Below are 67,716 nucleotides of genomic sequence, written 5' to 3'. Positions count from 1 at the left end.
TCTAGGCACATCCCTGACGCTGGATCAAGTTCTCTGTGACAAAAAGTGGCCATATCACCATCAACTGCACGACAGGCTTCATATGGTCCACCATTATAAATACTAGATATTACAGCTGGTTTATCCACAGCTACATTGTCTTTATCTACAAACAGCAAATTAAGAGCTAAATTTGAGAGATTCAAAGATATTACGTAATAATTATATATGAAATTAAAATATTATCTCACATACCTTCAGTTCTATAGAATATATTATTATCTTACATACCTTCAGTTCTAGAGAATATATTATTATCTCACATACCTTCAGTTCTAGAGAATATATTATTATCTCACATACCTTCAGTTCTAGAGAATATATTATTATCTTACATACCTTCAGTTCTAGAGAATATATTATTATCTCACATACCTTCAGTTCTAGAGAATATATCATTATCTCACACACCTTCAGTTCTAGAGAATATATTATTATCTTACATACCTTCAGGAAAAGGTTTGTAGGTTACCATTCCATTATCCACAGTAGAAGCAAAATCAGCCGGTAAACGTCCATAAAGATAGCATCTTCTATTTACAGTATGAAACATGAATGAATAACAAGTATCCGATCGCTTACACAAAACTGCACAATACACCGTACTTGAAACATCCAACGACAAATAAAAGTTGGGTATAAGTTTGTCTCTACGGTATAATGTAAAGGCTTTAATGCTCTAAGTTGCATATTTTACTCGAATAAAAAAGTTGATGCAGAAAATTACAATCGCAAGATTCATAATGACATGCTAGTAATTTGTACATGTTATCTTGTTCATCAGAAAGATTTTGTCTGAGAGAAAAACAGCACAATTTAGAAAAAAACAAGAAAGTCTTGTTTAAAGATGACCCCCCGCGTTGCCTGAACATGTTTATTTTCAATAGCTAACCGGCTAATACTTCTTTAAGGGAAAAAAACAAATGCGATGCAAATCTTATAACTGAATTCAGTGGATTCCTTACTTCGTACACCTTCCACCGATTGGACTACCGAGGCTTGACTGTACAGTAATGATGAGCGTATCAATCTTTATACAAATTCAAAATGTGATTATTGAATCTGTTCAATGTAACTATGTTCATCGAGTTAATTGATTAATTGACCAAAATGTCTCCTCAGTACCTCACGGTTGGTAAAGCCATGTTGAATGATTATATATTTTAGGATCAAATGACCACCTGTATTAAGATAGCGATAGAAGCTTAAGTGTTTGTATGGCCAAAGATTCTTTTTGTCTACTATATTTGAAATATTCAAGATCATTTATAATCTAATTTCAGGGTTCTCTGCCTTAGAGTGTCCTCCAGTCAGAAACCAATTGTTGATGGCTGATCCTGAAGACTGTAGAAAGTATTACCATTGTTTGCCTGGTGGTCGAGTTTACATTAAGACATGTCCTAAGGGGTTAGTCTTTGACGCAAAGCAGAAAGTATGTGTCTGGGACTCATATTCATCTTGTCTTACGCAGCATCAGAAGGATGAACTCGAGGATAATTCCATCGTTGATGTCCCAAAAAATAAAAGGTTACCCGTAAAGACAATAAAGACAACAAAACCCCAAAAACAGAACCGAAAAATGAGCTCTACAAGACGATCAACAACAACTCGACGACCTAGAAAAACACATAGAACTACAACAAAACCATCAACTTCAACAATAAAACCCACAACAATCGGAGTCAACCAAAAACCACATGAGCTCATCTATGAAGAAGATAACAACCTCGGAGACTATCCCGATATGGCCTTTGAAGACAATACACTAAGTTTAAATAAAACTGAAGATAGAAACGAAACTGTAGTAGGGAATGGTTTGGTTGATGGCGAACAAGTATCTTCTGATGATACTGAAGCTATAGTTAGTAACATTCATGACAATCCAAGTAACAGCCCAGTTGGAAACTTTGATGACTACAGTAGCTTCCTATTCTTCCCCAATAGACGATTAGTCAAAAGAGAAACCCGTAAGTTAAAATTTATACTTTTTTTTAAAGAACGACGAACTGTTGCGCTGTTTGGAATGTTATGAATACACATTATCTGGATAATCGTATCTACGGTGGCCATTCTCGCTACGCCTGACAATAACCTCGTATACAGATGGAAGAAATTCTCCGCGTTACTAAATATAGTTTGTCAAATGTTAGCTCTCTCTCTTGAAGACTCTATCCTCGTAGACAGGAGACGTCTGGGTGTCAGAGACTAGTCAGATGTCAACAATGAAGGACGAAAGTAGTCCAATTTATCCGCCAGCTGGATTTTCTGGAGTGATGCATAATGATTCCGAAGTCTAAACAGACAATCTATGACGCGATTATGATCTGTTCTTTGCATGCTGACCTATCAATAATATAACGTTAGAAAACTATTTTTTTCTTTCTACAGGACGTGAACCAGCAACGTATGCTTACAAGATTGCCTGTCCCAATGCCTTCGCTTATGTAGTAGAACCAGACAACTGTGATACCTTTTATCACTGTAACAACTGGAAACCATTTGTCAAGCGGTGTCCACCTGGTCTGTATTTCGATGCCACTAATTATGTATGTAACTGGCCACACAATGTGAACTGTTATGAAGGTAAACGTACAGACAGCTTATTTTCATTTAATCAAATGAGAAGTGAAAAATTCAGCAAGCATGTGGTTAAACCTCAAATAATGGTGGCAGAGAACAAATCCGGTAAAGTTGGATATAGATTCAACCCAACTACCCCAAAAAATCCCAAAACAACCAGAGTTACAACCAAACCACCACCATCAATCACCCCCAAAGATAGAATGACACCAAGTCCCGAAACTAAAGGAACGTCTACAATAGAAACAACTAAATCAAATGATATACAAAATGAGTTCACTGCCATTGAAAATATTGATGTCGAAGAAGGTGCCACTATATTTGGGAAAATGAAATCAGATACAAGCCCCTCTACAAAAGCACCATTGAACAAGAAACCTACCACAGAAGAATCAAATCCGAAAAGCACTCTGGTTAATAAATATAGTATATCAAATAGCATGGATCAAGACAATCTGTACCTCTTCGGAAAAAACCCTTTCAGCAAACCATGGATGATTGAGACACATTCAGAGGAACCAAGCGTTCAACCAACGTTGTTGTCCAAAATCAGTTTCAGGAACACAGATCGATACACAACTGACAACCATCGTATGAACCCTTTCACAAAACCGAGTTACGAAAAATATGAAACTATGAGAAGTAGAAATATAGAGACGAAGAAATCAATGGATGGGGATAAGGAGATCGATCGACCATCTATAATTTTAGTAGATAATACCCACATTGGTGATATCAAACACCAAACCACTCGATCTAGAAATGTTAAGGATATTTATGGTAGAATAAAGAAAGTCCCCGGGCAAACTTACAGAATGGACGAATCCAGTCCAAAATCTCTCACGGATATCACAACTGTCCGGACTTCGTCTGTCGATTATTCAGCGACCACAGACAATGTTGAAATGACCACAGCATCCTTTGAAGCTACAACAGTAAATAATATCAAATCCAACGAATCTGTAACTAATTCTTCCGACACAAGCGAAAGTCCAACGTATGAAAACAGTTTGGAGGCTACAACTACAGATTCGTCCATCCAGACAGAGAAGAGTTTGATGAGAAATAAGATGAAAATTCGTAAAGCTTTAGCAGATCTAGAACCTTCTAAATATGCTGCTCAAAATCTCACACGTGTTAACAATACCATTACAACGACAGGGAATTCAACAGATAAAAGCGATTCCGGAAATACAACAGACGCATTAGTTGAGGTTATTACTAACAAACCCGAATTTACTACCGAAAAAGGTGAAAGTCCCGACGATATCAAGACATCGGACAATATCAAGACATCGGACAATATCAAGAAATCTATAAACAGCTTTTATACGACCACTATGACCATTGTTACTGATGATCAAGAACAGAATACAACCACATCAAAAACTACTGACATAACTGTTTCTGAAAACTACACGAATGTTGACAATTCAACAGTCAGTGGTAATGATACTACATCTGTCAACATTAGTAGTTTTCGGGCAAATTTAGAAGATCTTATCCATACCTATCATGCTAATTTTGAAGGAATAAGTTTTAAATCCGCGGTCGCTGACGAGGAAGGTACTAGTAGCGATGAAAGTGATAGCAGTAGTGAAAGTAAGGAAGATACCGACACTGAAGACGAAGATTATAATGGTGATACAGAAAACATCATAGAGGGTGCGTCCTTTGTCGCTGGTATAAACAAATCAGACACTGTAAACTCGACTTCGGTTTCTTCCACGAAGAATGCGTCAGATACAACCTTTTTTGGTGCCAATAAAAATGTAACCGAAGCTGAATATTCCACAAATTCTTCTTCAAATGCAATCAGCACAATGGAATCGTCGAAAACAGGAAATGTTACCATTCAACAGCAGGGTAATTCTACACTAAAAGAATCATTCACAGCCAGAATAGATAACGAGACTGTCACTGCGTCTTCAAGAGCTGTGATGACTAACAAATTCACAGAAGAATCTAAAGCGGTTACTGACCGCAGTGCCATGATGGTGGAAAACAAACAGGAGATGAAGGAGGCCGAAATAGATAGCTACATGGTCAAAAAGATGAACAGAGGACATCAGCCCAAACAAACCGAGTTGACACCCAGCGATAACATGGTGGATTCGGATCTCAACGACACACCGGCTCAAGGAAGGGACAAGTTATATGAGAAGAAGACCGAAAAATGGGTTCTATTTGACAATGTTAAGAGAGAATTTCATCGCAAAAACAAGGCGAAATATAACCATGGATACGAAAATAATGAAACAATGGATGATAAAGCTGCTGTAGTTGAAGAAGAAATCATCCGAAGTAACAACCAGGACTATTTAGATAATAGTATCGTTGGTTTCACTGACGGTGAATCTTCAGGTGATATTGATAGTTATAGAAATGCCATTATGATCGACAATACTGACAGTGAAACCAAGCTTTTACAGTATTTGTCTACAGAAGTGGAAAGCAGAGATGATCTGAAAAATAACAATTATTTTGATGCTCCTGTTCCTTATAAAAGAGAATTAAACATTAATTCCGAAGCTGCTGATTCTATCAACGTATCAGAAAAATCTACTGAAAATATTCAAATAACGACACCTAAACATACCAGCCCAACATCAAAACTTACAACATCATCATCGGTTGGCAATGAGTCTGTCCTTCCATACAACATGTCCCTAACAAATCAAACATCTACAATAGATGATGCTACAAATATTACAATGGAAAACGGAACAAGCAACAATTCACATATTACAAACGCAACACTTGATCAGAAATTATCAGTTCAGAATAACACAAACTCTACAAAGATTCCTGAGGCTGTGTCTCAAACTAAAGATTCTGTGAATGCAGTAACAGAAATATCTAATTCAAACGTCACTAAGATAAATGCGTCGGACTCGAAAGCCACCATGAGACTAACCAAATCAGCCGAGAAGATCGAACAGGCTAGTTTTGTTAGTAATGTGGAGGTGGAATCAATAGATGGAAAAGACACACCAAATAAAAAATCGTTTATATCTCTTAGTGATCTTATTAAATGGTATTTGAGGCACTGGAAGAATTATTCGCAATTTAAAGATGGAAATCAGTTGGAAGGGGACCATTCTAACGCTTCATAATATGATTGATTTTGCTGAAGGCTTGAATATTATGATAATTATTTTTTTATTAATATTTCCCATTATGCCTAGCTTTGGTTTGTATCTTTTTTTCGGTGACAATTTTAGTCATGACCCTAATCTGTTCATTTTTAACTCATATTGTCATATTTTGTTTGATTTTTCTAGATTTGTAATATTGATGTTGTTCTTTTATAAAAGAAATATTTGCATTTGACCTCTGTTAGGTAATTATTTTGGTTTAACATGGATGTTGTATAACATTCCATTGCTTTTTTTCTAAATAATTTTTCCTTTGTCTTTTTTGGCGTTTTGCGCTAATTGTTTGTGATTCATTCACAGTTTTGAACCTAATGATGTGCATTAAAGTGCGTTGAAAGGGGTTATATTATTGGATAGGTTATTGTTACGGTAGCCGTAAATTGAATTAAATTTTCTATAGTTACGGCGAAGAGTTTTCTGTGCATGCTAAAAATCCTGCCGTAGCTTTAATGAGAGCTAATGTTTACAGCTTTCGTAACAATAGTCACTTCCTATTTTATTGTTTAATAATTTTTACTGTATATTTATACTTTTTGCTTATTTTTCTACTTTGCTTTTGCTTTTATTATATAATATTTTGCGATATTTTGTTTCTTGGTTAAATTTTGAGTGAATATGATAGAAGAAAAATAATTAAATTTCTAATATCATGAAAGGTGTATGCATACCGCATGATTTTTCAAATGAATTTCTTTTGTACGAATTATGATTATGGTTTTTTTTTTTAGAAGTAAAGTCACATAATTTGAATTTTTTAAACTGTTAAAGGGCCATTCTGGTTTTTGTGAAATTGTAGCGAATCTAAACGTGATAATCTTTCACTATCTACAATCTAAACGTGACAATCTTTCATTGTCTAGAATCTAAACGTGATAATCTTTCATTGTCTAGAATCTAAACGTGATAATCTTTCATTGTCTAGAATCTAAACGTGATAATCTTTCATTGTCTAGAATCTAAACGTGATAATCTTTCATTGTCTAGAATCTAAACGTGATAATCTTTCATTGTCTAGAATCTAAACGTGATAATCTTTCATTGTCTACAATCTAAACGTGATAATCTTTCATTGTTTAGGAATCTAAACGTGATAATCTTTCATTGTCTAGAATCTAAACGTGATAATCTTTCACTATCTACAATCTAAACGTGATAATCTTTCACTATCTACAATCTAAACGTGATAATCTTTCATTGTCTAAAATCTAAACGTGATAATCGGTCACTATCTACAATCTAAACGTGATAATCTTTCATTGTCTACAATCTAAACGTGATAATCTTTCACTATCTACAATCTAAACGTGATAATCTTTCACTATCTACAATCTAAACGTGATAATCTTTCATTGTCTAGAATCTAAACGTGATAATCTTTCATTGTCTACAGTCAAAACGTGATAATCTTTCACTATCTACAATCTAAACGTGATAATCTTTCACTATCTACAATCTAAACGTGATAATCTTTCACTATCTACAATCTAAACGTGATAATCGGTCACTATTTACAATCAAAAGAAATAACTTTTTGATAACAAAACTAAAGTTAAAATAATCATTAGTTAAGTTTTCAAGAATAAATATCTTTACTTGTCATCATGGTCAGTGCTTTCAGTAGAGTTTTTATGAACTTCTTCACTCTTAATAGACCTATTATCTAGAATCAAAATATGTGATTGAATATTAAGTGATATAACTAATTTCGAAACAAATCTTGTGTCCTGTATATCTAATTTCTGTTCATTTTTCTCTATATTATTTAGATTATTTATATATGGTAGAGATATAGAGAAAGGTGTATCAATTTATATTATTAGTTTTTTGGGGGTAGGATTATCTCCCTAAAGATAAAGGTAATTGATAAAGATTATAAATTTTGTTGTAGGATAAATTTTCTGAATCAAAAAAATATTGTTGAAATTTTTCAGAATTTGAAAATTGTTGTTGAGTTTTGAAAATATTTCTCAAGTTCGAATTTGTTTGCTTTATTTCTGAATTTTTAAATTATTTACATTTTGGTTCCTCTTATGACTTTTGTGGAGAGGATTAGAACTATTATCCTGAGTGGATTTGTACAAATTGGTTCTGGGTTAACCTAGGTAAACTTATCCTGAAAACACTTCAAAGAGCTATTGAGTTCATATCTTAGTATCAAACAATCTAATTGAAGCTCAAATTGAGTCGACCGACCGTAATAGATTCTTAGCTTTCAGAAACATTCAACAATAATTGAGCGTTCAAGTCAATAAATCCATAGATTCGTTTTGAATAACAATGGTTAATTCATTGGCAGCAATCTTAGAATTTGACTGAAGCTGAAGTTCGAGAAGCTGTGAAAATATCCACATACTCTCCACTTCTTCAAACAAAATTCATCCTAAAAAAAACAACTTTAAAAACAATCTGATACAGTCATTATGAATCTTCAAGGTTTATGAAAGTAAAATATTTCCAAGCACTATTATTAGTCACTTTATAGTAAATTATGATTTAGTATTGGCGAATTTCTTTGTATTTAAAGTTTGTCTAGTCTGATTACAGATCTCTTAATAATATCTGAATAATTCCAATATCTTATTTTATCAAGATCTCTAAATATCAGACACACTGTTTGATTTTATATTGATCATAATCAAGTAAGAAATTATAAATGTAATATATTGCATATTATATATTCTAGATATTTTCCTAGATCTTAACTTTACTATATTTTGTTTCAAGCTTAAATTTATTATATTTCTATTATAACATGCTGTTTCTTGGACAATAAAAGGTTTGGCTTCAACATGTCCTTTTTTTTAATGTTGGGATACAAACTGTTTTAAATTATGTGGTTCTTTTTCTGAACAGGGTTAAGAAGTCTTGGAATGAATATCATAAGTAGAAAACTTGTGGGTACGTTTCAATTCTAAGATTGATTAAATATCTAATTTGTGTTGGTATGTCCTAACTTAACATACTAACTTGAAAATTCAACATACTAACTTGAAAATTCAACATACTAACTTGAAAATTAAAAAAAAAAAAAATGAATGGCCCTAATAGGTTTCCGTACATAATACCTTGAAAATAACATTGATGTCAATATAGAACACTATCAAACTTTAAATTTGACTTTGTTGATATAAATATGATATTAGACAATATTTATAATATCTCATATAATTTACACAAATATAAAACAAACAGTAGCAAAAACAGTTTCATAAATTATCTCAAAAAGCAACATAATATAATTCATATTAAATTCTATATAAAATATGTCAAAATAATTAAGCAGTTAAAATTCATTGTTTAATTCTGTTAAAAACATGAAATATTTTTTTTAGCTAACATGACTGGTGTTGTAAGAAATTACTTATTCTTATATCAGTCATACTCGAATTTCTGACATAGAATATTCATAGAAATTATTAAATAGCGATGCAATGTACTTACCTGCATCAAATACAAAAAAAAAACACATCTAATATCATAATTAAAAATATATTAGAGTGAAAAATATTCAAGTTTTTTTTATCTCAGTATTATTTTGTCACTTCATAGTAATCCACATTATAAAATCTTTTTTATCTGGAGTAAGAAGTTAGTCTTACATTGACAGGAATATTGAGATAATCTATGTACATATAATTACCTATTTCATCCAACATTTTTTAATTAGCACAATTTCTCTCATAAAATAACCTCTATACCTATTAGATATTTTAAATCACATCAGTTCAGTTAAACTAAGATTGCTTTGTAATCCAGATAATAGCAATCAACTTGTACAGAGAATGTGTTTAAAATGTGAAATTTCAGGTTGTATTATAGTTTATCTATCATCTCTTATAAACTCATTAGCACTTTAAACAAAATATTACAAAAATTAGAATAAATTAGCATAAATTATGAATGCAATTATCATAAGGTAATGTAATACTATGGACAATGATAATTAGTTTGCATGATACAACTTATATGTTAATTTATGTACATAAGAATAATATTATGTGGTTTTGATTTTTTGACACTAATAACATCCATTCACTAATATAATTAGTTTACATGGTGAATATCTAAAATAATACAAAACATACAATAACAAGCATCACAACCATATAGCTTGTCCACAGTTCATTATGTCTAAAACACTTATTGGATATTTTATTAGAACCCAAGAAATACATCAGAGTGATTGATCAATAAAATCAGATTTAACTCTCATTATGTTCTCACATTCAATTTTATACTGGAATAGACCCATCTTTTATCAATGTTAGGAAAATTAATCTGATTAAAAAATTAGAAACTTTCTTTATTACACAGACTAAGAAATCCTAGAAATCCTTGTCTTTGAGTAAAATGACTGCTTTTGAAATGAAAATTAAGTTGATTAAGAATCAATATATTTAAAGACTAAAAACCATTTAAATTCAAAAACATTAATAATTAAATAAACAATATAACATTTTAGTAGTTTAACCTTCAGATATAAAAATATCATATTATATAATTTATTTATTTCTGTTTATTTCTAGTAATAATACTGGCAAATTAATTCTTAAAGCAAAATCGAGACATATACTATATATATATATAAACAGATTTATTACAGAATCATCACGTAGAATCTTTCGAGTGAGATAACTCCACTGTTTTTGAATTGTCAACAGATTTTTTTCGTGTTTTCTCTGTTTTTTTACTGGACGTTTTAGTGTTTCCGGCACTGTTATCAGTAATGTCTTCACTGTGATCAGACTTCACATTCTTACTGATAGTTTGATCAGAACAGTTAGTTTTAACACTTCCTGATATATTGTCTGTAGATATATCACTATTATTATTATTATTATTATTATATGTGTCACTACTAGCACCTCCACTACTTGCACTACTTGTAGATTGTGATGAAAATCTTTGTGTGATATCTGGAAGTTCTGCTTTGACAACTTTTTCCAAGATACTGTACCATCTGAAATAGAAAAAATAAAAATCACACTTTATACTCTTCCCTCTTCTTTTAGTATTTATTGATCTAATGAATATTCATCAATTTATTATATCATTAAAACACAATATCTGTACAATACCTGTCATGACCGTGTTAATACATCAATTCCTCAATGACTACAGAGTAGTCCACCATCAAATTTTTTAATATCATTCTAAAAGGGTCAGATAAATTAGAGGGCTTCAATCCTGCATTTCATTTATTTTGAAAAGTATTTTTTCAATATATTATATGTTTACAATAAAATCATGCATATTTCCATGCCCAAATGATAGCAGTTAAATTTTTTCCAGTAAAAATAAGAGATTGAAACTTACTTTTTGGTATGTAATTTATGATCAGCTTCAAAATAATAATTTTTCTTCAATGATTTGTTAGAAATTTTAAATATATTGCTTTTATCATGAAGATTTTTCACCATTTCAACTTGGTAACCAGGTAATGCCAATGCTGTTAAGGCACTATAATCCTGAAAACATTAGATTTACTTTAAAATTATGGGAGTTTATTTTCATGAAATTTTATAACTAAAGTATTTATATAACTTTATCACAAGAAAACTGAAATCAGAAACAATGATTGAAACAAAACATTGAAAATATTGAAAATAATGAAAATATTGAAAACATTTTTGAGAATCAAAGGGTTAAATGATAAAGTGATAAACAGGTTTACCTGATCTGATTTAAAGGAATATAATACAAAAGTATCGTGAACAGCAAAATATCTTTTCATCCAACTCCTACCCTTATCAGCAGACATATTTAAATAGGAGGCAATTAGACTTGCATCACTGGCTTTAACCTGTAGGTAAAATACAACAAAACAATATAAATACATATTATAACAAATAAATACATGTTATACCAAATAAATACATGTTATAACAAATAAATACATGTTATAACAAATAAATACATATCATAACAAATAAATACATATTATAACAAATAAATACATATTATAACAAATAAATACATATTATAACAAATAAATACATATTATAACAAATAAATACATATTATAACAAATAAATACATGTTATACCAAATATATACATGTTATAACAAATAAATACATATCATAACAAATAAATACATATTATAACAAATAAATACATATTATAACAAATAAATACATATTATAACAAATAAATACATGTTATACCAAATAAATACATATTATAACAAATAAATACATGTTATAACAAATAAATACATATTATAACAAATAAATACATGTTATAACAAATAAGTACATATTATAACAAATAAATACATATTATAACAAATAAATACATGTTATAACAAATAAATACATATTATAACAAATAAATACATATGATAACAAATAAATACATATTATAACAAATAAATACATATTATAATACTTACATCTAGAATATTGTGTTTTTTCGGTGAGGAATCATTTGTGGGTGAATCTGGCGAATCCAATGTTTGGTGAACTATCAAATTATAACATTTCTGACAAACTTTTTCTATCTTATTATCGAGATATTCTAATGGTGCCTTTTTACAACATTTACTACAAATAACCTGTAACAGAGATTATAAACTGAACAGTAAAAACTAGACTGGAGCTTATCTCTTACTCTGTAACAGAGATTATAAACTGAACAGTAAAAACTAGACTGGAGCTTATCTCTTACTCTGTAACAGAGATTATAAACTGAACAGTAAAAACTAGACTGGAGCTTATCTCTTACTCTGTAACAGAGATTATAAACTGAACAGTAAAAACTAGACTGGAGCTTATCTCTTACTCTGTAACAGACATTATAAACTGAACAGTAAAAACTAGACTGGAGCTTATCTCTTACTCTGTAACAGAGATTATAAACTGAACAGTAAAAACTAGACTGGAGCTTATCTCTTACTCTGTAACAGAGATTATAAACTGAACAGTAAAAACTAGACTGCAGCTGATCTCTTACTCTCCTAACTTTACCACTAAAAAACTTACCCAACCACAGCCACGACAATGATGTCTACGTCGGAATGTTGTAAATGATGCATCACACCTCATACATATAGTAGCTGATTCATCTGGTATCCATCTTGGTGCTCTTTCACCTATATTACCTTCTGTTAACTATAATATAAACAAATACAATTTATAAATACAACTAATATCAATATCAATATAGTTAATATTTACTACCAACATGTTTCAATTACATAGTTTCAAGGTGTCTGGTTATTATGCCTTGAAATTACCGAATAGAAACATGTTTGTAGTAAATATTAACTATCTTAATGGTGTTATTGATCTACTTTAACTATATTCTACTTTTGTTAGACCTCTTAATGTAATTTTATATAAATATATATATATATATTCTAGAAGTTATTGTTTTAGGATATCCTCAATAATAGCTGATTGTGAGAATGATATTAACAGTCAGAAAGTGTACAGTCCATCTTTACTGAATTGTATGAGAACAGAATGTCAATATTGTATTCTAGAAAATGATTCAGATGGATGAATTGGTATGTATCAGGTGGTAAAACAAATATCATGTTGATTATTTTCATGTGACTTACCCCTGATTCTAGATTGGTAATAGATTGTTGTTTGTCTCGAATTCTTTTCTTCTTTTCTTTTAAATCATCTACTGCCTTCTTCAAAGACTGAAAATACATATTAAAATGCAGTCAACTAAAAACATTTCTTTTTCTATTCAATCAACCAAAGAATATCTCAACTAAATATCAGATAATATGCACAATTTTTACTGATTTTCCACCATGTTAGTTTTATATTAGCACAGTCGATTTTGGCCTTCACATCTGTAAAAAAAAATAGAGTTGAAAACAGACAAAAAAAAAACACTACTTACCGCATACCAGGTTACTTCCCCTTCTTGTGTTTGCCTGGTAAAATAAAACCAAGAAATAGTCAAAGTATCAATAAAAATATTTCATGTTTGACATGGAAAATATCATAAATGTGTTACTTTTGACATTTCAGGTTCTCTCAAATAATCACATGGTTTCATAAATTTTATATCATCTTTAGTCTAGTTATTTAACAATCTTAAACACTGTTTCGGCTTTAAAAATAAACCCTTTAAACAAGTTTCTTCCCTTGAAATAGTTATTATATAGTTATTATATAGTTATTATACTATATAGTTAATATATAGTTATTATATAGTTATTATATTATATAGTTATTAACTTATATATTTATTATATAGTTATTATATAGTTATTATATTATATAGTTATTATATAGTTATTATATATTATATAGTTATTATATAGTTATTATACTATATAGTTAATATATAGTTATTATATAGTTATTATATAGTTATTATATTATATAGTTATTATATTATATAGTTATTATATAGTTATCATATTATATAGTTATTATATAGTTATTATTTTATATAGTTATTATATAGTTATTATATAGTTATTATATTATATAGTTATTATATTATATAGTTATTATATAGTTATTATATTATATAGTTATCAATATTATAGTGAATTATTGACACCTGATGTCACTCTAATATGATAATTCACCTTGATCTTACAAGTACCATCGAATGAAAACCACAACTTTCAGTGTAGAGAATATACAAGCAGATATTCTTGGGTGTGATTCTATATTAAATTAATGATATAAATATACTTACTCATCTAAAATCTCTATTGTTTTCTGTTTACTTAGTAAATTAAATGTACCAGATATACTCAGATTATCACCATCTTTAGTCTAGAAATAAAAAACAGTTTATATCTTACTTTTTATGTTAATAAAGATTGGACACTCCATGCAGTGTGCAGTATTAAAAATGATATTAGACAGTGGACTGTCAGGGTATTTTTAATGTGGACATTCTATTTGATCATAGTCATCCTTCTCATAAAATTGGAGTATATATAAATATTATGAGTTTATCAAGTAGAGTTAATTAAATATTGTTATTACCTCCATGCTCTCTATATCCATCTGGGCTTTCACTTTATATGCTCCTAACATTGGTTCACTACATATTAATAATAAATCATTGAACTGAAAGTAGAAATATCATATATTAAGATGACATTCACCAATCCTCAACAGTTTGAGTTGAATTTGTTTGGGTAATGAATAATAATTGTTGTGTCTTTTTGGGTAAGATACTTTATTTCTGGTATTTAATAATGTAAGTAATAATATATATATATTGAATATTATATTAACACTAGGTTATGTAATGATATATTATATTATTAGTTTGATTCTTATCAATGTTTTTATTATCTTTATAGTAACACTTGTAGTTCAAAACACTTGATCACATGACAACCCTGACTAATTTTCTACAAACTATGGCTGCCATTTATTGCTGTGATAGAGTGCTAGCGATAATTTCATGGTAGACTGTTTGGTAATATAGTCCTTATCTTTATAAAATACAGTTATACTGTAACAAACAAATAGTAATATTAAACCGTTCAAAAGGTGTTCACAGCCATTTCTGAATGGACAAAGACTTGGACAATGGCTAAAAAAAAAAATACTTACTAAAAATAAATAACGTGAGAGCTTTTCTCCGCTTCTGGCCGCAATTTTGATAATTGGACCTTCTCGTATGAGCTCTCTAGTTGGTGAGATAAAATCTATATTTATACCACGTAAACTCTGATGTATTTCTAACAATTTGCGGAATTTTTCCTGAAAAGAAAATCTTAATTGAGCAAGACTTGACCAAGAATTATTATATTTTTCATAATTTAACTATCAACATTACATACATACATACATGGCCAAATTATTATTTTAGGATAGAAATTAAGATATTAAAATAGTAATTCAGGCTTGATTTAGTCTTACAGCCTTCTTCCCATAAGTAGGAATTACAGAACTTCATTTCTAGAAGCAAATATGATTTAAGAAGTTTAGAATGAGTGTTCTTACTATTTTTTTCATTGCTTCATTAGCATGACTTGCTGCTTTAGTGACAAGATCTAGGGCAGCTGAAAAAAAACCATTAATATTTCAATGTTATATTTGTTATACACAATTCATAAAGTCTGTCTTAAAATCTTAATAAATTTCATCGTATTTTTTTTTTATTAGAGTGATATTAACATTGAAAACATTATTCAATCTGATTTATTTTCCTACTCATTTTGTAACACAAATATAATAACTTGAGGATTTGAACTAACAGAAGGTCAAATATCTTGTCATTGAACTCTCCCAGAATAGCTATAACCATTAGCTGGATCCACTAAATCAACCAAGATCATCTTATTTATTCAATGTAACTACTGTTACTTGTCATGTAATACAACCTTGACATTGCAACTTTTATTTCAAATATATTTCACTTACCCTGAGCATCTTTTAAATCAGCAGAATTTTCAGGTAAATGTTTGATATAGTCTGTAATAATAAAGATAAAGATGTGATAAAGTTAAATGAACATATTAATAGCTAACATATTATACACAGATAGTTGGGTGTTTCATGAACACACAAGAATTAAACTACAAATTAATCATACTCTGCTTCTTGAAACGTAAAAACCAACTGTACAGAGAAACAGAGAGAGAGAGACAGAGAGACAGACAGAGAGACAGACAGAGAGAAAGAGAGAGAGACAGAGAGAGAGAGAGACAGACAGAGAGACAGAGAGAGAGAAACAGAGAGAGACAGAGACAGACAGAGACAGAAACAGAGAGAGACAGAGACAGACAGACAGACAGACAGAGACAGAGATAGAGACAGAGAAAAAGAGAGACAGAGAGAAAGAGAGAGAGACAGAGAGAGAGAGACAGACAGAGAGAAAGAGAGAGACAGAGACAGAGAGAGAGAAACAGAGACAGACAGACAGAGACAGAGAAACAGAGAGAGACAGAGACAGACAGACAGAGACAGAGAGAGAAACAGAGACAGAGAAACAGAGAGACAGAGAGAAAGAGAGAGAGAAAGAGAGAGAGACAGAGAGAGAGAGAGACAGACAGAGAGAAAGAGACAGAGACAGAGACAGAGAGACAGACAGAGACAGAGAAAGAGAAACAGAGAGAGACAGAGACAGAGAGACAGACAGACAGAGACAGAGAGAGAGAAACAGAGACAGAGAAACAGAGAGAAACAGAGAGAGACAGAGAGACAGCAGAGAGACAGAGACAGAGACATAGACAGACAGAGACAGACAGAAACAGACAGAGACAGAGAGACAGACAGGGAGAAACAAAGAGAGACACAGAGACAGACAGACAGACAGACAGAGAAACAGAGAGAGACAGAGAGAAACAGACAGAGACAGAGAGAGATAGACAGAGACAGCCAGAGAGAGAGACAGAGACAGAGTGACTGCAGAGACAGAGACAGATTCAGAGAGACAGACAGAGAGACAGACAGAGAGAAACAGAGAGAGACAGAGACAGAGAAACAGACAGACAGACAGAGAAAAACAGAGAGACAGAGAGAGAGACAGAGAGACAGCAGAGAGACAGTAAGACAGAGACAGAGACAGAGACAGAGACAGAGACAGAGACAGAGAGACAGACAGAAACAGAGAAACAGAGAAACAGAGAGAGACTAGATATTTATTTCAATCACTCATAATGAACGACTCAAAAGTTATCTGATCTAATACAAATGGTAAAATAATTTCATAGACTGGTTCTCAGTTTGAAAGGAACAAGGCCAAAAACTTTTTCTTCCATTAAGACTACACCTACACAGTCTCTAAAAACAAATTTCTTACCTTTGAGCAATAATTCATATCTTGGTACTCGTTGTATAGGTCCTAACATATGATGTTGTAAAGTTAAATTAGCACATTCTGGTAGTTTCTGAAATTTTGCAAACAGAAGAACTTACAAATGAAGTTAGTGGTTCTAAAAATAAATTTTTATTTGAAATCTGAATCAAGCAGCAGGGGTAGGGATAACGAAACACAATTTTATTTCTACTACTAATAATACTGTATCTAATGATGACAATGTGTAGCCAACACAAGGAGAGAGAAATGAACACCATACTTGTTATCATGAGACACATACTCTCGTCTTAAAACCTTCCAAATATGTCCAGAAGTTTTGTATTTACCTGAACTTCACGTATAATACTGGAAAACTTGGATGATTTCTGTAGCCAATAATTTATCAAGTTCATAGAATTATCAAAATTCTTCACATAATCTGTATACAGTTTTAAAAATGGAGCATTTCTTTTCATCAAATCACCTATTCTTGGATCATTTTCCCTACAATATTATAATTTTCATCATCAATATTATAATTTTCATCATCAATATTATAATTTTCATCATCAATATTATAATTTTCATCATCAATATTATAATTTTCATCATCAATATTTCTAACAAATCATAGCAGCAAATAAATGAAAGGTAATACCAGGTTAAAGGCAATGTATAGAAACTAATAATGGCTCTGATCCACATAAAAACACAGCTTTTTACAACCCCTTAAATCTTCTAATATCCATTCCCCAAAACAACTTACCATTTATCTATCCTCTCCTGTAACTGAGGTAATAAAAAATCATGATGGAATTGATAAATAGTTTTTATATTGGAAAACATTTGGTTGACAGCATCCTGTGGCATAAATGGAACATTTTGATTTTCTTGGACAACTTTAAAATGGAACACCTAAAAATAAAAATAAAACGTGTCTGTTGTGTATTTGACCATGAAGTGAATATGTTAAGCTAGGAAGTGTACAATATAGGAAATTATTCCAGACTAGCAACTATAACCTGTCTGTTCTGTATTTGACCATGAAGTGAATGTGTTAAGCTAGGAAGTGTACAATATAGGAAATTATACCAGACTAGCAACTATAACCTGTCTGTTCTGTATTTGACCATGAAGTGAATATGTTAAGCTTGGAAGTGTACAATATAGGAAATTATACCAGACTAGCAACTATAACCTGTCTGTTCTGTATTCTTATTATCTAGAGCATATATACTTCTCTTCTGTCTATTAACCTCACTGATCCTAGACACTAGAATTGGAGATTGAAATCTGAACTATCTTACAGACAAATCTGGAATATTTTCTTGGACTTCAGAATACAGATTGCTTTTATGTAGTATGGCTTACAACACCTTGAACTTACTTGATCAAGAAGGTGAAGTCTTTCAACATATGATTTCTCTGTCTTATATAATTCTTCTGCTATACATTGTAGTTTATCTTTAGGTTGTATTTCACACAGTGATTCCAACTGAAACAAATATAAATAATAAACTGAATTACTAATGATAACATCTAGGTTAGGTATACTGTTCACCCTTACCTCCATCAAGCTGTTCACTCTTACCTCCCTCTAGCTGTTCACCCTTACCTCCCTCTAGCTGTTCACCCTTACCTCCATCAAGCTGTTCACCCTTACCTCCATCAAGCATGTATTTTTTAACAAATGTTTGTAGCTTTTCCATTTACCAAATAAGGTAGATTTAATATTCAACAAAAATAGTATTTTCTATAATTACCTTCAGATTAAAAACTCAAATATATTTCCAATGGGAAACTGAATCTTATAAAGAAAGTATTCTTGGTTCAACTCAGACAATATAAACTTACCTTGTCTTCTTGAACTTCCGACAATTTTTCTTCCAAAACATCACTATCACTGTCATCATCAAATTCACTTTCGTCTGAATCAGACCAACTTTCATCAAATAACTCTGCTGGACTCATTGGTTGACTTGCTAAACTTTCAGATCTTTGTAAAATAGCTGTTACAGCTGTAGCTTTAATATCAATGTTTTCAGGTTTCTGTTTTTTCACACGAGCTGATTTACTGGGTTCAGTGTCGTCTGAATGATCTACACTATTTTTCCGAGAACTATTTTTCTTTTTCTTGTGAAAACTTTGGGACATTTTATCACTCTTTTCATTGTTAAGTTTCACATTGAGCGCTTTAAGATCAATATCAGATTTAGATTGAGTAAGATTTGCCTGTACCACTTCCTTCAATTCACTTTCAGACACTTCACAACCTAAAGACAATAATTGTTCTTTACTTTCAGGAGACAACTCATGATGAAGTCCATTAATTTGTTCCACTAAAGCCCGAACATATCCTTTTGATAAAACATTTTCTGTGAACTCATCATCTTTTTGACTGAAGTATGTTTTAAGCCAACTTTCTGTCCGTTCTAAAACTTGTTTTTGTTTGACTCCGTTTGATGAACTTGGAGAACTAGGTGTTGAATGTGAGGCTCCAGTTTCATGAAATGGAAATTTACTTCCTTTTCTGCTGAGTTCTGGACTTGCTTCAGATTCAGATAGTTTGGAATAATCATGTAAACGCTGTTTAACTAAACCTGATATCACTGGGGACGTTGGTGTGGACCAAACTTTAGATGATTTAGAGGGGGAACTTAATGAACCTGTAGCTGTCTGATATACTTCTGTATCAGATTTATCATTCAAATCTGAATCACTTTCAATATTTATAGTACTTTCACCAGCAGACAGAAAATAGTCTGAGTTGGAAACATCTGATTCAGAGAACCTTTCTCCTTCACCACTGTCTATATCATCACTAAATTCAGCATTCTGGTTCACCACACCACTTTTATTGGATTTTGATTTGGTTTTCTGACGAACTCCAGTTATAATACGATTAATAAACTTGGGTTTGCTTGGAGCTGAAATATATCAATAAATATAACATGAGTTATAACTGAAAATATAACAAATTTCTTAATATCATCTATTATGTTAGTCCATATTCTCTTTACATACAAATATCGTAGTCAACCTAAATTCAATCTTAATAGTTAATACACTATCAGAGTTTATAATAATATTTATCAAAGATAATTATTTATATAGGCATTATAACAATATTTAGATATTAAAATTCCATTCTTAAAACTGATATATAATTATTGTAACATTAAACAAGCAGTAACAAAGAAATTTAAATCATTATAATCATAGACTAATATCAACTCTGCTATATTTCATTATAATCATAGACTAATATCAACTCTGCTATATTTCATTATAATCATAGACTAATATCAACTCTGCTATATTTCATTATAATCATAGACTAATATCAACTCTGCTATATTTCATTATAATCATAGACTAATATCAACTCTGCTATATTTCAAACTACAACTGATCAATATGAATATGTCTGAATCAACTTTCATTCTGTATGACAATAATCATACCAGAAAATTCAATGAATATCATTAGAATAGGAACTAGTGAATCATCAAATAATAATGACCAGAATAAAACCAGAGAATATGAGCTTCTATCCTGAATCATCATGACACATCACAGTTGTACAACTAGCAGCCTAGCATAACAAATAGAGAATTGAAATTCAGATTTTAGCTAGTCTTCCAACTTTATTATGCCATGAAGTGTGCCATGTAAATAGAACTGCCTCAAAACTCTTCCAATCAAGAATTTTTTTTTGATCAAGATCGATATGCCTAGGTTGATTGTTTCAGATAGATTCAGATAACAACTGTGGAGAATTTTGTACCATATTGTCATAAATTTGATATATTTAAATATAATCTGCCCTGATGATATCTTGTTCACTAGATAATAGATAAGTTTGAACTATATATTATATTATTACAACTCTTCTAGTTATTTCTCAATGGTGTGTGAAATCAACATAAACATGGTTGGTATAAAATGCCCACAGAGAAACAATTTCAAGGTAAATTCGGGAATGAAGATATTAATATTTAAGATTGATGTACATTAGCTGTTGTATACAAATACATTGCAGCAAGAAAACTCTAATGTGGCATATTTTCTCTCTCTAACCACTCCTAAGATTTTACTATTACACCAACCCCAAGTTGACCAGTGGTCAGCTTAGTAGAGATAAATACTGTTGATATCTGTCTACTATCTTGATTGTTAATTGTAGCACAGATAAAATATTACTTATAGTCTTAAATTATCTATTTTAACAGTAGGCTACTCAGAGTTTCATGTTTTGAAATGTGAAATATTTTGACCTGTCTATTGTAGTTTGACAAGTATTTTGGAGAAAAGCTTGGATTATTGTGAAACAAAAAATATAATTCGTCATTTTTTTCTTATGCAGTCATGCATTTCTTATCAAGAACAGACCAATATATTTTCTTGTTTTACCAAATGTTTCTGTACGTAAGAAAGAATAAAAACTATTGGACAAAATTCCCACCTGAAAACTTTCAAAATTTATTTACTAGTATGATGAAAGTTACAATTTTGAACATCTTAGTTTTGCACTGAAAGGGGGTTGGTAAGTGCCATTTGATTCTATGGAGGTAGTGATATTTCAACTATCATATGTAACAAGAATGCCGATTGGTTAAATGGTGACATGTGATCTGTAAAGGGAGGTTATTAATGATTAGAAACAGTTAGATGTGATTAATATTGTACAATGTTGCTACAGAACATGATTGTGTACATAGAAAACCATCATCTTATAATCTAATTTATATTAAACAACCAAGTAAAGCTTGTATCTGCTGGTGCAGGAATATATTGGCTCTTGTTATAATACAATGTCCAGAAATTTCTTCAGTCAAAAAGTGAATTACAACTCACCCTATCTTCTGCAAATTTCCACAAAACTCTATAGTATTTTACTAAATCACAAATTGTATATTATATATTATCTAACATTCATCCAAGCAACAAATAATATATTAGCATTTCAAAAACATCTCACTTCAAATTGTTTCCTTGCTATTGTACCTGAATCCTTGCATAATCAAATCTTCTATTGATGTTTCTCAAAGAAACTGACGGAAGATTAGGTAGGTCACAGATTAGGTAGGTCACGTTCAATTCAACCAAACAAATTATTCTGAGTCACTTTCATAATCTATTGTTTAAAGTGACATTCTGCTTTTTTGTAAAATGTTTTCATAACCAAAAACCTCGTAAATTATACCAGAAAATATTTCTAAAATATGCTATTTATATCTATATATCTTCTCGTTCAAACTGAATTTGTTTGAAATGTTTGAAGATGTTATTAACAATTACAAGGAAGTTGGTGAGGCTAAAATTATAGGTCACAATATACATCTTACCTTATACGTTCTAAATTAGGAGAAATTATTATCATCAAAGATCTTTTGAAATGTGAATAGACAGTGAATTAATATCAATAATATTAGTCATTTATATTTTTTACTTCCTGTTTGAATGAGAACCAACCTGACTATCAAGTAACAAAAAAGTACCACATTTAAGCCCCTGATATTTTTTGACCATCATTAAAGATGCAATTAAGCAAGCAATTTAAAATGTTAGCTGAATACATGCCAGATTGTGATATCTGAGATAGAACGTTCACATGACAACTACTCATGAATCAATTTACCAGTTTCAGATCTTCAATTAACATTCCAGGTGTTTTGTATAGAACAATATACATGTAAAGGACCATATGACATGCTAGTGACTAAAACCCTAGTTTTCAACCCTTGTTTTTCCATTTCTTCTATTATCAACTTGATTGCATGAGAACAAACCCAACTGAAGAAGCTATATTAAAATTTAGTTGACTTACTATCTCCTGGTTCCTCCATTAGATAAGAAATATCATAAACCACCTAATCAGACGTCAAAATATTTTGATCTACTACCAAGTTAGTGACTAATAATTTTTTCTATGTAACTTAAGCCCAAGCCAAATTTTCCTTATTGCCTTTATTAAGTTTCAATTAAAAGTGAGATTGTGCCCAACTAGGATAATAAATTCAACTATAGTAATAATAACCTGTGACATATTGCATTACATTGCCAATATTACACCACTGTTATTCTCTTTAAGTGACATAAACTTATAAATATTTATTTTACCAGTTGAGTTCCTTTTCTCCTTTTCAACATAATATTTCAAGGTTATTATTATAAAAAAACATCTCAGCTTGTTGAAAATTAGACTGCTGTCACTTCTGATTGCAGGTACGAGAATCTGATATGGAAAACGATGTCTGAAGAATTAATGGGACAAAAAAATTGACTTAACGGTGCACCTTCACTATCTGTTCGACCAATCATATCTTAGTTTTAGAAACAGGAACTTTTTAAGTAATAGTGTTCACAGCTTATCGTCGAAATTTGAATCTTCAAATCCATGTGTATTCATAATTATTCACGTTTGAAAGTTTAAAATTTGACTCGAATTTTAGTGAGACTATGTCATATATAGAAAACACATATATAGGAATAGACAGTGAAATTTCTAGTTAAGTACCACAATATATTTGGGGCTACTCTTCTCGCTAAATTTACCTTATTGCACACTGATTGACTTTATAATAATTTGGTGCAGAGAAGTACTTATTGGATACCAATTCTCCTTACTTATTTTCTAGTAAGTGTATTTAATGAGTAGTAGAACTATTAAACAAGTTATCAAGCTTCCTGAGGAGAATTTCAATCTTACAACTCAGAATTTTCAGATAACACAAATCTGAAAAGTTTTTATCATACCAGTATTAATAGTCAGAATTACTGTGTAAAGTTTACAGGAAATTCATATGGATATATTTGTATTTGTCAAAATACTAGATAGAACTCTGCAACTGGACTCATCAATTTAACATCCCTCTCTGAAAACCTAAATAAATAATATAGTTTGTTTGTTTACTAGCCTATATTCTTTAAATGAAAATGTTATAAACTGATATACTGTACTTTACCATTCACAATTCATTATCTGATCATCTTAATTCATTCATTTGCCAGTAAAGTCTGAATATAACTGTCGAATATCAAGCTTACAAAAATATTCATCCAATTACAATTACTTTATAAAACATCCAAAAATATTCAGCACCCACAATTTTCATACAATAGCCATCATTTTATTCAGACAATGAAAAAAAAATACAACCCAAACTTAAAGTTTTACGAGAAAATCAATATTTGTCTGGGAAGATCAAATCATTTAAATTATACAGGAAACAAAGAAAACTTCTACTTTTTAACAACAATGGTTAACAGAATAAAGAAAATGTCCACAACTCAGTAGCATTTATTTTTTACAGAAAGGTTCACTTACCAACGCAATTTGTCTAAATCCTAAAAACATGGGAATCAAACAGTAGCAAAGTACTACCACACAGAAACAGCAGACGGGTTGTGTGGATGATATCATCACAGTAATTCTAACAGTAATAAACCACAGTGAAATAGAAGCAGACCTCAGTGTCTGATACCAACATCAATTAACTCTCAGAATGAATCTACAGGTCAAAGGTCAAGCCATTCCCTGTTGAAAGTTCAAACCACTCTAGTGTAAAATATTTGACATTTGCTGGTGATTTTGTTTTAAAAATACAGGCCTGCAGTGAAAACAGTTAAGATGCTAAATATATAGGTTGATGTTTCTATTTTGGACACAAGTCAAACTGTTTGAAGATATTTTTATCCAGTAATATCCAGGCTAGGCCTTCTCTTTTCATATTAATGAGAAAGAAAGGTTATGATATAAGTACCATACTAGTCTGTCTATTCCAGATATAACCTTATAGTTTGAATACATGGCAACATTTGGATGGAACAATAAGTCTGAAGTAGATGCAAACAAAAGTAATTAGTGTGAAACATCGTTAAACCAAATAAAATGAAATGAAATGAAATGAAATGAAACGAAACGAAACGAAACGAAATGAAATGAAATGAAATGAAATAAAATTGACTAAATGTTTGTAGTCTGATTGTTTATATTTTAGGTCTAAATGGTCACTCATCAAGATAAGACAACTAACACTGGGTTAAAACTTCTGAGCTGTCAAATACTGTATTAATTTAGCATTAGTAATGTGGTTTAGCAGTGTCAGCTGATGATTACCAACAAACCGTAATCCAACTTTACACTGCTGGTATATTAAGCCATTTTACACTGCTGGTATATTAAGCCATTTTACACTGCTGGTATATTAAGCCATTTTACACTGCTGGTATATTAAGCCATTTTACACTGCTGGTATATTAAGCCATTTTACACTGCTGGTATATTAAGCCATTTTACACTGCTGGTATATTAAGCCATTTTACACTGCTGGTATATTAAGCCATTTTACACGACTGTGTTTGACAGAAACAACTTTAGTTATTACCTAAAAAATCAAATATCAACAAAAAAACATAGTGAAAGTTGTTAGCAAGGTGTAAACAATGTCAAACCTAAAAAAACTTATCAGATAATAAAATATACATTCAGGTCACATTGATAAACAAAGGCAAAACAAATTCAAAATCCTTGCACCAAAACCCTGAGAATGCCAATCAAAGTTCTGGTCCAGGGTACAAATATTGATACCACATACACATCATCCTCATCTTGTCCAAAAATATTATTAGTTTATGTTCAATTTCTGGAAGTGTAGAATTATCATGTGTTTATTGCCTCATTATCCATTGTTGAACCCAAAAACATTGTAAAATATATTACATGCCCTTCAAAGTTAAATTTTAGAATTCCATGATATTATAGATAAAAAAATCTAACTAAGAATAGAGGTTTAATAATAATGGCTTTAAATACATAAAACAATATCTTAAACATTTTAAAATGAAACTGACTAAGACTAATGTAGTTTATTCAAGTCAGTCAACAATAGTGAAATTGGCACGAATATGATATCTTTTATTTTCTTAAATAATTTCATAACAAGGAAGATTTTTATAAAACAGGAAGATAAAATTATAATCTATTATTCTAATAAACTAACAATATATTCTTCTAATAGTCAAACTTGTTTTTTAACAATCATATTATCCTACAACAATTTGACAGTTTATCAAATTTTATTTTCTTTTTTGCTTTGATCAGTGAAAACTGGACAATGCCAATCTATACCCCATATTAGTAAACAAAACATAACAAGGTTTTAATAACAGAAATATCAGTCTGCCATATAGAGGAGTAGATGAAAGATTCATCAGTTTGACCTACTAAAACTAATTGACAAACAAAATAAAATAAAGAAAAGATACTTTGAGTAATTTATTACCATTGTGATACATCAAAACCTTTTTCATCCCCTGTCATCTACTGTCCAGGTTAATATAATACAACTATAAAATTATAATTCAATAAAATAATATCCATACTAACAATAATCTGATTACCTTGTTTAAAATGATTTCATTGAATAGAAAGCTGTAAATATATATATCAACTATTTACCAACTTTAAACTATATGATAGAATGATAATAGTCCAATACATCCTGCTTTCTACATCTATCAACATTTACAACTTTACCGTATTAAAACCAATAAATTGGTGACTGACACAACAAGTTCAATATATATATTTATATACTAATATTTGAATAAGCAGGTTCATACCACATTAGATGAAATTTGGACAAGAAATTTGGTAATGTGCCCTGTGCAAATTCAACATTTCCATCAAATTCAGAATTTCATTGTATATGTCATGTCATAAAGCTCTGATATGAAGGAAAACAAAACAAAAATAAACAGTACGAAAAAACAAAGAACCTGTAACAATATATATAAATTCTGTTACAGATACAAAAAGAAAAATCTTGTTTATACTGAAAAAACATTCAACAGACTGACAAATTGTCTACTTTTCACTTTCATTAAGATTTTTTATTAAGTTATGTACGGTATATAAAATTATTGGTATAATATATTATTTAATAGTAAAATGTGTACCAGTATAGAGAGAAGTGTACCAGTATAGAGAGAAGTGTACCAGTACAGAGAGAAGTGTACAATATAATAGAGAGAAGTGTACAATATAATAGAGAGAAGTGTACAATATAGAGAGAAGAGTACAATTTAATACAGAGAAGTGTACAATATAATAGAGAGAAGTGTACAATATAATACAGAGAAGTGTACAAGTATAGAGTGAAGAGTACAATATAATACAGAGAAGTGTACAATATAATAGAGAGAAGTGTACAATATATAGAGAGAAGTGTACAATATAATAGAGAGAAGTGTACAAGTATAGAGGGAAGAGTACAATATAATAGAGAGAAGTGTACAAGTATAGAGAGAAGTGTACAAGTATAGAGAGAAGTGTACAATATAATAGAGAGAAGTGTACAATATAATAGAGAGAAGTGTACAATATAATAGAGAGAAGTGTACAAGTATACAGAGAAGTGTACAAGTATAGAGAGAAGTGTACAATATAATAGAGAGAAGTGTACAATATAATAGAGAGAAGTGTACAAGTATAGAGAGAAGAGTACAATATAATAGAGAGAAGTGTACAATATAATAGAGAGAAGTGTACAATATAAAGTCTATTAAAATAATATGGTAAGTGAACAATCTGAGACATAAAACTTTATAAATCTATTCAAAAATATAGACCTTAAACATCTTGTAAAGTTTACAATCAATTAAGGATTAAGAATTTAAGATTTCACATATTATATATTTGATTAGTGAACAAATAATACTTGTATAAATTAAAAGTAGAGGTGTTCTAATGATCCGGAAAAATTGATTAAAGACCCATAGCACTGAATCAACTGTACTAATACTTCTCATTAGAAATCTAATAAAACAAACAATAAAACATTGATTTTGTTTTGAAATCTAAAAATATATTTTAATTCATTATTAAAGAGGTTTATAAGGGACTATCTGCTTGGAATTGGAAAGGTATCTCATACTGTATAACATCCAAATACTAACATACCAATCTCATATAGATCTGATTTTATAGCCTAAAAACCTGATTAATATTATAAACAATGTAGAAATATCAAGGTATTGTATTAGTTTGTATGAAATAGTGAATAAAAGAAAATTAACTGTAAGGTATATTATCACAAAAGAGTATAATTTGAAAAAGTTTGATGTCCATGATCCAATGTTTTAAAAAAAAAGGAAAAATAGCCATCTAATGAATATTGTCACCAAACTATTGAGATATTTTCTTCCAATAAATTCTTCCTCAATAGACAATTAATAAGAAAATCAATATAATACTCAATAGAAATGTCTGTAAGCTTAACATCTCAATAAACCCTGATTTCTTTCTGCTTTCTAACTGTGGATTGAGTAGTCTATCAAAATAACCCTAGATACCGGTAGATAGTAACTCAGTTATTTGACTAAAATACTTATATTGATTATCTGTAACTCTCAGACAGGTTAAAAACATAGGACAGTTATAGGTTTTACTGTGAATTGAAATCTATAAATGATAGTAGTATAGTAGATATTATAAAATAATTCAAATTAGACCAAACTTTCATTTCCTTTTTTTATTAGTTTTTATTTTTAATATAGTCACTTCAGTTTGGGTCTAACGACAGCCTTAAACTCAATTTTGATTGATTGACAGAAGAAGACAGATTAAGAATCATTTTTGTTTTATGAAAAAGGCCCTAAAGTCAAATATTTCTACTTCACAAATTGTCAAAATCAGTGATGATTTGTAGGTTTTATAATCTTATCACAAATGTTCTTTACCCCAAAATTGTCAGAACTGGAGTTTTCCAATGTTTGTTATTTATCAGGGTTTCCCAGATTTAGATGAACACCATTTAACAAGCAGTACTAATAGTTACAGGAACAGTTCCACCATCTGTTACCTTAGTCTCAGAAACTATAAATTTATAGCCAAGTGTTCACAGCTCATCGTTCAAATTTATAGCCAAGTGTCCACAGCTCATCGTTCAAATTTTAGCCTTTAAATTCATCCAGAATTATCCATGTTTGAAAGATAAAATATTGAATTATCTTTTCTTGCCAAATATAGAAAAGACAAATAAAGAAATAGAGAGTGAAATTCCTAGTTTGAGGTATTTTTCAGGGGATTATGAGATTTTTGAACATTTCTTGTACTTCTAAAGACTACACAAGTCAACCCCCAAAATTATAAAATGGTTGAGACCCACAGACAAGTGGGTGTTAAGAAATTTGGTTCTCCTATGAATGGAATGGAGTGGATGAATGAATGAATGAATGATGAATGAATGAAAATTTATGCAATAGATGTAAAACAAGATCTGCAAGAAGTAAAAATCAATATAACTTGAGAGCCTACAAATAGATTTTAAATGATGAACAATAATACTGTTTTTATAATGTCTGAAACTCAATATGAACACTCACTAGCTATTATCAGACCTAATAATACTTATCATAACTTATACATCATCAAAATAGAGTTGAAAAAACACTCAAAATACTAAGCTACAAAAGACATCATTGCAAATATATATATACAAACCACTCATAGTAGCACATAATCCATACAAATTAATATATTCCCTATTTAATCCCTGTTAGTATCTTTCACTCTTTTGTTCCAATATGGAGGAATTTCCTGCTTCATTGACGTGTGACTCATTGATTCATTCTAATCTTACCCGCCATACATGTGCCTGACGAACGCTGCTGACTCGTGTCTCGATTGCACGTACAGAAGAGCATGCAAGACATACTTGTACCGCACACATTACTTTCAGTCTCTGTATGTCAGTACAATGTGAAGGCCATCCATCCAGCTTCACATAGACACTAAATCAATTGAGCCATATTTCATGTTTTATTTTCATAAATTATGAATGGGATTTGAAACCAATTAACTATTTTTTGAGTAAATATGATCATTGATTATATCTATAAAACAGTTAACAATCAAATTATTTATCTTATATTTAAATTTGTCATTATAAATGTATAAAAGACCTAAAATGACATTTATTGATTTTCTAAGGTTCATAATGTCTGAGGTGTTACTATGGTGATAAAATCAATCAATAATTTATGTTAATTTATGTTAATTTATTCGGTTGCTTCAGTGACCTGATTATTGCATGAATTATTGACTATTTGGGTTAGAAGATTATAAAGTAGCTCACTTTATTAGATAGTTGTATTGGAACTGAGCATTGATTTATTATAAAAATCTATTCTGTTTTTTTATCAAGAAAACTCAACTTGATATCATGTAAAGTCTGGTGAATTGTCTATGATTATAAGTGATGTTATAGATTGAAGTTGCAATAAGGTGCAAGAATTTAACAGCAATCACCAATTTTATCCCACATTGGTTGAGATTTCTTTTCAACTTGACACTTATTTAACCATGACAAAATCACAAGAGATAAATGGTTTATTAGTAATAAAGGTGGTCACTGAAACATCTACCAGGGTCCAGGGTATGAAGAAAGAGCAAGTTTGTTACCATAATTTTAATAAATTAACCATAATACCATTAGGTTAGTTAAACGTGGATATGTTTAACTTGGTCATAATTTTGTGCTTGAATCACACCAAAACTTTGTAACCTAAGCCAGTGCTTTCATGAGACTATGTTCTCATCACCTTCTAACACCAAAACATATGTTACTATGAAAAAATATTGGTGAAAAAAGAAAATTTGTTCAAAAACTTTTGTTAGGTATTTCCATTGGTTAGATTTACAGGTTGTTTTCTTACTATAACACCTCAATATATCCATATTAATAATCATGAGATTAGGTGATAAAATAACTGTACTTATATAATACATGTATCTGTTTACAAATCTATTTATAGTTTCTTATCACTAGTAATAAGTTGAAAAGATTAAATTTAACTGGTGTTTTTATATTTATAGTCACCACTGTAGGTTACAGCATGTTTGAAAGTTAACCAAGAAGATGTAGTAACTTTAACATTTATGAACATTGCTTTAATCCTGTGCCAGTGCTTTCTGTTGGATAGTAACTTGTTACCTTTCAACCACCATGATGACTAAAAACCTCTATCAGTTGGTTTATGATATAATAATTTTTTCGTTGCAATTGTTATGTTACGTAACCTTGTTTTCTTTTTGAAAGCTGTTTGAATATATAGATATAAATAACAAACTAGGATCTTATCCACAGCCTCTAACAGATATATATATATATATATGATGGCTCAAGACATGACAGAAAGGTTGAACTGTCTTTGAAGAAAATAAAACATTTCTCCATCACCTTTTCCCACTTCATTAAAGTCATCACTTGTATTGGAGATTTGAATGAAATAGAAATTTCTCTGACTAACTCCATACGTTAATAATGTACTTCAATAAACATATCCTAACTGAGTATGGTAGGTGTATATTATTTAACGCTACAGTGATCATCTCTACGTGAGAATTCAGGTAAACTGTCACACATACCTCAAACAGGTGAAAAATAAAAACACAGTAAAACCTGTAAAACAAACATTGAAGAATCATTTCACGGTAAGATAACTCATAACCCCTAAATTATTTTCAAAATATAGTTTATCTAAATTTGTCTTACCTGTAAATTTGGGAACTTTCAAGTTATGGTATAACTCCGGTATAGAGCGTGACCTTGGTTTCTGTTTGACCTCTGACCTCTCAATGTCACTATCATACCCCATAAATACTTCATTGTCAAACGCTTGGATTTCAGCCTCAGTAGATGGTAGGGGAAATCCATCATTTTCTTCTGAAATAACAAGAGAGAATATTCAACCGACTTTTCTAATAACTTTGTAACCTATCGTCATTTTACACACATAAAATAATTTTCAATTTAATTATTTTTAATCCCGATATGTACCTTAACTCACAGCCTGACAATAGTATAGTTATTATTTACTTTCCAAAAACAATAACTATAAATCTCATTACTAACTTATTATTTACATCGCAGTTTCTCTACCTCGACATTATTATCTTCATTCTAGACACTTGACCAATGATATTCTCTACCTCGACATTATTATCTTCATTCTAGACACTTGACCAATGATATTCTCTACCTCGACATTATTATCTTCATTCTAGACACTTGACCAATGATATTCTCTACCTCGACATTATTATCTTCATTCTAGACACTTGACCAGTGATATTCTCTACCTCGACATTATTATCTTCATTCTAGACACTTGACCAGTGATATTCTCTACCTCGACATTATTATCTTCATTCTAGACACTTGACCAATGATATTCTCTACCTCGACATTATTATCTTCATTCTAGACACTTGACCAATGATATTCTCTACCTCGACATTATTATCTTCATTCTAGACACTTGACCAATGATATTCTCTACCTCGACATTATTATCTTCATTCTAGACACTTGACCAATGATATTCTCTACCTCGACATTATTATCTTCATTCTAGACACTTGACCAATGATATTCTCTACCTCGACATTATTATCTTCATTCTAGACACTTGACCAATGATATTCTCTACCTCGACATTATTATCTTCATTCTAGACACTTGACCAATGATATTCGCAATATTTCAGTCAGTCCAGCTGTAAATGGGTGTTGAAAATTTGGGAGAAGCCAATGCCAAGTATCATGTGTCTTTCAATGGGTTGAATGTTAAATAGAATTCAGACCCATCTAAAATATAAGTCAAGTCGAACCTATTACCTTCATAATACGTATTTCTTTTCAAATAATTTATTTCATTCGTTAGTTCATTTTGTGAAGTCTATATGATTAAAGTATAGAGGTAAAGGGAGATAATCCGTTTGTTCATAATACATTTTATTTCAGACATTTTGCAATCACCTTCAATTCATATATAACAAAAGCTATAAATAAAACATTTCATATTATTTCAGTTTCTAAACAACGACCACAACATGATCACAGTATAATTTTCTACAGTATTTCTTGTATTGAAATTAATGTACTACAGACTGTGCACGTTAAAGAACCCTCGACAGTTGGAAATCGAAAAAGAGCAGGCATATGCCGCTGTCCTGGCAAGATTTCCCTCATCGCACCCTGCATGGCGTTGCCCGTCTTCATTAGCCAACATGGAAAAGTAGGACGTAAAACTCCATTCATTTGATTTTCATTTGTATTGAAATAAAGACTCTGAACGTCAATATAACGATGTGGACATTATCTTACATAATTTGGTGGTTTGTTTATCTTTTTGAAAAACATGATTTAAGTTAATGTATTGATACGATTACGCCATGTTTATTATTTTGTATTCTGAATTACAATTACGAAGTTTATGTATTTTATTTTTTTATTAATTTAATCCGAAAAAATTAAACAAGTCGTTAACAAACCACCGTATATCTGTGATGTCTCCTTAGATTCACCAAGATTCATTATATCTCAAGTCAGAAATATAATTCAACATTATTTGAACTTTCATCAGATTTACACCCATTCCATAATGAACACCGTCTAAACTCATTGCACCTTGGGTAAGTTTATAAGTGTCAAATATTGGTACATTATCTTTATTCAGCAAGGTCGTCAGTTTCTTCACAAATTTCTTTTCTTTTTCGGGGATTTTACTCTTCGTTTCTCTCAGAAGTCCAGAAACTGGGGGCATAGTCCATAACAACTTGGGCCATTTTGTCACCTTTTTAATCTGAATGGCAGGTTTCAAGTATTTTTCGTATATTAATTTAGTATCAAATTTATCATGATTTGCGATTCCAGTAATCACCAAACTTTTACTTTTCTGTGTTAAACTCTGAACAGCTGGGATAAATTGTTTTGCTAATCCGGCGTTGTAATATTCAAAAAAGGTTAAGTTCACTCGACCATTGCACAATTCACTGGTATAGGTTTCAGTTAACTCTCGACATTTCTCGAAGGTAAAACTATACAATCCTTTACATTTCTCTAATTGCTCTGAAATTAAAGAAAGAAGAAATTTTTTATTTGTTATTATTTGCTGATTTAAGAAAAACAATGAATTTACACTCAAAGTAAATCCAACTTACTCAAGAGAACTGATTATAGTATATATTTTAATTCATAAAATTCATAAAATAGAAAAGTATTATCACACAATTTATGCTTGATATAAAGAGAATTTCAAATAAGATTGTCAACATAGAGACTATAATATAAGAAATATGAGCAGGGCAGATTGTGAGCATGAGGTAAAGATTTAAACCGGATTGTGAGCATGAGGTAAAGATTTAAACCGGATTGTGAGTATGAGTTAAAGATTTAAACCGGATTGTGAGCATGAGGTAAAGATTTAAACCGGATTGTGAGTATGAGGTAAAGATTTAAACCGGATTGTGAGTATGAGGTAATGATTTAAACCGGATTGTGAGCATCAGGTATAGATTTAAACCGGATTGTGAGCATGAGGTAAAGATTTAAACCGGATTGTGAGTATGAGGTAATGATTTAAACCGGATTGTGAGCATCAGGTATAGATTTAAACCGGATTGTGAGCATCAGGTATAGATTTAAACCGGATTGTGAGCATCAGGTATAGATTTAAACCGGATTGTGAGTATGAGGTAATGATTTAAACCGGATTGTGAGCATGAGGTAAAGATTTAAACCGGATTGTGAGTATGAGGTATAGATTTAAACCGGATTGTGAGTATGAGGTAAAGATTTAAACCGGATTGTGAGTATGAGGTAATGATTTAAACCGGATTGTGAGCATCAGGTATAGATTTAAACCGGATTGTGAGTATGAGGTAATGATTTAAACCGGATTGTGAGTATGAGGTAATGATTTAAACCGGATTGTGAGCATCAGGTATAGATTTAAACCGGATTGTGAGCATGAGGTATAGATTTAAACCGGATTGTGAGTATGAGGTAAAGATTTAAACCGGATTGTGAGTATGAGGTAAAGAGACTTCAACTGAATTATGATGAAATATGAGTATAGAGGAAGATAAGTATTCTGATCTATGGTGGTACACGGACAAATTAATGTACTTACCTATCGGAGCGTTTTTTTTCAATGATCCCCAAATCATATCATGATTAAGAATTTTTTGAAAAGCAATATAGATTTGTCTCATGAGAGAATCACCACTTAACACCACCGTCATTCCATCAAATATCTTACAGGCCTCATTCCCTTTAAACAAACGAATTTTACAGTTGTGGTTGGAAGGAACCCAGTCGGAATATTCGGCATGAGCTTCTTGACGTAGATCCAAACAATCTTTACATTGGCACTCCTTCACTGTTTTTGCTACACACTTTTTGTTCATGCAACAAGGCGTCTTTCCTGTTGGCGAACATAACGCACGAAACATCCGATATACGACCTTTGGATCTTGGGCGAAACTGGCGTTTCCACATAACAGATCTTTTCTCTGGAGTGTATCTGGCAGACCCCAACCACCTCTATACGTCTTTAAAAAGTCGTTTATTTCACGTTCTTGATTCGGCGTCATTTTCCTTTGATGCCATTTACCTTCTAACATTTGCTGGATACCACCAGGGCAAGTTGGTGGGTCGAACAATGACTGGTATTTGATCGGTGACGTCACATTAACTAAGGGGGTAGTGACATAATTTATATTGTGATACCACCGAGTTGTGATGCTATAAATACATAGAATACCTAATACTGGTATTATCACTATATATACAGAGTTTTTCATCTCTTCTGAAAAAATAATTAGACATTTCTCATATAATAGAATGAATCATAATATAAGATAAGGTATCAAACGAGCAAAATTCAACAATATTGTCGGTAATCTAATTTTACCGGATTTCTAATAGTTAAAATAATGCATGCTTGAAGATAATAACTTTGAAATTTGAAACAATATTCAACAATAATATTGGTATTTTTGTTTCTGAGTGAAAAAATCTCGAAATATTACTTACCTTCAAGAACTGGCTAGCCGGTGACGATGGATATAAACGATACAGAATTACTCAAATGGCGTATTAAACGATTTAAACAGTATTAAAGATGCCCTGAGCGGGAAAGATATCAGTTATTATGAGAACGACTGAGATTATTGAACAGATAATAAACACCGCAAGCTACTTCACTAAAATGATATCATACAACTTGAAGATTCGATCATCGATCGATAAAATGAAATCGAGCTTTTAACCCTACCTAGCAGGTAATGGCTATATGTTTCGTTTTAGGGCTGGTAGGATGAAAAGTGAAATTGGACTATTTAGAAATTAGGACTGCAACAATGAATTGATGGAACACGATTCTTTCCTTCTTATCGATGCGCGTTTGATAAAAATAATCGTGATGTATCGGCATGATTAATTCTTAGAACCCTTTAATAACAAATGACAGAATTCTTGTGTTTATAAGAAACTGTGTCATTTTTTCCATTTTCCAAGTATGATTTTCACATCAAAATTTGCAAAAAATTCATAATTTTTTTTCACAATTCCTTACTTTAAAATGTTCTCAAGTGCTTAATAGTGACAAACTTGTTAGTAATTTTACACATTTCTACTATTTGTTTCTCGTTTCTTATCCAATAAATGAATCTCGATAATAATCGTAATAAATCGTAAGATGGTATCGAATCTCAACTTCACTATTTAAAATATATACAGACTTAAAACTTGATCTCTGAAAATTAAAAACCAGAGTCTTACCTTCAACCTGCGTTTTACATCGACGTAATCGCAGACACATAATTATTTTATTCAACTGTCTCATTCAATAACATTTTAATATTCAATCATCATGATAATTATTATCACGCTAGTCTTGTCTAATCTCATCTCCTCCGCTTTATAATGACAATTTCCGTGACTGTCTTGAACTGAATCATGTTATCACTCTGTCTTCACCAGAGACCCTAATATATTTGATGCATTGTACACAGGAGGTGTATTTTTCTACAAAGTTTTCATCATTTAAACATTTTCGACAGTCAAGATGGATGGGTAAATTGTCTGATTCTGGGTGATTGAATTATCCAATCCATTCTAGTAATATTCCAAAACTGATAGTCCAACTTTACATAATAGAAATATTTACAGGTTTTCACTAGATATACTAAACTAAGATAGAAGAGAGTGACTGACTATTGACGAGTAAAACTAGGAAAATGGCCGAAACTGACAAGTATGATAAATAGGTTTAGAGGTAAAGCTGACACCAATATGTCATATTACCTGTCGAAGTATAGACCTTAATTAAAATATTCACCTTAGATCACCCGATGTCGTTTAACTTTTAAACCGATTTTATTTCGGGACCGATACATCTACGACACCCTTGTAGTCCCGTCTTCATTTCTCAATATGATGTTTACCCATAAAGTGGGCCAAAAAGACCGGCGATTCACATCATTTTATGGGTGTAAAATATATATAGTTAGTCTTCATACTATTTGAATTGCATGAAAATCGCATAATCCCTTCAAATTTACTTAAAACTACAAATTTCACTTTATTTTTGTATATAATATACCTTTTCTATAATAATAAAATATTGTCACTGTATACATCAATTATAGAGCAATATATAGAAATATTATAACAGAACCTAATACTTGTTGTTACTCAGAGTTTCACCTGAGATATTCAGACAACAAACTTGACAACACTGTCTTTACTTTATATTACGGAGTATCAAGAAAAGACGAGTCGTCATTTCAACTTTCAAACATCGATAACACACACATGGATTTGAAAGGTTGAATTTTGATAGTGAGCTATAAACACTATTACTTTTTCACTAAACTATAAAGTTCCCGTTTCTGGGACTAAGGTACGATTGGTCAAACTTTAAATAACCGTTCCTAAAAAAGCACTGCCTAAATACGCTACTGAGCATCTTACAGTCTTATCGCGTTTATTGGATCTGTTCTTCATTGTAAATCCACAGATTATATTGCTAGTATAACTTTCTATAGTTCTAGAAGATTGATACCAAGACGAGATAATGGTACCGATTGATATTCCTGATGACTTGAAGTCATGTGTTAACAACTCGGAATAAACCGAGTCGGCGTTTTTGTAAAATCAAATATGACTATCCTACCTGCAAACCGTACAAGATCTTCTTCAGTAAAAGATCTTCTATTAACAGATGGAGCTCCAATCCTAGTTCGATAGCGAACATATCTTGTACATGGATGTTGAAATTCCTTCTGATTAAATTTTCGGTGTATTCTTTCCAATAAATGTTCTAAATGCTCATCAACTAAAATATATGAAACAAATATTTGTATTATTACTACATACAACAGAAGAGGAGTGAAAGAAATGAAATTTAAAATGGTCGAATGCACCCTCCGTCCCTGAGTTAAATTGAGAAGTGAAATTAGAGAACAAAAGAAGATCAGTATATATGAGCAAAAATGCGATGTGAAAACTACTAAACGGTTGGAAAGTTGAACGATACGTTTCACTGCTTCATATAGATAGTACAAACATAGTACTATTTCCAGTTAGTGATACGGTGTATAGAGACGAGTCTCAATGAAAGCACTGGCCTAGGTCACAGAGCAATAGATAAGTCTATTAATGATATACTAGAACAAGAACAAGTACAAGAAAGTAAATTAGCAATAAATTACAGCCATACACAAGAGATACAGATCTTTTTAATAAGATAGTTCTAACATGTACCATCATTAATCATCCTGGCCGCCATTACCATTTTTAACATCTGGTTCTAGAGAACTTGAAATTCCCTTACTTTGACAGAAATGGTTTTTAAACATAGTGCTGGCATATAAACGACCACTATATATTCAAGAAAATACATGTTGTCTGTGTTTTATAGTCTCTTACTTTAATCAAAAACATCTTCTTGATTAGTATTCCCAATTATTCTAGACTCCCAAACTTAGGATACCAAGTTGTACATTGTCCACAACAAGCAAATTGACATCACAGTGAATGCCTACAGAAATTATAGAAATCAAATAAAAAATAGTTCTTAGGTTGCGCATCATTTTAATGTCTGATAAATATCAAAACTGTATTTTATTTCTTTATATTTACTATATAGTATCCATGGAAACAAATGCACATCATGGGTGTATGTACAATTTACATTGCATCAAAAACCGTCAAGGTCAATAACAATATGAAGGGAAGTAAATGATGAACACAGGTCAGACAAATCGTTAAATCTTCAAACCAGATGGCTAGAATTGGCGGGAAATGTTAAGATCATTATACTAAACATTCCTGGTTCAGATCAAAACTAAACAATTCTATATAAACATACAGGTTATCATTCTTTATCATTCCAATATCAAACTCTAGCCCTACCACTATCTCATGGTGGGGCATTGTTTACTCTAACCCTACCAGTATCTCATGGTGGGGCATTGTTTACACTAGCCCTATCAGTATCTCATGGTGGGTCATTGTTTACTCTAGCCCTACCACTATCTCATGGTGGGTCATTGTTTACTCTAGCCCTACCAGTATCTCATGGTGGGGCATTGTTTACTCTAGCCCTACCACTATCTCATGGTGGGGCATTGTTTACTCTAGCCCTACCACTATCTCATGGTGGGGCATTGTTTACACTAGCTCTACCACTATCTCATGGTGGGTCATTGTTTACTCTAGCCCTACCACCATCTCATGGTGGGTCATTTTTTAATCCAGCCCTACCATTATCTGATTGTGGGTCATTATTTTATTGACACTACCAGTGTTTCATGGTGAGTCGTTGTTTATTTTAGCCCTACAAGTGTTTCATGGTGAGTCGTTGTTTATTTTAGCCCTACCAGTGTTTCATGGTGAGTCGTTGTTTATTTTAGCCCTACAAGTTTTTCATGGTGAGTCGTTGTTTATTTTAGCCCTACAAGTGTCTCATGGTGAGTCGTTGTTTATTTTAGCCCTACAAGTGTCTCATGGTGAGTCGTTGTTTATTTTAGCCCTACCAGTGTTTCATGGTGAGTCGTTGTTTATTTTAGCCCTACCAGTGTCTCATGGTGAGTCGTTGTTTATTTTAGCCCTACCAGTGTTTCATGGTGAGTCGTTGTTTATTTTAGCCCTACCAGTGTTTCATGCTGAGTCGTTGTTTATTTTAGCCCTACCAGTGTTTCATGGTGAGTCGTTGTTTATTTTAACACTACCAGTGTCTCATGGTGAGTCGTTGTTTATTTTAGCCCTACCAGTGTTTCATGGTGAGTCGTTGTTTATTTTAACACTACCAGTGTCTCATGGTGAGTCGTTGTTTATTTTAGCCCTACCAGTGTTTCATGGTGAGTCGTTGTTTATTTTAACACTACCAGTGTTTCATGGTGAGTCGTTGTTTTCTTTAACACTACCAGTGATTAGTCAATGCTGCGCATAATTTTGCCCACATTTTCCTATAATATTTATCTCTGAGTTAAATACAGACTTGTTTAAATGCATGTTTTTTAAATTATAATTTATCTTAAAGCGTATATCAATTACAACATATCGTAAATAGTTTATTTTCATATTTCTGTATACATGTGAAATATGCTTTAGGCATACTAAAATCAAGTTTAATTGAAAATCTCTCATAATATGGGGTATGCAATTTGTTTCAAATCTAGCTAATATATTGGTTTACAAATCTCTAACACATCTACTGCATGAAATCAGTCTAATGTATAGGTCAGTAGTGAGGCGTGAAGCAGGCTCTCTTTCGAGGAGTCAATTACTATACTACTTTTACTTTCGATTTTGTCAAACTTTGTACGAGATTTTGATTAACGGAATTATCTTATTAAATATAGACCAATCAAAATTAATCTGGAGAGTATGATGTGCTAGCTGTATCAGACGTCGATCATACTGACCCTAGGTCTAGATCCGTAATAAGTCGTTCCAGATGGAAATGACACATAGATAGTAATGACACGAATATCATGACCTGAATCAGCTTTAACAAATATTTTAGACCATAATATATTTCTATAGATGTTAACTTCTAAAGGAAGAAAATGACACTTACGTTTTAACTGACCCTTCAAATCAAACTGTCCTGGAATATGTTGTGTTATATCCTCTAGAGAAATATCCTGTCCCATCTTGTTCTCATTATCACATACTGTTAAAAATTTGATTCTAAAGATTGTTCAATCTGATTCCATATATCAATATACATAATTTATAAACAAGATTAAAATATATATATTATAAAATAGTTACCATTGTTAACAATATATCTATTCAAAGTTTATTTTAATATTACAATATGATTAATTTCTTCCAATCAACAAACTAGATCGTGATATTAAATATCAAAATATAATTCAGATAGCATAGTTCTTAGTATTAATCTACACTTTATACACACATTTCATTAAAATATATTGGAACTATACAGTGTTAATTTCATAAAATCGTACACCAAAGTTACCATCACAGTGAAAAAAGACTTGATGCCACGGAAAACAAACGAACTTATCCATCAAAAACTTATTCTAGCATCAAAAACTACTTCCATGAGAATTAAATATCTTATAAGTATAATAAAAATAGATTAGGTAAAATTATTTATAAAAGACACATAATCCGTCAATGATATTGCACAGAACGCACACACTCGACCTTAACCTAAAGACGCCCATGGCAAGCAGTCACCGCATTATCAAAACTGATTTCCGCTTAGAGACATCACTTCTCTTCCAATCACCTCATATCACTTGACGACTGAAATGAACAGTAATAAGGATGTTCTTGGTTATAACTTGAAAAACACAATCCATCACCTAGTTTATTCTACATTTCATCAACTCTATTTCCAGTTCTTAAACAAATTATGTTCCAAGAAAAAAACTCTCTAAAACACCAGCCGTTTCCGATCACAAACTTAGAGAATCGTCAATAAATGGCCAGGTTTCCATGGTAATAACTGAAATATGTAATTATAATAATGCCTCCTAAATTTCACCTCATTTTAACTCTACTTCCTTCTGACAGGTGTTGAACAAAGAGATGTTCTGGTGTTAGTTCCAGATAGACAGATAGAACACACCTATAGACCCCTGGCTTTACTGAAGTTATTAGAACACACCTTGTGTTAATTATTCCTGCTATTTAAAAGTAATTTAGTTTCAGACTAACAGATGTTGATGACCACTTCAAATACGTTTATATAATCTTCTGGTCTGTGAAAGTTTATAAAGGAAATGCCAACCATCAATCTTTGTTTAGAAGTCAAATAGAAATGCTGTTATAATCCTCGAGAATCGCTTAACGATTGTATTGTCAGATTAAAAAAAATAATCCACACAAAGTTTCACAACCGATTTTTAGATAGAAAATCATTTTACTTTTAAATGAGTAGTTTTCTTCCAATAATTGTTTCCATTTATAGGTATGGTCACAGATATCTTTTCTACATTAACTTTATGGATCAATTAAAATAAATCCATTCTTTCCATATAAACAAATCAAATGAACTATAAACGATTTTGACCAAAAATATAACAACAACTCACAGAAACATCGGAACAAAAACCAGAAATCCTGTTTTCAATTTTAACATCAACTTTCTAACTTTCGTTTAAAAAAAGAAACTGTACAGAAAAAAGATTTTATAGCTTAATGAACTACTATAAATTGAGGTTACACAAGCCATACATATAATTTACAGAATGTTTTTAAAGCAAAAAACATTCATGGCAGTTAATGAGTTCCAGACTTTTAGAGATTCCTGTAAACAGTTGCTTTTGAAATATCAACACTGCACCGACATCTTCTCCCCGTATCCAATTTCATAATATCAGACCCAAACGAAATTTGAAACACAAGTTTTATTGTTTTGTATTATTTTGGTATGAATATTATGTATAGAGATATCAGAGGTGAAAATAACTAGGATTCTAACTGACCACGACAAAGATATACATTTATACATTTATCTGTTATTCAAAATCGTTATACACAAAGAAATAATATAATCGTTCAAAAATACCAGTAGGGTTTTAACTCAGTTATCACCGTTAAACAATCAGTTGATATAATTAATAGTTAATGGTACCCCAATAAGCTGGTAAAGAAATTGTGTTGTTATTATGAGATATAAATATAAAGTATTATTATAAATATATACATCAATTAATACAACCTAGATATCATACCACAGTTCATCTCATCACAATATTTATCATGTATTTAAAACATATAAGATGAACTGAGCTTCCTTCAAAATGATGTTCAAAATACACACGATGGACACGTCTAACTCACTGAGCCACCGCGGCTCCCGGACACGTAATGGAAAATGATAAACAAAATCTTACTGTCACGTCGAAGTGTGGTGTAATAAGCTAGTTCCAGAATATCGAAACTAATGTCCATATTCATCTTGATACAATTATAGCATTACAAATAGATAAATTATACTTTATAATATCATAGTGTACTTCCTGAAATCTTATATAGACTTAAAGTTTATAAGTTATACATGAACTACTGATCTAGTTTCAATTGCCTTATAATACAATTGAATTTTAATCCCATTCAGTGCACCTTCATATAATGGGTCTTTACAATTTCATATACCCAGGAGTTAGTGAGAAAATATAACTATTACATATAATAATATTGTATTAGTGGGGTATATATTAGTGTTATGTTATTTCTGGAGAATGATAATTTCAGTGGATCGTTTGACTACATGGAGAGCAGCATCCAACTTGTATAGTTATTATATAGTCATATATAGATAACTCTATTGATATGGTGTAGTTAAAATGGGAGGCAAATCTATTATAGAACTTAATGTGGTCTGTAGTCTCTTCAAATGAAATGAAATGAATGGAGTTTTACGTCCTACTTTTCTGCACCATGTGGGCTAATGACGGGCAATGCCATGCAGGGTGCAATGAGGGAAATTTTGCCAGGACAGCGGCATTAGCCTGCTCTTTTTCGATTTCCAACTGTCGAGGGATCTTTAACGTGCACAGCCTGTAGCACACGGGGCCTCGGTTTATTGTCCCATCCGAACGACTAGACGCTTTTTCCATGTCAGCCCCTCTTACCTGCATCACTGACAGGGGGAAACTGTGTTGAAAAATCTGAAGGTATTATCTCGACCTATGCTGGGTTTGAATCCTGGACCTTCAGGTTAGCGAGCAAGCGTCTAACTCACTGAGCCACTGCGGCTCCCTCTAGTAATCTCTCCAAAAGTCAGTGGTCTATCATAAAGATCTTATAATAAGTCTCAAACAAGGATTTACAAACAAATCAAATTGTATATTTTGAAAGAATCTTAGTCAAATCTAGTATTATTAGGTAATGATTGTAGATAGAACTGGATCCATTCTGATTTTACAATATTCTAATAACAAATCTTAACAAACCTTCATCCTATAAAACATAGACAAAATATAGGATGATTATTTGAAGCACAATTTTATTCTTTTGATTCATGTGTTATACATTTTGCACATACAAATAGTACAGTATGAAGAAGTATTTTAGGCAAAATACACATTGCTATAATACTAATGAAGGTGATAAGATATAGGTGGGAAAGCCATAATATAATTTCAATCAATACAAAATTAAGAATATTTACTGTGAAAATTTCTAAATAAGCATAGCAACCTATGGGCAATATAAAACAAAAATATCTAATTCAAACTAATACTAGAATTTGCATATAAATATCAAAATTATTATTTAAAGGTAAAATATTAAGGCAGCTTTACGACCACCAATACTTGTTGTTTCTACTTAAACTCAAAATTTTTAAATATATGGCAATGTTATATCTACCAACCTAATGATGTGATCATTTATATATCTTGTGTCTGTCATAGATAAATAATCAGACATCATCAAATATTCAGACATCATTCAGACATCATCAAATATTCAGACATCAAATATTCAGACATCATCAAATAATCAGACATCATCAAATAATCAGACATCATCAAATAATCAGACATCATCAAATATTCAGACATCATCAAATAGTATGATTTTTTCTGTTTTTCTTTCTATATAACTCTGATAATGCTATTGTGTTTTGACAATCACATCCAACAGACTTTTGTTCATTTTTGACAGCACATGGTTACAAAGAAATATGATTCATGGCAGGTTTTTTTCATTTGAATATGATATGAATTCAAGTTTAAAATCTTTTTATATTAGTTGATGTTTTTAATTTAATGTATTTTAAAAATAATCTTTTGAAACAAGAGAGAAATCTCACAGTGAACTATTGAATGAAACAATGTTTATTTATTACTAGTATTATTACTTACTAGTTGATTATCAAAGAATTTTAAAAATCAGTGAATGAAGTGTTAAACTTACAATGTGTTTGATTAATTATCTATCAACAAAACACTGACAAAACTTTGCACATTGATCAATGAAGATTGGATGATGTTAAAAATTCAATCAGCAGAAGAAAATTGTAATGAATATGATAAAGGGTGAAATCATATTTACAAACACGTACATCATGATGTATTATACAAAATTAAAAAATAACCATGTTAATATTCTCTATAAACTACATAAAGCAACAGTTTCTCTTCTTCAAAATTACAAATCTAGCAAATTATTGAATCTAATTATCTGTTTGAAATATCTACTGTTTAATTTATATTATCAGTATTACTCAGAATTAAAGTCTAGTTCTCCTAATCTGTCAATTAATTACAATACACCACAGAAGTTAGGACTGATAAATCTTTCAGAATATAATAAACCATATTACATTCAGCTATATCATGTTGTAACCAGTTAGAACATATTATTAATGACCTTGTTAATTGATCACAGTCTAAATTTCCAAAGATTCCAATTTCCAAGATTGAATCTTACTACTGATAAAAACTACAGATAGTTGAAATTGAGTTTGTAAATCAAACATTGAAAAAACTGTATATTTTTATTATCCAAAATCTTATTTTAGTGTAAAATATAGAGATTCAAATACTTAAATGTTAAACTTTGAAGAAGAAAAAATACTTTGTTATAAAATCACTACAATACAAAAGCAAATAGGGTGAACTAATGTTAGACTGTTTATAATCAGTAAATGAAATATCTTTGGTAGTCTAATAATAACTTGAATAGAGTGCCCGGAATTCTTCATGATATATCATCTATAATATCATATAAAGATAAAAGTGATGTCATGGAAAGAAAGGATGTAATGAGAGAAATTAGACAGTGACAAAATCAGATCAGATTAAAAAAAAAATGTTATTTCTATAACTATTTCCAACTTGTTTCACCCTGTTTCTAACAAAAATCTCTAGAATATTGTTTCAGATAGAATCTAGGAATCAAGAAGATTATATTTCTGTATCAGGCACTCTACAAGTCAATTTGTCTAATTCTTCTACAGGTTCTAAATATATCCATTGCATAGTTCAAGTATAAAAACTTCTAATAGGTTGATAATAATATTAACAGATGTCAAATCAAATTAAGTCAATAATTAACATTAAGTTATGGTTATTTTAACATGTACATTTAATATTGATCATTATTACTATTTTGTTCAAAAATTAATCCATAGTAATAGTTTGATTTATTTTGTAATTTCCACATAATACACTTTACCTAAATCTCTTTTGAAACTGAAAGATTTATTATGATAATCTATAATATTTTATAACATATTTGATTAAACTTGAGATATTTCTATTATTTTAACTGTGTAAAAACAAGTAGATTACAGAAGATTAAAATTATGTGTTCAGTTTTAACATAGTCCCTATTTAAGCATCAAACATTAAGGCATTGCAAAATTAAACAAATAATACAACACAACAAAATATTCAGACTGCAACTTGAAATATATATACAAATAAACTGGTTTCTGTCTGTATTTGGGTATTTCCAATCTGACACAAAATAATTTAATTTAACAAAATGAACAGCCTAATTTTATAAGCTTATATATTTTGTCGGAAACATCAGTCAGTTTTGATAATATAGTTATAGTCTGTATAGTTAATATATAGACATCTAGTATATATATCAATATATAATATTATACCAATATCAACATAAATAATAACACAATCAAAATAATAAATGTATTGAGAACTAAATATATTATGAATAACAGATACTCTATAAATTATAACAGGAATGTCATGATAATTCGGGAGAAACTATTTATATTTGTGATTAAACCAAATGATCATAATCCAATCTACATGATTGAATAACTCTGACTGGATGGATCAAGGGATAATGATATATAAGCTAGCACACCCTTGAGAAATTAAGCTAGATCTTCATATATTATTGAAAGAGTTTAAACCACAAACAAAATAAAGTTGGATTAAAAAAAATACCAGATCTCTTCAAGTTTTTATGATGTTTTTCAAGATTTACTTTGAAAGAGTATTATATAATTCATGAATAATTGAAATAAAATATTATGTTAGTCAGAAAAGAGAGAAAGAAATTTGGCACAAAAAATAAAGAGAGGTAGAATAAATTTAAAGAAATTAATTTGAACTTAAACAAACATAATGAAAGTAATGGTGATGTAATGAAATTGTCAAGTTTTAAATGTACAAGATGAAAAGAAATATGACTCTAACATAAAACTGAATTCTATCTGAATTATGAATAAGATGTAGAGTTCTCATAAAAATATTATAAAAGGCAAGCAAAAAAAAAATAACCATGAATTTGAGATTCTTGTATATTATGTCTCTATTCTCTGGTTTTCATGATTTAATATTGAAATATAAACATCATACACATCCTGACTAGAATATATCAAAGCTTACCATCATTTTTAAAATTATTTCAACAGAAGAAAAATTGCTAATTTATTTATATGGCAACTGTAAATAATAAAAAAATATCATGGTACTAAAAAAATTACTAAATTTGTCAAAGTTAATAATAGTTTTGGAGAAATTTTCAGTGATCACTTACACAACAACCAAAGCACAACCAATCTTAACCCACTGTTAGTTCTTATCATTAACAACATTTATAAGCTTATCATATTCACAGCATATATCATTAACAATATAGTTCACAACCATTAATAATAATAATAATAACTACTAATAATTAGTTTCTTGTTATCTTAGTCTCTTAATTATATTTTACTTGGTGAGTCTACCCAGTAATACTATATTTTACTTGGTGAGTCTACCCAGTAATACTATATTTTACTTGGTGAGTCTACCCAGTAATACTATATTTTACTTGGTGAGTCTACCCAGTAATACTATATTTTACTTGGTGAGTCTACCCAGCAATACAGATACTATATTTTACTTGGTGAGTCTACCCAGTAATACTATATTTTACTTGGTGAGTCTACCCAGCAATACAGATACTATATTTTACTTGGTGAGTCTACCCAGTAATACTATATTTTACTTGGTGAGTCTACCCAGTAATACAGATACTATATTTTACATGGTGAGTCTACCCAGCAATACAGATATCATATTTTACTTGGTGAGTCTACCCAGTAATACTATATTTTACTTGGTGAGTCTACCCAGCAATACAGATACTATATTTTACTTGGTGAGTCTACCTAATAATACTATATTTTACTTGGTGAGTCTACCCAGCAAAACAGATACTATATTTTACTTGGTGAGTCTACCCAGTAATACTATATTTTACTTGGTGAGTCTACCCAGTAATACAGATACTATATTTTACTTGTTGAGTCTACCCAGCAAAACAGATACTATATTTTACTTGGTGAGTAAATCTTTACTATTCACTTCCTTGCTTTTGTTACCTTACTTTAAAATTTTCATCTGGTTAGAAAACGATTTATTAAGAGACTAGATGACGTAAAACTATGGAATTATTTACAGAAATAGTACTCGTAATATTCTTCTAAAGTAAACAAACAACAGTAATCATACCTGTAAACAAAAACATAACTAAACAAAAGTGTAAACAAAAAGACTTCAATATTAGCAAAATGTAGTGGAAAACTAAATTCAACACTAACTACATCTTGTCATTAATACAAGTTGTATTAAACAACCATCAGCAACAAACTACATATAAATATCTCCAGTTAAACCAACCAAAATATACCCTTTCTACACAACTTTCTCAATTGACAAACAGAGAGTTTGGTTGGTTATACCCAAAGCTACCATAGCTGTTATATATACTCCATATATATATAGTATTGAATATATAATAAATAATAGCACTGATTATATTGTATACAGAAATAACATGTTGGACCACTGTATTTCATCTTCTTTCACCATTATCCTAATTTTCTTATATATGTAGAGGAAGGTTTTCTTATCCATTGATTTACATATCTGTTTTTATGAAACAATTCATTTTATTCAGCTTTGCTAGTCATTTTTGTTCATATCAATAATGTTCATATCATTATTGTTCATATCAATAATTTTGTTCAGCTGTGTTCGTCAATAATGTTCATATCAATAATGTTCATATCAATGATATTGTTCAGATGTTGTTAATAAGGCCTTAAAAACTGATGTTATTTCCTCTTATCACATAACATAATTTATTCACCATAATTTCAATATTCAAATCACTATACTAATGTGGCCATAGTTGATGCTTGCTGGTCCCCTACTCCTTTTTGACCACCATATTCTCCTATAAATGAACCATCCTCATTAAATTTGGCAGGATCTACATCTCCATATTCTTCCATACTGTCTGTTTCATCACCTAATGGCATTTTCTCTGGATTATTATCAAATGAGTTACTTTGTCCAATACCATTTGTATCACTTAAAAAGAAAAATACCTTTGAAATAATCCAGGCTAATTCAACGTGTGATGTACCTAACAAACCCAACCAAATTACCATGTATGATTTATACACCAGGTCAAACCAATCAAATGATTTATCAATTACACTCAAATATCTACAGATCCTGTTAAGTGTAGTAACTTGCAGAAAGAACACAAAACTAAACTAGAGATGTATTCTAATTAGGATGAATAAGCTCATGGTGTAAAATATCCTCCAGAAAGTATCATGGATGTCAATACTCATGTAATCATTAAATATTGTGATTTATAAAATGAAATGAAAACTTCAACATACCTTTTATTTAATTCATTAAAATTCTCTACATCCTCTGGATTACTACCTCGTAATCTTTCTTTCTCTTGTACTATAATATATAATAATCATCATTATCAAATATAATACAATCTGTCTTATTTCCTTCAGGAACGTTTCTAACTAACCATGAAGATACTACAATGATTATTTCACTCTACAATATTTAGTATATAGAATCAAGGAGGGGTGTCATATCAAGTAAGATTAAGAACTTGGTAAGAAATTTAAGATTAAAGAAATGAAACAGAACTTACCATGATATTTATCACCTCTATTTCTCTTGACAATACAAACGATAATTAGTATTAGTAATAATATAGCAATAGCAACCATCATACCAATAAACCAACCAGCTGATAGTATACTTGATGATGCAGCTACAATAACAAACATAGTATATATTATAACCTTATATTATAACCTTATATTCCTGCTATTATTCAACTGTTTTAATTCTATACCTGTCTTAATACTAATTTCACCTTCAACTTTCAAACTAGTACTGATAGTCTGAGAATGAATTAGAGTTGATAATATCAAGTTTCTAACTAACATAGATCAATACATTGACTAATATATACTAAATAAATATTGTCTAATATCTTATTTTAATATTTATATCTAAGCTTCTACACTAACATATTATCTTATTATATATAATATACAATTAACATTTCTTTTAACAAATTTAAAATATAATAAAATCTATGAATGTACAGAGCTACTCAACCATCAAGATTTAACAAACAAGATAGTAATGTAAAATATTAAGTTTTAGGGAGATGGATGGGGAAAAATCAATACATAAATCAGACCTCATAACCTTGAAACACCAAATAAAATAGTAGGATTTTAGGAATTTTTAATGCTTGTTTCCTCATTAGAGATTCTTAGAGACACAATGCAACATCATTTAAATTATTTTAACAATTAAACAAGGCAAGAAAATAAAAACAAACAATCAAATAAACAAACAAAAAGTAAAAGTAGGAGCAAGGCATTGAAATATATATTATTAATAAACAATGTTAAAGAGGCTACACAAAGAAACTTCAAAATAACAATCTGTGACTTCTGTCTCTTAATAAACAAATGTTTTAGGTGCCACTGAGAAATTATTTTAGGTTGTTTAGTACAATCCTTTTTTCATGAACATTACCAGTACATCAAATTCATCTGCTCATAGTTTTGCCAAAACCGTAAAATCTTTTTAAATTTAAACAGTGAAAAGTTAGAAGTATTTATATTGTAGTTCAATGGAACAACATGATAATTTAATCATTTCATTCCTTCCATGGGGTTAAAAAGATCAGTGTAAATAACATTTAAAATTTGAATTGTGAGAATTTATTTAATTTCATAGGCTCCTTTTATCTTTATAAATATTTTCAATAAAAAAACAAAAGAATCAAATAATGCATGAAACTTTCAAAGTTAAATTTAAGATTATTTTGAACATACCTAGATATCCAACAAACCAGGGTTTATAATTTATACTATAGACAATGGATGTTGGGGCAGTTGGCTTTGAAGTATTCATACCTAATATACAACACATTGAAATAATCATTTATTATTAAATTACTCTACTAAATATAACCTCAGTCTCAAGACCTGATTAGTATTGAGTGTCCAAAACACTGCTCTAGACAAAAGGTATTTTTATCATTGGGAACTTTTCATTACATACATGATTTCAATTGTATAAAGAATTTAACTTTTCATGACTTCATTGATATTTATAACTTGTCTTTTCATGACTTCATTGATATTTATAACTTGTCTTTTCATGACTTTATTGATATTTATAACTTGTCTTTTCATGACTTCATTGATATTTATAACTTGTCTTTTCATGACTTCACTGATATCTATAACTTGTCTTTTCATGACTTCATTGATATTTATAACTTGTCTTTTCATGACTTCACTGATATTTAAAAGTTGTCTTTTGATCTGAGGGGTTTTATTTCATCCTATGACAACAAACTTTTCACTTGGTAGAATATTAAACCTGTAACACTTATCAATATGGTATATCTAATTAAGTGATTAGTAGATATATTGTTTAAGTTAAAAGGGATGATTTAGTATATTCTACATTCTAATCTACAATAAATGACAGTAATTTTGAAGGTTTTATTTTGTGACAACATTAATCAACCCAGATAAATGAAATAAAAACCTCCTCTGTATTTCCACTGTCTAATGATTCTGTGTTGTTTGATAAAGTGTTATTATGATAAAGTCGTGCCATTACAGGATACCAATAGCCTATCATAAAATCATATATTATTATATATCTGAATATTATACATTCAGTGATAATTTCATACCAAATCCTGTCCTATTTTCACCCCAAACAGAGAGAATCTATATTTAATAATATCCAAACAACCAAAGAGAAAGTCAGAAAAAAGACAACACACTTCAGCAGATTTTGAATAATATTAAAGCCACTACCACAAAACAACATAGAAATATCATGTACATCTATACATACCCACTCCTCCAGTTTTAAATGTTCTTTTTTCACTGGCCATTTGAGCAAAGTCAGCATCACCTTTCTGACCAGATTTAGCAACTATTCTAATTTCATATGTCATTCCAGATTCCAAGTTTTCTAGTACTTGCCAGGTATTCATAGTGGCATGTTCTGGATGTGTATTCCAGGAATCTAAACCTTAATTGGAAAGATGATATTTTAAGCAAAACTTTACTATTAGGTTCTAAGATAGAAATTTTTAGACAGTAAATATTACCCAATAATACAAGAGTTTCTGTAACTTATTAGCTTAGCTAAAATAAGATCTGTTTCTGAGACTGAAATATGATTTGTCAAAATGAATGGCCTGTCCCAGTAAGTCAAGAGGATAACAAAGGACAGTGGTGAATAACTTCATAAATTTGTGTACCTATAATATATTTTGGAATTATATGAGAGTCAACCAATCCTTAACCACAATATATAATATATAAAAAACATTAGATTGAGTACTGACCATATTTTCTATAATCTATAAAATATTTAGCTCCAACTCTCTGTCCTTTAACATGAGGTAGTTCCCAGGTCACATTAGCAGAGTCTGGTCTTGGAAGAATTTCTAATATTCTTGGTTTGGCTAGTGCTGTGAAATTATGATTGATAATAAAATAAATAATAGGTATATTTGTATAATATAACACTTACTGAAATCAGCTGTCAGTTCTTATATGAAACTTATATAATACAGTCACATCTTATGATGATATATAATACTATAATACCATACTAACTAGATTTATATTGAGTATATTATTACTAGAACTTCCCAATGAGAAATAAAGTAGATATACTTACGAATGCCTTTCTCAGCAGTTTTAACATCTATAAAATAAGCAGCACCTCGTCCTTGCTGTGTTCGACCCCACAAATATAATCTATAATTAGTTCCTGGTTCAAGACCACCTAAATATGTTCTTCTAGTTCTAGAATCTACTTTTTCAGCTATTTTAGTTTCTTCATACATGATTCCATTTACTAGAAGAGTAAGAGATATCTCTACATAAAGTCTTGGAACAAATCCACAAATGGGTATTTATTGTGATATTTATTGTGATATTTATTGTGATATTTATTGTGATATTTCTTTGAATATTGCATTTCAAGATTTCAAACTTAAGAAAAACCATAAATATCACAATAAATATCACAATAAATATCACAATAAATATCTATAAAATTCAACTCCCATCTTTGAGGAAAACATGAAAAAGGATGATGAAAACAGGAAAAAGGATGATGAAAACATGAAAAAGGATGATGAAAACATGAAAAAGGATGATGAAAACAGGAAAAAGGATGATGAAAACATGAAAAAGGATGATGAAAACATGAAAAAGGATGATGAAAACATGAAAAACACAGAGTTCAAGATAAATTGAAATCTACAAAAATAATATAGTGACTTCAACAACACCAAAAATAAATTATATATACAGACCTCTTTGATATCCTAAATCATAACCAGTAATAATACCATTTTTTTCTTTAGGTTCTCCCCAATGTAACGTGAAATGTGTTGATCCTACATTAACAGCTTCAAAATATCTTACTTTGGAGGGTACTGAAATAATAATTCATACATATATTTAATATATAATCCATTTTCTTATTTTCCTTTTTACAAGAATTATTTCTTACTTCACTGTAGACATTACTAATTAATTCTTTCTGAAACTAACACAGAATATATAAGACCATATTATAACCTACCTCCTTCTGGTGTAGAGAAGTTAACAATGTTACTACCATTGACAGATGTAAAGAATTCATTTGTAGTCACCACATCAGCTTCTAGATCAGAATATGAAGCTAAGTTTGGAACTTCAGCCTTGATCTTCTGTGTTTGTCTTCTTTGTCTGGTTCCATCAGCATTAGGGGTATGTGGTATAAATATTTCTTTAGTTGTTGATTCCCTCTGGTCTTTCTTCCAGATTCTAATCTATAAACAAACCAAATCAAATCAAACTTCATATTTAACACAAGAAAAAAAAACAAAGAACAATGTCTTTTTCTTCCAGATTCATTTTGTTTACTCTCTTGGAATCAATTTAATCTAAATAACTTTTCATATATCAAGTAATATTAATAATCACTTTAACCATTATCTCTCCTAGATTAAACTACAGTTTGTTTTTAACTACATCTTTTATACACAGATTTCTGATAATCTTGTTAATTTTTAAACTTTCATTTGTTAAAACAATGGTTTGATTCTTCTGAAGATATTTAGTCTGAACTACACTTGATGAAATATAAATATGTAAGTAATATCAACCAGTATGCTCAGTTATATTATCTAGATAGACTGAGGTAATCTTACTTTATAGCCCTTAAAAACACCCTGGATTACATCAGGATCATCATTAACAGGATCCCATTGAAAACCAGCACTAGTAGCAGTTACATTCTTTTCAGGATCTAATTCAAAGTTTTCTGGTGCTACAAGTGGTCCTAGAAAGACAATAAGTTTGAATTATTATTATTTTTTATTTAATCATGGTATAAAACACTACATTGACTTCAAACATTGGAAATTAAAAGAAATTTAACACCTACTGCTGACCAAACTCAATAATTCAAAACAGATTGTATTACTTAAATTGATCATTTATAGCAGTATATTCTTTTCTTGAGACCTTGGCCAGTGCTTCTATAGGAGAGAATCTTCTTTAACACCCAACACAATTCATCTTGCTTATTTCTTATTGGTCTGAAACTTATATCAGAAAAGTACATGGACAGAAAAAAGGGCATTTTCTGGGTTGCTTACTTGCTTGACCAGAATAACCAATAATTGAATCTGCATTTTTTAAAGGTTCTCCAACTTGGTTTTTAGCTTGTACAGTAACTATATAAGGTTTATAAACAGTATCTACTGGTATTTCTTTCCTGCTGACAGTAAAATCATCTATAATATAGGAATCTACAGTATCTTCCCCTTCTCTCTGAACAGTTACATTATAATAAAAACCATCAGCATTCAGATCTATCTCTTCCATTGGCTAAAATAAATCACAAATTGAGGTCAAGAAATGGACAGATGTACCGAATAACGGACATGGTTGATGTCAATATACGTATAAAAATCAGTGAAAGAGAAACAGAGTTTTCAATATGCTAGATCACTCCTTACCTTAAAGATTCACAGAAATATCACAATGAAATCATCTATTGATAATAAAGAAATATTACAACAGAACTTACCTCCCATTCTACAACCAGATAATTAGTTTTATCTCCTACAGTTTTAACACCTTCAGGATGATGATCTGGTCTAGCTACAGGTGTCTGACAGATCAACTGATTATGAACACTTGGTTCACCCTTCCCAATCCTATTCACTGCTCTTACTCGGAAATTATAATGAGCAAAGGGTGAAAGTTCAACTTCTGCTCTTCTTGCGTTGGCATTTGGACGAGAGGCAACTTTCCAATGATCAGGTGCATATGATGTGTTATACTCCATGATAAAGTTTTGTAGTGGAGAAAAGTTATCTTGTGATTGATCAAACACCCAGATTATAGTAGCTTGACGAGCTAAACATTCCAATAATGTAACATTAGTAGGTGGATCTGGTGGTGCTGAAATACAATTATTTTACTTTTTACTGCTTTGTCTCTAGGTACTCTCTGACAAACTATTTCACAGTGTTACATATAAATAGTTAGATCATTCTGTTAAACAAGATTTCTCCTAATGTTATTCTTTATATATTAGCTTTCAGCTCTTGATTACAAGTTTACACAAGTTTTAAATTTGAGCTCTAGTACTATGTGTATTGTGGCCTAGTTCAATCTTATGGAACATCTGACGTGACCCTATGACTGGTTTGTCAACTTGGAATCTATTATTGATGATGATGAGTCTATGATAACAATACTGTATTAATATATTACTTTTAAAATGTTCAGGTTTTGTCATCATAATGTAATCATGTTGTAGAAACACATCTTACTGACACTGAAATTAAACCTACCTTTAACTTTTAATGTAGCCCAAGCTCTATCTTCATCAAGACCATTAGAAGCAATACAAGTATAGTTTCCTGTATCTTGACTCATAGAATCTTTTATTATTAATTCCTCTGATTGCTGTATAACTCTGTCATTGTCTATAATCAGAGGCTGACCATTACGTAACCAGGTGTATCTTAATCTATGTTGTTCATTCGGATCTGTGAACGCTCGACATCTGAACACAGCATCGTTACCATTTACTGACTGTACATTGTTAGGTTCCTGAGATATTCTAGTTTTCTCTGAAATCATCAAAATAGCAGAGATATAAAGAGAAACTCTTAAATCTATCCAGCAGAAATACAAGATAACAGGTAAATATATTACATGAGTTAATAATTAAAATAGGTGCTGACAATATAAAACTGAATCATACTGGGTTTTACCTCTAACAACCAGAGTACCATTAGCTTGATCTTTACCAAATAAATTTCTAGCAAAACATCTGTAGTTTCCACTGTCTTTTTTTCTCACTCCCTACAAATAACAAGTATCATAAGATTAAAAATATATACCAAATACAAACAAGATAAATTATGACCCTACAATCTTTCTCTTTCACTATGTCAACAAAAAATCAAGGCTTCGTTTTACACTATTGGCAAGAGAATTTCAATTTTTCTTCAAAAAAATTTCAAATAAGCCATATGCCACTAAAAGTATTTGTACGAGTTAAACACCTGCTTCATTATAAAGATTGGGAATAAACTAAACTAAAACATACTTACAGCTATAACCAGGTCACCAATAGGTAATATTTTATAACGACCACCCGATAGTGGTTGATCTCCTTTAAACCAGGTAACAACAGGTGTTGGTTTACCTGCTGTTTGACATTTTATAGTCACTGATTTCTCTTCTGCTACCTTTAATAATGGTTCTGGACCGGCTTTCACTGCGGCAGGGATAGCTGGAATAACAAATATACATCAGATATCTAATAGTCATCCAACACTTAGTTTTAGTGGTATTGCAGGATCCACAGACGCCTGATTCAAAATTGGAATAAAGAAAATGAATGTTATCAGTGTCCCAGATACACATAAACATTTGTGGGAACATCTTTACAATCTCTTTAAGAGTCAATGAAAACGTAGAAGGTTTATTTTCAACAGTCACAGATTTATCTTTGAATCAAAGAAATATTTGTTCAAATTGCACAAGTCATTCTTTGTTTTATATTCTTAACAAATATCAAATAATTTTCAGTCTACAAATAGAAAATTTTGTCAGAATTGCAACATTAGTTTATCTGTTCTATATCAATATTAGAAATATTAAAACAGAATCTAAAAAAACATGTTGTTACTCAGAGTTTCACTCTCTGTGACCTTCAGACAACTGATCTAATTTTCAACCTGTGTCTTATTGTCACCCTAATGTTTAATGCCACTCCTAATCCCTAATTAATTCTTCCTATTGTTATATTTTTGTGTATATATATAACTTCTGGTACCATATTTCCTGAGTTCACCTGGAGATGTAGATTGTTGAAATGTCGTCTGATATAAAACTAACGAGTATTATACAATAAAATAGTGTAGAAGTTATATCACAGAGATAAATAATACTTACCTAATACATTGAGGTAAACATCTGCCCACAGAAAGCCATGTTTATTAGATACATTACATTGAATCACCTGACTGTCCATCTTCTGTAGGTCAGTAAATGTTAATTGACCTTTACGATAAGTTCTACGTGTTATATTAGCTGCTTCTATAGACATATAAAATAACAAATATTGTTTAATGTATTGAATACCTAGTAGTGGGCAATGGGCAAGGTGGAAAAGCTAGTATGAATAAATGTAAATTCAAAATAGTGTTGATATTCTTAAAGTTAATTGCCATAATTAGATTTTTAAATAAATTTCTATCATTTATTGTTTATGCCAGATTCTGGATTTTTGAATTTGATCTCAATGGACAATGATATAATACAATGTATCAGAAAATAAATGGTTAAATCATCTGTACTGTAGTATCATGATGTTTATATATTAAATACTTACGTTCTATAGGCTTTCCATTGATAAACCACTGAACTTTTGGTTCCGGACTGCCCTTTCCTTCACACAGAAATGTAGCATCTTCTTTTACACCAGCTTCAATATCCTGTGGTTTCTTAGTCCAGCGTGGCTTGGCTACAAAATTTAACATATATAATTGCGTTCTATTATACTTTAAGCAAGGAATCTTAAATGTTCAATGATATGATATAAATATATTCTTATAAGATAAAAGCCTGATTTGAATAGAATTGATAGTTATTTTGACTGAAATGCAGAATATTTGCAGTGAAAACACTTAGGTGTGTTGTGTTATCAAGAAGTTTGTCAACGTTTGATTCTTGTAGGTAATATTATTGTGGTAAAGTTAGTATTTACAGAATGATAAAACATATTTACCTTCAACAATCAGTCTGAATCTGTGTCTAATAGGATTTCGAGTTATACCATTAAAACCTGAACATTCATATTCTCCAGCATCACCATACTGTACTTTCTTTATAACAAATTCAAACTTTTCACTTGATTGTTTCATTCTATTATTATCAAACGCTAAACCTTCCATACGCTTCCACGTTATTCTTGGTTGAGGACTACAAAATAATAACACAAGATTGAGATTACAATACACAGATAAGGTTACAGAAGTGAATTTTATAACAGGAGTATACTGGGTATATAAATTTTATAACTGGAGTATATTGGGTATATAAATTTTATAACAGGAGTATACTGGGTATATAAATTTTATAACAGGAGTATATTGGGTATATAAATTTTATAACAGGAGTATACTGGGTATATAAATTTTAAAACAGGAGTATATTGGGTATATAAATTTTATAACAGGAGTATATTGGGTATATAAATTTTATAACAGGAGTATACTGGGTATATAAATTTTATAACAGGAGTATATTGGGTATATAAATTTTATAACAGGAGTGTATTGGGTATATAAATTTTATAACAGGAGTATATTGGGTATATAAATTTTATAACAGGAGTATACTTGGTATATAAATGTTATAACAGGAGTGTATTGGGTATATAAATTTTATAACTGGAGTATACTGGGTATATAAATTTTATAACAGGAGTATATTGGGTATATAAATTTTATAACAGGAGTATACTGGGTATATAAATTTTATAACAGGAGTATACTGGGTATATAAATTTTATAACAGGAGTATACTGGGTATATAAATTTTATAACAGGAGTATACTGGGTATATAAATTTTATAACAGGAGTATACTGGGTATATAAATTTTATAACAGGAGTATACTGGGTATATAAATTTTATAACAGGAGTATACTGGGTATATAAATTTTATAACAGGAGTATATTGCATGTATAAATATATTGTTGAATCAAATATAATAAATAATATCCTGGTCAGAATTTAAGGTAGAAGTCTATAAGTTTGGAGATAAGTTAAGGATATGAGAATATTAAATATATGAAGGCTATTATGTTTCCAGACTATATAGAAGCTGTTTATTATAATACAATATTGATTAAATAGAAATCAATATGTCTACTAATGGTAAATTACAGTCTACAGTTGATAACACTTCCCATAATCTCAATACTCTTTCAATCAAAATCAGGTCTCGTAGATACAAATATCAAGTCATGACTATAAGATTAGATTATCTATCTGCCATGTTTAAACATTTCCACAATTTTAATATCCTAAAACACGACCTTATAAAATGTTTGTAATACCATTACAGGCTATTTTAATCTTGCCTTATGGTGAGGGAACACAAACAGTCTTGGTTGATGATATTTGTGCCAACTGGTCTTGTCATGAGTTTTATTGACAGGCTGTAGATGATGGATGATGATGTTTTGTCTTGCAGAGGATAAAACAATCACTGACAAATATCAGACTAGTTTGATAATATCAATCCTCTCAGCAATGCGTTAATTTTGTCACGGAAGCACAGGCAAACATTTTTTATTACCCTTGTATGGATTGATTTTGATGTTCATGACATCATTGATTTTGAGGTTTAGATTGTGTATAAGATGATGCAATATAGAAGATAGAAGACAGGCTATTTATCTTGTCAATCAGTACTAAAATCTTCTCTAACATCTTTTCTTTACAGACTTCATTATGATAATTATGTAATATATTATTTAAACATACAGAATTTAATAACAGATACTTACTTGCCAGAGAAAATACATTTGAAGCGTACAGTTTTACCAACAAGTCCCATGACATCAGTATCAGAATGCCATAACATTTCAACAGGCATGTTAGAATCACGCACTAAAATATAGAAAAGTTGAATTTAAATTCATGATTTTAACAACTAAATATCAACACTATTCCAGAATGAAATGAGCTTCATTATATATCTGAATAATCATAGCAAACAAAATTTACAAATTTACATATAAACATAAAATCAAATAAAAGAAAATATAACAGATATAAATAGATTATTGTAAATTCAGAGAAAAGATTTGAACATTATTATCCACATAAAACCCCTTTGTTTTCAGTGCATATACTTTGCTATGCATAGAATACAATATATCAAAAAAAATACAGTATAAAGAAGAAGAAGCCTACAAAGACTCAAATTCTAAAAATTCATAAAATATCACAATTCTGTCATAAAATTGTTTTGTTGATTTGGTATATGTTTTGGTCCTGTCAGAAATAGTTAAAAAGAGCATGCTAAAAAGGCACATAACAAGATAAAGCTGATGCATGGAAGCCATTATGCATATGATTAGTAGGCGTTATAAAATGCTGGTTTAAGTTGAAGTAGAGTATGAAATGATGAAGCTTAAAAGAAAAGTAAAATATGAAAACCTGTCTGATTGAAGGTATTCTTATCCTTCCATACAACAAACACACAATTCATCAACCAACAATAAACACAGTGATTTTCAGTCTAAAAAATAATTTTCATTTCTCAATTTTTCTGTCATCTTTATTGCAAAATAAAATCATATCATATTGAGGTGTTGTTTGAGAGTTGTACATTTCCCTGAAGTGGCCAGAAGATCTCATTCAAGGCATCCATCAAATATACTTGAGGTTACTGTGAATGTATGAGAGTGTACCAAGATAGAAGTACTATATTGTCATGTTTGAAAATCACTAGTTACAATAATGTTAACCATGCTGTTTTTAAATTCAACACTCATTCAAAATATTGAAATTACAACTTTAAGATTTAAATTTAAAAGATAATTCTGGTCAGCATTCTTTACATCTCAAAACTCAACAAATGCTGTAAATATACTCATAAGCTATTCATCTCCATGCTGGGACTATTGGACGAAAAGGGACATATTCTGACTAGTAAGTAACCTCTTTCCAATTAGTTATGTTGAATTTTGTAGTTATTGATACACCAATGTATTTTATTGTTGATAATAAGCCATTTTATTCCAAATATATATTGTAAAACCATAATGTATATCAATAATTATAAGAATGTTGTGTAGGTTTTGAAAAAGAGATAATAGTCTAGTAAGGTAAAGGGGTAAGTAATCTAATGTTAAGGTGACTCCACACTGCCAAGGTTAACAGTTGTTTTTCTACTCCTGAAATTATAGTTTCAATCTCTAAGTTTTTATCTAAATTATTTGATAGATTTATCATCTATATTATCATCTACTATTTTAAATACCCAGATTATTTCTAGGAGGTATGTATCAAGAATTGAAAAAAATAACATTATATGTTGTTAGCTGAATTCAATTTAAATTCACAAGTTTCAGCAGATTCAAATATAATTTTCACATTTAGCCTTTTAAACTTCAAAATATTATCAGTAGAAATATTAATAATAGCCTATCAATTTACACCCAGACATCTGTGGTTCCTGCAATTCAACTAAATCTAAGTGTAGACATCACTAATTGCAAAATATCTCTTATCATATCTATAATGATTAATTAAAAAAACACTGTTTGTTTTTCTCAGACAATAGGCACTATTTAGAATTATTAAAAGAGATTGACACTATTTATATAAGGTATATTAATAAACTATAATATCTACTGAAAGCTACAATAATAATAATATTAATTGTCATAACTTCAGTCACCACCCATTACATGACAATTATTACACTTACTCTTAGCTGTATCTACAAATAAATAGCAAAATATAATTTAATAAAACTTGGTGCATAAATAATTAAAAATAAATAAACAAAGAGCAAACAAAGATAGATAATAAAAATAAATAGAAAATAACTAGAAATTTTAATTCTTATTTTACTTTATATATAAATATCTTCAAAAATTATATAAAACAAAAATAAAAACACAAGAATGTGCAATGAAACAAAAGACAAACAAAATGTGCAATAAAAATAATAAAATGTTTTTTTCAACTGTAATATTTTATAGATGTTTGAATGCACTAAATCATAATGTCTGTCTGTTTTAATCAAATACAATGGTTCATGCCAAACTCAATGAAAAGAAAATCAAAATAAAAATATTAATGATTGAAAATATACAGAAAGATAAACTTCAAATCTTAGAAATAAAGTTGGTAATAAGATAATTGTTCTAAAGGTGTAATTAAATAGGGTATCTAGTGTGGTGAAGTGTATAATACAGGGCTGGCAATTCAACAAATCATGTCCCCATCCTAGGAGTATTTTTAAATCTTGCACCTTATATATCATTGATTATCTTAATACCAGACTGAAACAATGAAATTATTCTGGGCTAGATCATTACTCTTTAATAACAATGAATACTGATTTGAAGTTTATTATATTAAATACACCAACAATAAATATAATAATTAATCATGACTTACTTCCTAATGGTTCAATAATCTTGTCTTCACCTTTACCAAATGATCTTAACTGTTCATTATTAGAAAAACATACATATTTATTTCCATCTTGAGCATCTTCTGGTTTAACATTAGTAATGTATAAATTACCTGTAATATCCAACAGAAATATTTACAGAATTTTACACAGATCAATTACAATGACATCATGATAATATTGGTCAAATCTCTACCACAGAATCAATAATGGTCTGAATACTTGCTGAAACATTTTTATATAATTTCATAGAGTGTTAGGGATAGAGATCTCTGTATTCTTTTAAAACTCAATAAATTCAAATCCTAAATAGATATTAAAATCTAGGTTTTATCAATATCACCATATTGTTGTTTTAAATAGTTTTAAATCTACCTGCGTAATCCATTGTTACCCGATCATCTAAATCAACAAAATCAAATAAATCCTGATTTTCAGACTCATAATCTGTATCATAATCTCCTTCATCCACTTTCTGATCTATAATCCAACTAATTTTAGCTGGTGGTACACTCACTGGGGGACCACAACTTAGTTTCAAGGAATGAGCTAGCAGTGGTCGTAATATTTCAGGATCTTCCACAGTTTTAAATGGATCCATTCTAGCCTGAAGGACATTTACTCTCACAGACAAACTGGTACCATGTGCATTGCGTGCTTGACACTGATACACTCCCTCATCACTACCATGAGCTGGTTTAATACGTAATGTTCCTACTCCTGAGATCAATGACATACGTCCATTAACTTCTTCAGATTCTAAATCTAACTCTTCTCCATCTTTAATCCATGAATATCTGATAATACAAATTATAGATCCATGTAAAAATTTGTCAGAGCAGGGGGGGAGTTTGAAACTTGTTGATTTTGTGTAGTAATTACTAATCAGTATCATATGTAACAACCCAGTATTTCTCAGCTATACCTGATTCCATATACTATTATCAATATTCAATACCTTTTCTTAATGGGGATATTTTCTACTAGATTATCCAGACTATCAGGTTCCAGGATATTATCTTTAAAAATACTTACACAGGTGTAGGATGACCTTCTGCAGCACATGGTATTTCTATAGATTCTTCTTCTTTATAATAGATATTTCTAGTTCTAAATACACTTTCATCTATCATAGGTGGTTTATATGATGCTGTATCTGATAAAATACAATAGATATTACAAAGTTTATTGAAAAGATAGGTTAGATTCAAACTGATCAGAACATTAGCTTATGTCAGAAATTACAGGCTGATTCAAACACGTTTTTACATAATCAACAACAATAGGTCTGGAGAAAAATTGAACTGGTCAAAGATCTTATCAATAGAAATATATACCTAAGTTTTTATTGTGTTTATAAACGGATTGTGCTGATAACTGAAGATTCCCAGTGGCATTTCTTTCAATCAATAGAAAGATGGGCGGAAAGAGAGCCACTAACATACTAACATGAGGCAAACAACACCAGGCATTGAAAAACTCAATGACATAAATTTTGGGGAATGTGGAATAGTAGCTTCTGTTATCTTCAGCAATTATTCAAGTTTTAGGCGACATTTGAAATCCATTGCCATGGCAACAAGTAATTCTCTCATTTTTTCTAATTCTGATAAAGTTTTATTTTTGAAAATCTATTACTATAATGTAAAATAATTTTGTGTAGGTATAATATATCATACTAATTAATAAGCAAATTATCTGGTATACCAGTTTATTTATAAATAGATGTACCTACCTGTTAGATTAATTAATGTTAGTAAAAACAGTACTAATGTATAGATTGGTATCATGATGAATGATAACTATAGTAATAGATGGTTGACTGTGGTCAACTAGTACTGGTCATCTGGTCAGTCTTAATTATCTTACATCCCTTCTTCTCTTTCACCTGAAATTATACACAATAACTTTTAAATCAAATCTAAATATTTTTATCTTGTGGGATATATGAATATTCTCAACAAATTGTTGGTCAAGATCTAGTGCCCACTTAACAGCAGACAAACTTTATTAGTTTATTTTTCCTAAAGACGATGGCTTCTGTCTACAGGTATATCTATGTAATAAATATTTATATATGTGACGAGAACTGGTTTGATATTTTTTGTCATGATGAATGAAAGCTATTAGTTTTTTAAAATTAAATTTCTCTAATGTAAAAATTGCAGAAATTAAGTCTGCCTGATAACTGATAAAGTCTGATCTTTTTTATGACTTAAAAACTGAATTGTTTAAAAAAAAGTCAGAGGGAGAGAATCAATGGGAGAGAATATCAAAGTCAAGTGTGTTACATGGTAATGCTTTCTGTTGAGTTTCTCTATTTCACAGAAAACAAACTGGATTCAACATGAACGTTTCTATATAGAGAGAATATCAGTATAAAATTTTAATTAAAAACATATATTTCTAATTATACTGAACTCTGTGAGTAGGAATTGCAGGAATACAGTATGAGAGACTATCAGGATATTTTGGTAGGATGATTGAGAGGTGAAAGGTCATAGTAAATATAAAAGGTTATAATAATAGAAAATATTATATTGATGAATGAAAAGATTCACATTCCATCTGACAGATTGGTATGATTTAAAATCACATTCCATCTGACAGATTGGTATGATTTAAAATCACATGCAATCTGACAGATTGGTATGATATAAAATCACATGAAATCTGACAGATTGGTATGATTTAAAATCACATTCCATCTGACAGATTGGTATGATTTAAAATCACATTCCATCTGACAGATTGGTATGATTTAAAATCACATTCCATCTGACAGATTGGTATGATTTAAAATCACATGAAATCTGACAGATTGGTATGATTTAAAATCACATTCCATCTGACAGAATGGTATGATATAAAATCACATTCCATCTGACAGATTGGTATGATTTAAAATCACATTCCATCTGACAGATTGGTATGATTTAAAATCACATGAAATCTGACAGATTGGTATGATATAAAATCACATTCCATCTGACAGATTGGTATGATTTAAAATCACATTCCATCTGACAGATTGGTATGATTTAAAATCACATGAAATCTGACAGATTGGTATGATTTAAAATCACATGAAATCTGACAGATTGGTATGATTTAAAATCACATTCCATCTCACAGATTGGTATGATTTAAAATCACATGAAATCTGAGAAACTTTTCAAAATTAACACATCTGATCTGATTAAAATATAACTTGATTAATATACTTCATTTCTACAGTTCAGAATAAGTGAATCAAATTAGGAAGTGAATATTTCCTTCTCAAAATTAATTAACTCATTCTATCATCTGATCTTATGGACAAATTTTATCACACAAGTCATGATGTACTAATATCATATAACATAATAAAAACAAATAATTGACAATGACTAATTGTATGATGACAGTCAGTTCAAATTTGAAATTTCAAAATACGTAATATTTACACTCGACTATGAAAATATTGAAAATGAAAACATGAACAATATTCAAACAGTAAAAATGAATACTGTTAGTAAATAATTCTTATTACTATTAATTATAGCACAAAAATCTCTGACAATAATATAGAAAATAGCCTATAACCACTCATAATTCAGTCATCTCAATTTCCCCATCAAAAACCTCATTGACTATCACAATAATTACTTGTACCCCACTCGGTGATAATTGGCAACGCTGAATGAGAGCACTTAACTTTATCTGTCTAGAAGACAAAGACTATTAAACGCCCAATTTGACAACAGTGGACAAATGTCAAGTAA

The 67,716-nt window shown here is 30.2% G+C and overlaps 6 protein-coding genes across 6 annotated transcripts; 1 reads left to right on the top strand and 5 right to left on the bottom strand.

Annotated features, from left to right (window-relative positions):
* Positions 1-10,385: 10,385 nt before the first annotated feature.
* Positions 10,386-14,796, bottom strand: LOTGIDRAFT_174933 (hypothetical protein; the record flags this gene model as incomplete). Its single annotated transcript, XM_009054812.1, has 9 exons — positions 10,386-10,737; positions 11,094-11,245; positions 11,452-11,580; positions 12,171-12,332; positions 12,760-12,888; positions 13,341-13,427; positions 13,637-13,670; positions 14,450-14,529; positions 14,746-14,796. 9 exons carry the CDS (start codon positions 14,794-14,796, stop codon positions 10,386-10,388), a joined length of 1,176 nt encoding a protein of 391 aa, XP_009053060.1.
* Positions 14,725-18,385, bottom strand: LOTGIDRAFT_144173 (hypothetical protein; the record flags this gene model as incomplete). The annotated part of the gene is made up of 7 exons (XM_009054811.1): positions 14,725-14,829; positions 15,325-15,474; positions 15,718-15,776; positions 16,138-16,188; positions 17,519-17,606; positions 17,863-18,019; positions 18,282-18,385. 7 exons carry the CDS (start codon positions 18,383-18,385, stop codon positions 14,725-14,727), a joined length of 714 nt encoding a protein of 237 aa, XP_009053059.1.
* Positions 18,386-27,459: 9,074 nt separating this feature from the next.
* Positions 27,460-28,074, bottom strand: LOTGIDRAFT_144204 (hypothetical protein; the record flags this gene model as incomplete). Its single annotated transcript, XM_009054810.1, has 1 exon — positions 27,460-28,074. A coding segment is annotated over one exon (615 nt), but the record flags the coding sequence as incomplete, so codon positions are not given.
* Positions 28,075-30,402: 2,328 nt separating this feature from the next.
* LOTGIDRAFT_174930 (hypothetical protein) lies at positions 30,403-39,165 on the bottom strand (the record flags this gene model as incomplete). The annotated part of the gene is made up of 9 exons (XM_009054809.1): positions 30,403-30,415; positions 31,950-31,983; positions 32,077-32,247; positions 33,993-34,433; positions 35,497-36,174; positions 37,149-37,203; positions 37,972-37,976; positions 38,545-38,706; positions 39,135-39,165. The coding sequence occupies 9 exons, from the start codon at positions 39,163-39,165 to the stop codon at positions 30,403-30,405; spliced, it is 1,590 nt and encodes a 529-aa protein (XP_009053057.1).
* Positions 39,166-39,727: 562 nt separating this feature from the next.
* On the top strand, positions 39,728-40,168 carry LOTGIDRAFT_144186 (hypothetical protein; the record flags this gene model as incomplete). The annotated part of the gene is made up of 1 exon (XM_009054808.1): positions 39,728-40,168. A coding segment is annotated over one exon (441 nt), but the record flags the coding sequence as incomplete, so codon positions are not given.
* Positions 40,169-50,004: 9,836 nt separating this feature from the next.
* LOTGIDRAFT_174928 (hypothetical protein) lies at positions 50,005-65,742 on the bottom strand (the record flags this gene model as incomplete). The annotated part of the gene is made up of 24 exons (XM_009054807.1): positions 50,005-50,206; positions 50,527-50,596; positions 50,802-50,924; positions 52,009-52,089; positions 53,051-53,230; positions 53,550-53,675; positions 53,888-54,067; positions 54,531-54,653; positions 54,803-55,031; positions 55,413-55,543; positions 55,863-56,094; positions 56,297-56,673; positions 57,069-57,350; positions 57,495-57,585; positions 57,837-58,018; positions 58,684-58,827; positions 59,123-59,254; positions 59,519-59,712; positions 61,308-61,410; positions 63,239-63,250; positions 63,937-64,065; positions 64,328-64,749; positions 64,988-65,108; positions 65,688-65,742. The coding sequence occupies 24 exons, from the start codon at positions 65,740-65,742 to the stop codon at positions 50,005-50,007; spliced, it is 3,921 nt and encodes a 1,306-aa protein (XP_009053055.1).
* Between the last annotated feature and the right edge of the window lie 1,974 nt (positions 65,743-67,716).

The sequence above is a fragment of the Lottia gigantea genome (genome assembly GCF_000327385.1).
Source record: "Lottia gigantea unplaced genomic scaffold LOTGIsca_226, whole genome shotgun sequence".
NCBI lineage: Eukaryota > Metazoa > Mollusca > Gastropoda > Lottiidae > Lottia > Lottia gigantea.
This window is presented reverse-complemented; position numbering and strand designations above follow the sequence as displayed.